Raw genomic sequence first — 72,089 nt, 5'->3', positions numbered from 1 at the left:
GCTAAGATACATGAGTATTTCTGTATTTTTTACCATTTATTTGTTGTGTGAAAATATAATCCATCAAGGCACTTTTCTTTCATTTTGATACTCTATTATCTTTGCTTTCCAAAATAGTTCTAGAAAAGAACCTTTCTCCCTCTGTTTCTATACAGCAGTTACAACAGTGCAATGTACTCGAAATAGTACAGTTATGGAACATATATAAAATAGAGACAACAAATACCACACAATTGGATTTGATTTGTCAGAAGTATAGCAGGATTTTGTCTTTGGTTTTTTACCCTTCATGAGTGCTTACAATGCATTTAGTGTATTTAAACAGTTCAAATTATTCCTTTCATTATTCAGTGTCCTGTATTATGAAAGGTTGTCTTATAAACAAGCTCTCAAATATCTTTTTTCAGCATATTTCTGACCCTCTGGTTACTTCCTCTGTTATCTGTTGTGTTCTGTGTGACAGAACCATCAAAAGTTGAAAGGCTCTGGTGGATATCTTTCATGATATAGATCTTCTAAATCCTTCAAAAAATTCTCTAAAAGAATCAGAGAGTATGAAGGAGCAAATACTGACTTTTTAATGGATCTTTATATTATCATTCCTTTCATAGATTTTTGTATGACAGTTTAAATTACTCTATGTATATATCTCTGTATATATATACACAGAGATATAAATAATTTAAAAACAATTACTAACTTTTCTGAGGGGGATGACTTTTCAATATTTAAAGGTCCTTAATGGATATAAAGACTTATTAGAAAAAGAACCAGGTTACTAAAAAAGTATCAAAATCTAAATACTATGTACCTTTACTAAGAGATACTAAATCATTAGTTTAGCATCAAATAGAATTATACAAATTAGACTATTGACTTGTTTAAATTCTTTCTAAAGAAATCACAAATCACACTTTTTTATTATTTGACAACTGAGCAATTAATGTAAGCAAGTTACCTGTGCAAATGGAAGCTTTTGTTCATTATTTCAATAAAAATTAATAATGTCTTTTGACTAAAGTTACTCAAATTTGACAGTAAAATTGAGGAGGGACATTTTGAGTCATGGTAATTGGATTCAAGACATAGTTGTATTTATTTTTTTGTTTTTTCAGCTCTTTTCTCTTTGAACCTCTGTGTACTCACATTTTGAAAATGTATGTGAGTGTATGTGAGAAATAACTCAAAATATTTAAATATTTTGAGGAGAATGTTGGGGGGGGGGGGGGGGGTGTCCAAAAGAAATAAAACAAACTCCCCCAAACAACAATATTATGATATTTTTTTTTGTTCTTGTTGAATTAACATTATCCCCTTGCCAGCTAAGCTAAGAGTGTTTTATGCAACTTCAATGTTGAATTACTGTCCACTCTACAGAATTTGTTGTTCAGATTCTGTGGCTTTTTATTTGAAGAATATCAGTATCTTTAACATAAACCCTTTACAAACTCTACCAGTTTAGTTTGTTTCTCCGTTTATACGTAATCATTTACTTTTGTCATTAAATGCACTTTCTTTTGTGCTCTAAACTAATGGATAGGAGTTGTTGTCCTCAAGCATGATACCCATACTTCAAGAAAATTTTCAAATGACACATTAAATTATCTAATCAGTTCAAATTTTAGGATGAAGTTCTTGCTCCATGAACATTAGTGCAGTTTGTGTTACAGTTTAATTAATCTTCACTCCCGTTATGCAATTGGATCAAAGATTTTGTTTTTTTTCTTTCTGCTTTCCTAAATATAAAACAGTTTATTCAGAGGAGGAATGATATCTTGTAAACAAAAACTATTTTTTGCAGTTCCATTTGCTTTGCTAATATTTCTCTTCTTTTAGCACTAATAGGACATAAGACCAGTCAAGATAAAGACCAGGCATAAGACCATATAGACAAAGATATTTAGGTGTCTAATCCCTAAATTTACTTCTCATTGGAAATACATGCCTGAAGTCCCATGGGAAGTAGAATAAGTTAGGTACATGAACACCTCTGTGTATGTGAACTTTACCTGATGTGGCTGATGACTTGGAGTTCTCTGGTGTTTCCCTTGGTCCAGTTGTTTCACAACCACTAAGTTTGTTCTTGCTTTCTGAACAGCCACATCTTGAGAGAAACTATCTGGAAGTACATGTAGGTTTTCAGCACAAATTCCCCTAGTATTCATGGCTTTCTGTGGAATTACAAAGAAGTTTGAGTGAAGTGGCTAGACTACAGAAAAATAAATTTACCACCTGTCAGTAAATTACGTTACAATATTTAAATTTCTTCTACATATGACACTATACATTTTTCATTATTAGAGATATAGTTCATCAGAATTAACTTATCTGGGGTTTTAAGGAATACTTTCTGACTTATTTCCTGAAGATTTTCCCTTACAATACCCTAATGTGTTCTATGAAATCAATACTGTTTTTTTTCTTTTAGAGGTTAATTTTTATTTGTCTAATTTTGCAATAGTGTAGAAGTGGAAATCAGGTCTATTCTTTCATTAAATATTATTCCTAAAAAATTAAACACTGAAAGTCTTGGCGCATCAGCCACCTCTCTAGGAAGCCTATTTCAGTGTTTGACCACCCTCTAGGTAAAGAAATGTTTCCTAATGTCCAGTCTGAACCTCCCCTGACACAGCTTTAAACCATTCCCACCCACTCGGGGCAAACCCTCACTGTCAGTACAGGCTGCAGGATGAAGGGATTGAGAGCAGCTCCACAGAGAAGTACTTGGGCGTACTGGTGGAAGAAAAGCTGGACATGACTCAGCAACATGTGCTCACAGCCCAGAAAGCAAACCATATCCTAGGCTGAACAAAAAGAAACATGACCAGCAGGTTGAGGGAGGTGATTCTCACCCTGTACTCTGCTCCGGTGAGACCCCACCTGGAATACTGCTTTCAGCTCTGGGGTCCTCAACATATGGATGACATGGACCTGTTGGAGTAAGTCCAGGGGAGAGCCATGAAAACGATCAGAAGGATGGAGCACCTCTATTATGAAGACAGACTGAGAGAGCTGAGTTGTTCAGCCTCGAGAAAAGGTGGCTCTGGGAGACCTTTCTCTGGCCTTTCACTACTTAAAGCTGGCTTATAAAAAGATGGGGTCAAACATTTTAGAAGGGCCTGTTGTGATAGGACAAGAGGTAATGGTCTGAAACTAAGAGGGTACATTTAGAACAGATGTAAGGCAGAAATTTTTTACAGTGAGGGTGGTGAAACACTGGAACAGGTTGCCCAGGAGATGGCAGATGCCCCAACCCTGGAAATATTCAAGGTTAGTCTGGACAGGACTCTGAGCAACCAGATGTAGCTGAAGATGTCCCTGCTCATTGCAGGGGCCTTGGATTAGATGACCTTGAAAGGTCCCTTCCAACCAAAATTATTCTATGATCCTATGATCCTGTCACTGAATAATAGCAAGAAGAGATCAGCACCTCCCTCTCCACTTCCACTCCTCAGGAAGCTCTAGAGAGCAATGAGGTTGCACATCAGCCTCCTTTTCTCTAAACTAGACAAACCCAGAGTCCTCAGCCACTCCTCATAGGATATTACTTCCAGCCCTTTCACCAGCTTTGTTCTGCTCCTCTGGACACATCAAAGGACCTGAACATCCTTCCTAAACTGCGGAGCCCAGAACTGCACAGAGTACTCGAGATGGCATCTATTGTAATACTGGATGCACAGGAGACTCTGTCTCATTTTCTGTATCCTATGTGATACTAAATTTCATACAGAAATCCCAGCACTAAGCCAAATAACTTAATTTTACTTGAACAAAGTTTCTACAAGGAATTAGAGTTAAAAAAAAATAAAATAACTTGCCTGATATGAACCCACAAAACCTTTTTAGAATTACTGCTTTCTTAGAATAGCATATAGTTATGACATGTGTCTGTGCTCTGTGGATCTTATCAGACTTTATTTCTTTACTTCAAGAACAGTAAGACAAATATTAAAATCCCAGAGTATTTTTAATCTCTGTATCTACTATTGCTGGCTTCTGAAATGTTCTCTCTTTTCTTTGAAGGATGTCTTTTACTCTTTACTGGAAATTCTCACTGAAATCTTGTAAATCCCATTTGTTTGGTTTTGTTTTTGTTTTTATCTGAACTCTTCTGCTTTGTAAACAATAAAATAAAACAGGAAAAAACCAAGAAAAAAACCACCAAACCTGAATCACATACCACTTTGTTCTCTAGCCACATGTCCAGTGTCTTTTCTATGGAGGTTACTGGCATTTCATTACCTGGAATATATTTAGTTCCTTGTAAACTTCCTACAATTTATCACCTTTTCCTTATATAAAATTCTAGTTTAATTTTCCCAATTTATATTATAGGTTTTTGAATTTATTTCATTTTCTTTCTTTTCTGGTAGAGCTTCTTTAATATCCTTTCCAGTTCTTCTTTGAGTTAAAGTTATCTGCTTATTTTCATGTCACAAAAGAAATTCAATTGTTTTCATCCAAAACAGAAAGATGTGATCTTTCTTTTTACATTATCAGTATCATCTCAATTTAGTAAAAAACCGTATATATTCCCCTATTTCCATTTTTCTTTATATTTATTTTTAAAACTTCTAGCTCTTACCCCACAAAAGAATTTTCTTCCTAAGTGTATTATCAATTTTCTGTACTTAATAACTTTAAATTTTATATGATTTTCTCTTCCAAGATTTCATCCTAATTTTGTCTTAATTAATAATCTCTACATGTATTTTTTCACTGATGAAAAACAAGCTTGAATCACCGTTTACTCTTTACATTATAATGTGTGAAAAAGTGCATACTATTTTACCTTGTCCCCATCATATTATAGCATGGATTTTTTTTTTTTTTTTTTTTTTCATTCTTTTCTCCCAATTATTATAATGGTCATAAAACATAATAAATGAGGTCTTATGGACAACCCTTTGGAAATAATAAAAAAAAAAAAAAAAAAAAAAAAAAAGGGGGGGGGGGGCATTTAGGTCAAAACCATCAGATTTCTGTACCTGATATCAACTTATCAAAATTAATATTTAAATCAACATTACCTGAGAATTCCTGAAAACAAGGAATTAAGGAATTATTTTTTGTTTGCATCCCAGTGCTATTACTCATACCTCTCAATTTTAAAACGCTTTTTGACTGCATTCAAAATGCAGATCTTACAATGTGAGTTAGTAGTCACGTATACAAAGTTTATAATACAGACCAATTAGTAGTTTGGCCAGTAATGAAATAAGATAAACATGCTGTAGTAGTAAATAGTTAAATTATTTGTATGTATTTAGAGGTATTTTCATTAAGAGAGAAAACATTTAACTTGGGAATAACTATTAGAATTCATGTCTATACAAACTTTCTTATCTTTTGTATCCTGTGTCCTTTGAACTGATAACTGTTGCTAGTTATAGCAACACTGAATAAGCTAATTATTACACTCTTACGTTTCTGCTTAAACACATCTGCTCTGACTGGAATTGCAGAAGAAATAGTCTTATGCTGCTGTATTGATTGGTGAGCCATTAAGGTTCCAATTCAAGAAACATCTGCTAGGTACTCAGCCTCAGGTGTCTTGCTTGATTAGGTATTAATTCTTAAATTGATGCCAGATTCCCATTAAACCCCACATGAATAAAGATAGGGCCTAAATGAGCTAGTTCTCTAAAGCAACTTTTTAAGTGTAGTATAACTGGCCTCTTTTTTAAGGTAATTATAGATCAGAGGCGTCTGCTTGTGCAGTTGTGGAAGAGTGAAGCGAACAGGTATGTTAAGGAGTATATCTGAATCAACACAAAGAAAACAGAGATAATACTTAAACATGATTTGTAACTTCAAATTCAGAATCTCTATCTAAATATATCTGGAAATGCTGTAAGATACTAATATAAGGCATGATTGCTAAAATCTACAAGATTAAATAAAATGTGTACTGTTGCTAACGTGATTACCACTGAAAGTTCCAAAGAACACCAAAAATCATATAATATTGGTAATATAAATAATCTTAACTGTTGTTAGTTCTTAAGCTGTCATAAAAAATTACAAGTGTTTAGAAACTTTGCAACTAGATTACAGTACTGAATTCAGTTGACAATTTAAACAGTGGTATTATTTGTACCTAACATTACAAGTAGTTAAAGAAAGATGATGAAAACTTTAAGTACACATTGTAAGACTTGATAAAGTTTCTAAGGGATTTCTCAGTCAATACTTGGGATAAATCAAGGCATGCATGTCTGTTTAATAAAAATTAATCTAGTTACAAAAGATGCAAATGTATTTACAAGAGAGCTGGTATAGTGACTTTTAAAAATTTTCACCAGTATATGTAAGTGGAAATCTTTGCTTGTGGCTTTGCAATGCCTTGCTTTTGCTGTACCTGTGTCCTGTATTGTACCTCTAAATTAGAATAACGCAATACTGAGATGAAGGATAGCTTGTGTTTACAGATTCATACTTGGATGTCAGAGATCTGCCTTAATTTTGGGCAAGATGTTTATTCTTTCTGGACTCCAACTTAGATTAAGAATAACAGAATGTCTTAGTGTAAAAGGATTTGGTTCTCTGCACTTATAACTCCAATGCCTAAAAATAAAAAGATAGCCTGTTGTATTAATGAAGAAACGGTTATATTTGTACATAGCATCCTGAAAATCAAGAAGCTATTAAAGATTTTTTTTCCAGACAGAATGATTTGAGTATGTTTTATGACCATACAAATATTATTAAAAAATGGAGTTTCCCAAAATAGAATGGGTAATTAACCAAATGTAATCAAAAAGACTCTTCCTGCTTACTTCCAAAATACTAGATCTTCAGTTTTTAACAAAGCATTCTCCAGACATCTGAAATATGTCACTACATGTAGGTACATGTAAGCAGAAGTAGCTCCTTAGACACTAACTTTCAAATAAAATCCTCCTTATTTATAGGGAAACTATGTAGGGAACTGCTAAATAAAAAATATTTTGAATTGTGGAAACTGCAGGTATTTCTTTACAGCTCCATGTAAAGTGTGGGAAAGGTGTAACTTAAGATATACTGATGTCCTTAGGGTTAGATACAGGTAACTGCACATGGATTATGCTGCTGTTTGCATTACATTTTAAATAGCTCACTGTATACACTAATTTTATGAATACCTGAATGCAGAATAGAGATGTTGAATTCTATTGTGCACAACAGGTAGTAACTAAAACTTGTGGTTATAATTCTTCTTATCACAGAACAAATCCTTGATTTTGTTAAGAGATTAACAATGTAGTGACAAATGTGTGCTGGGCAATACATAATTTAAAAATATCATTAAGTTAGTATTAAAGCTTATTCTTAACAAGTATGTTCTGACTAGGAATTTGTTTGTTTTTTTAAGGGTAACTCCTAGACTTGACTTTTCCACAAAAGAAAAAGAATCATGAAGAAGCATTAAATAACCTTACAGAAGTTAAACTTCATCTATTTTTTTCAATTTAGAGACAGGGTCAGTTCCTTCTTTTATCTAAAGCAATTTATCTGTAATTAGTAATTACCCCTCCCAGAAGTTACAGCTTCCTTGATTACACTTGCATGTGCGATCACCATGCATTGTGAAATAGAAAGCTTGATTTATTAGATTCCCAAAGATAAATTTGTAAGTTTAATTTTCTGGATATTTTAGGGAGTCAGCATAGTGATAGTGACACAAATAGAAATAACAATATTCTCCACTGCTAAATTTTTATCTTTTCCCTATAGAAACTGAAATATTCCCCACCAGAAAAGTTTTTATAAATACTATAGTAAAAATAAAAAAAAAATACATGAAGAGACTTGAAGAATTACCTTGTCATACATCAACAATGTAAATATACCAGTTATTTCAAAATAGAAATTACGTCACTGCCATGGTTTAACCCAGGCTGGTAATTAAGCCCTGTGCAGCTGCTCACTCACTCCCCCTCACCCAGAGGAATGGAGAGGAGAGTTGGAAAGGAATGTAAAACTTGAGGGCTGAGGTAAGAAAAAATTAGTAATTGAAAGAGAACAATAATAACAATGACAATAACAGGTGTAATGAAAAGTGGGAGGGAAGGAATAAAATCCAGAAGCAAAGGAAGAAACGAACACATGGTGCACAATGCAACTGCTCACCATGCACCAACTGATGCCCAGCCAGTCCCTGAATAACAACCTGCCCACCCTGGCCAACTCCCCAGGTGTATATACCAGGCATGCTGTCCCAAGGCATGGAATATCCCTTTGGCTATTTCAGGTCAGCTGACCTGGCTGTGTCCCCTCTCAGTTCCTTGTGCCCCTCTTGTTCTCCAAATGTTCACCAAAGCCAAAACACACCACTGCATCAGCTACTAAGAAGTTAATCAACTCCATTCCAGCTGAAACCAGGACAGTCATAAATTAGATGTCAGACTTCTTACACCACTAGCATTTGTGATGCTGTAGTAGAGTAATGAATATGCGATAAGTACATGTTTGAATGCATGAACCTGTTCTAGCTTACAAAAGGGCAAGCCAGGACCTGAGTTGTTTTGTTGTTTTTTTTCCTATATGACTACTGAGTTTCACTTATAAGAAAGACTAACATTATGAAAATTAAACCAATATTTTTAATGAGCTGTTAAATCACTAGAAAAACTATGTATGAAGCTGAAGTCAACTTTGTTTTATCTCCACTAGTTATTAACAGATAAGAAAATGTCATTTACATCAAAATCTTTTTAGTTTAACTGTCAATACACTTTCAAAATTTTCTTTTAGAATTAAAGATAGCATAAAAGTAATTACCTATAAAGAAAATGGAGTTTGCTTTATTGAATTAAGATGATCTTCTTTAATAACTGGTCAGTTGTTTAATATGTGGGCTTTTTTTCCCCACAGAGAAGTTAAAATGTGAGTATAGTAAGGCACTGTGTCATTTGGAATACATGTATGGTTTCCTGAAACTATAGAATAAAAATGGAACCAACTGTACAGAAAACTATGTATGTTATATATCCTCAGGTAGGAACTTTCCTCTGTGTATGAGGAATTTCTGCTGTGGTTCTGCAGTGTGATTAGTCTTAGAACAATTTTGCTAGTGCAAATTGACTGGAGAAGTTAATACATATTTTTATTTTCCTTTCTCTAGCTCCAGTAACAAGGACTGTTAAACTGAAGCTTACTTTCTTGTTTGAGAGTCTGCTAATAAAAACATACTCACAAGCTGTATTTCATTATATGTTTGCTCCCTTTCCTTTTCTCTGGTCGCTGCTGCCAGAGACTCACAGGCTGATACTGTCTCTCTCTAGTCTAGGAAATGAGGGTAAAGATGAATGGCAATTATGTACAATGTAAAAAGATGTGCAGAAATCTGGGATTGCAAAAACACTCAAGTGCAAAGATATTCGGAGCCAAACCCAATTTATAGAATCCTTAGTTGTGGATTAAGATCTCATTTGTATAGATGATGTAAATTACAGACAGAGCTTTTCTGCTTCTCAAAAATTTATAGCTGAAGGACAAGGCACAATGAATACCAACACATAAATGGGAGAGTGCACTGGGACAACAACATGTAGTGGACTGATCTTGGCCAGTCCACCCAGCTGCTCTCTCACCTCCCATCTTCAGCAGTACAGGGGAAGAAAATAGGATTTAAAAAGGCTTATGGGTCAAGACAGAAAAAAGAAATCACTTAAATACTGTCACAGGCATAACTGGCAAAAACAGCTCTGATTTCAGCTAACAGAGGCAGCCAACCGATGTGGCAGTTTGCAGAGCAAATCTTTGGGGTCTGGTTTGGGATCTTTTAGACAAAGCTCAGGACCATTGGGCAATGTCTGGAACCCTCTGAGAAATGTGAAAGTGCCCACTGCTCCCAAATAAAGTTGACATAAGGGGAGTCACATAAGTGTGAGCCTGAGGAACCTGTAGCAGCTTCTAATAAGCATGATCAGCTGCTCTTGACTAGGTTGCCTGGAACTTTTGTTGCAATTGCCTCCTGGTTAGGGAGAGTCAAATGCCCTTTAGCTGGTGTTTGGAAGAGACCTATATAAGAACCTGCCCCAGAGCATCACTTCCAGTGGCCACCAACAAATGCAGCCATTTGGGCAGCAGGGCACAGAGAATGGCACCTCATCTGAGTTTGTACCAGGGGAACAATCTCCGATAAGATGACAATATGCCATGGGGATGTCTCCCTGGCATGTGTTTGGGCTGCAGCATCTGGTAGACCCAGAAGGCACTCATTAGCGGTATGAAGTCTAGTTGGAGACCAGTAGCTAATGATGTTTAACATCATCTTTAATGATCTGGACAATGATGCAGAGTATATCCTCAGCATGTTTGCTGATGATATGAAACCAGAGTCAGGGCAACCATCTTTCAATGCCCTTTCCATACTTAAAGGGGGCTTATAAAAAAATTGAGGACAGACTTCTTAGTAGGGTCTTGTCATGGTTTAACCCTGGCTGGCAACCAAGCACCACGCAGCTGTTTGCCCACTCCCCTTTCCCCCTTCCCCCCTCCCCTCCCCCCCCCCCCCCCCTCCCGAGGGATGGGAAGGAGAATCGGAAACAAATGTAAAACTCAAGGGTTGAGATAAGAACAACTTAATAAGTAAAGCAAAAGCCATGCATGCAAGCAAAGGAAAGAAGGAATTCATTCACCCCTTCCCATGGGCAGGCAGGTGTTCGTCCATCCCCAGGAGAGCAGGGCTCCATCATGTGTAACGGTTACTCAGCAACACAAATGACATAATTTGCCAAATGTCCCTCCCTTCCTTCTTCTTACCCCAGTTTATATACTCAGCATGATGTCATTTGGTATGGAATACCTCCCTGGCTAGTTTAGGTCACCTGTCCCGGCTGTGTCCCCTCCCAATTTCCAGTGCCCCTCCAGCCCTCTGGCTGGCAGGGCCCAAGGAACATAAGTCCTTAGTATAACCATCACCCAGCAATAACTAAAAACATCGGTGTGCTATCAACATAGTTCTCACATCAGAGCCAAAACACAGCACTGTACTAACTTCTAAGAAGAAAATTAACTCTATCCCAGCTGGAACCAGGACAGGCCTGTAGCAATAGGACCTAAGATACCTCTCTGGATTTTTACAGAACATTTACTAATACTATTATTAACAATGCCATCTTATTATTATCAAAATATATTTTTGCCTGTTTGTTAGGAATTCAGACGGTGATATGCAATTACTAGAGCATATGAGAAATAGAAAATAGAACAGTCTTGAAACTGAAGATAAGGAACTTATAACTTTTCTTTTAAATTAAACATAAAGGAATGCATAAAATGTTTCTTCTTTGACAAAAATGTATCTTTAATTCTCTAAAATGTCCAATTGTTCCTAATCATTTTAAAACATGTCCTTATACAACTTTTATTCCACTTACCTACTGCTGAGTTTCAAAATCCCTTTGGTGTAAACAGATAAGATACCCCAGGTAACAAAACACGTCCAAGCAATCTGCGTTACAGAAGTTCCTTAGAGAAAGCGGCAGTCTCCTGCCTTTCTTTTTGTTAAAGCTTGTGAAAATCTTAATATCTTGGCTCTAAAATAATGTGAGGAAAATGATAGGATTTTTAATGGTTTCTTGGTTCTAAGGTTTTGTTCAGTGTTGTTTTGAATGTAGAAAATAATATTTTTTTAATTGTACTTGAATATAATTATACTAGAATTTAATTTCAAGTGTTAAGTTTTCAAACAAAAGCATTCAAAGTGTCAGTATTGAGGCTGTCTGTGAAAACAACTCTAACCAAGTAGCTAACTTCTTTAAAGCTGTATCATACCAAGCATATACACAAAACCAGTGTCAAATATTTGCAGATACTCTAGTCACTGCTTCCGTTTTCTTTATGTCATCCACTTGGAACTCAGTATTGTTTGAAAACCAAAAGTAGTTTGTTTTTTTTTTTAAATGCTGCTTTGATGTACACCCACCAAAAGCTTGAGGAGGGAGACAAGAACCGAGTGTCTGAAGTGTATTGATAATTGTTTTTCCATTTCCCAGAGAAAGATAAAAATGGATTTGTCTTTTACTGAAAATAAAAATTAAGCAGTCTTATTTATTCCTTTGCAAAAATAGAAGTCAGGACTTAGACCAGTTCTGTCTCTTATAAATTTCTCTCATGACATTTTCTGTCACTAATAAACACAAGTTATTATAATATGCTCAAGTAATTGTGAAGATTGAAAGTTTAATACTATAGTGTTAAGGACGAATGCCGTTTCCTACTCTTTGCTCTGTTTTATGCTATTCAGGATGTAGAGACTGCTGGAAGAACCAGTGAAATATATTTAGTCAGGCTATACTGACCTACTTATGAATGGCTGAGGAAAAGAATATCCGGAGGGGTTAGGGATCACAAGTATGAGCTTAGTGGGTATGTGAAAGTAAAGTGGAATCTATAGCATTGAGCTAGAGTAATGTGTGTTTAATCCTCAGAGGGACTAACAGACCCAATGGTTAGTTAAGGGTTTTGAATTGAGATTTTTCTGCCTGCATTTTAAGCTACTTGTTTGTACTTCTGCTCTTGTCCAGTCCAAATCTTGTCCATCATTTGCACTGATAGTCCCTTCCTCTTGGCTACATGGTAATGTTTCCTTACAGTTACTTTCTTAAAACTCAACCAAAACAACAAACCCCTAAACATCTTTATTCTTTGCTTGAGTCTCTCTTTTCTGGCCCAGTGCTTGAAATGCTTCTCTAAGACACATTTCAATACATACCAAATCTCTGTACAACTTTATCTGAGATGGATTCATCTCTGAAGACAATATTTGTTAGTTCTCCAGACAAATTAAAAGACCTTGATCATTAAAATAAGTCTCATTTTATGTCTTAACATATCTCCATTAGGGACTTTCATGGCTGTAACTTCATTATCTGCATACATCTCTCTAATACAAACAATGACTATCAATTAAAATGAGATTGAAGTGGGGCTTGGGGCAACTATAATTTTCTTTTAATATGCATTGGAAACACAATTGCAAAAGGAAATGGTTGCATTTTAATGGCTTCTCCTTTGAAGTAAAGGAGATCCAAATCTGGGACTCAGTTTGGCTGCTTTACAGCAGTTCTTGCATAGTACAGTCCTGGAAGAAAATGAACTTTACCTTTGAGAGACTTTGACTGTACAAGCACAATCCCCAAGGATATAAAACCTCTGTAGCAGTTGCAATAAGTTCATTTTTTCTGGCTATAAAGCAAAGAGGACATGACCTGGAGTCCCATATGCCATGGATATCCTTAGCTGCTTATAATGTCAGCTGATCTGTATTACAGAAATATGAAAAAAACCTACAAAAATATTTCTCATTTAATATTGGCATTTAATATTTAAAGGTCATTGAAGGAAGCTGAAGAAATGAAAATAAAAAAATATCACTTTAATAGGAAAAAAGTAATAAAGCTCTCAGACATAGCTGAAAGATCTTACCTCGACTACATCACAAGATTTATATAACATAATCTAAGTTTATTGAGTGTCTTTGCTCATTCTGATGGGTCCTTGAATTTATCTAGGACTAAGAATAGAAACACTGGATAATAATTACCTGTTTTGAATCCACCTGGATTTCTTCCAAACTATTCCCCTGTTCTGTTTTACATTGAAACTCTAGGGGGATGCAATCAGAGGCAGTAAATGAGTGTACTTAGAAGCTCTTTAAGGCGTTCTCAACTAGCCATCAAACTATTACTGTTACAAATTATATCTGAGAACTGTGCAAAAAGGCTTTTTGTATAGGATTTCTTTATACATTTTCCATTTCAAAGGGAAATCTTCTGCAAAATGAAAGATAAACACAAAAAAGTTGTTTGTTTTTTGGTTTTTTTTTTGTTTGTTTGGTTTTTTTTTTTTTTTTTTCCCCTGAAAGAAGCTTTAAGTGTGGAGAATTACTCAGATGTTAGACTACTTATTGCACCTTATTCACATAATTATTATTAGTCAATTCTAATTTCTTTCATCTGACCTCAAAATTAAAACTTTCAGAGCCGAAAGTGAAATGTTGCTGATATGATCCAAATCTCTAGGATGAAAAGATATAAAGTTTTAGAATAAACAATGAATTAAATTTAAATAAGCCAAGAACCAGAGAAAGTTGCTCTTCATAATTCAGGTTTCATCATGTTTGGGTCCAAAAAAAAAAAAAAAAAAAAAAAAAAAAGTTCTGTTTCAAAGTTGAAAGTAGCAATAATGTAGGAAAGGAAAATCCCTGTCAAAGAAGTAAATTTTCTATTGATTATTTCTTTTTGTTGCTGGTTGTGGGAGTGGATTTTTTTTGTGGTCTGTTTATTTTTTGCGTTTTGTTTGGATTTTGTGGCCCAGATACATATTAACAATGGTGTTTTTCAAAACTGAGGTAGAAATACTTTGAATTTAAGGTGATTTCTGCTCTGAAATGATCTTGAAGTAACAGTGAAGAGAGTTTTCTTGGTGGCAATGTAATCAATTTAAGGCATAGCTCTTCTATCTAGCTGAGGCAAAAAGTTATTTTTCATGAGTGCAGGATTAGGACCTTAATTACCTTTTAAAATAAAATGCCAAAGTACTAAATTATAATTAGCCACAATTTTCAGTTAAAATATACAAATAACTGATTTAAACTGAGTGCATTATGACTTTGATTCCTTAAACCAAAGTCAGATTTTAAGCTGAAATTACTTTTATAATATTAATATCCCCTATATAGGCCTGATGTAATGAAAACATTTTCTTATTTCACTTGACATAGGGCTTTCTTTTTATATGTGCCAGAAGGGCAAAGCCAAGTGCAATCTTCCAGGCATTTAGTAAGTAACCCCTTTAGTCTTGTTCAAATATAAAGATATTAAATTAATTTTATTTATGTTTAATAAATACTATGGTGTAGAGGAATGGTTCTAGTGTCTGCTTTTGTGAATGACAATATGTACTTCTCAGATTGTGAACCTCACTTGTCATCCATCACTTGGCACATGACTAACATTTAGCAAAAGACACCTTCTAAGTATTTCAGGTTTTGCACATAGCTTTTCAAACATAAGGAATGATTTAAGATAGGAATATTGCTGACAAATCTGTTTCACTTCCTTAGTGTGACTACAAGGCAGTGTCCTTTTTTCCAGACAGGAGGTAGCTTTCTTTTTCTGTGCTTAAATTGTATAGTCTTTTCTCAAAAAGATAAAATATGTTAAAGCTCTTTAACAAAAATGAATCTGACTTATTTAAAATAAATGTGTTATTTTAAAAAATAAATCCATAATTATTCCTTAATGATTAGCACAACTAAATGAGCTCAGACTATTTCAGCTTATTTCATTTATGCAGAAGGAGGTTAAATTATTACTTGATAACTGTCTAGAAAAACCTACAGAAAGGAAATTACTTCTACTAATGAAAGCTAATCTAATAGAGAAACACATAAGGTCTGGTGGCTAGAAAAAGACATCTAGAACACAATAATTAGAAAAAAATGTCCTCATTAAATCCTATGGTTTAACCTTAATAGGTTTAACCATAACAAACAGTAAATGAAGGTTATGATGAAAATCAGAAGAGGGCAAGCATACTAATACATCCTTTACATATTCTCCCAATCAATGTATTTGTTGTTAGGGGTTTTCTTAAAGATGATATCTCTATGGTTGGTAGCCTATCATGGATTTTTACTTACTCAGTCTGACAGTTAGCCCTTTTTTTTTTTTTCCTTCCCCATCCTTTCCCTCCTGTTCCCCTGTTTTCCTCAGTTCAGAGGTAATAAAATATCTATTTCTCCCTGTCTTATAACTAATTAACAGGTTTTAGTCTTTACTGACTGTAAAGAGTTTGTCTGAAGTTTTCAATGATCTTCAGTACAATGGACAATTTAGTTCACTGTTGAATCACATGAATTAGTCATCATGAAGTCTAAGCAGTGTTATAATTACTACAGTTGACACTAACTAATCTGAGTTGATTTTAGCTTCTTCCAAATTCTGTAGCACACCTCATCAAGTGATTTTTTTTTTTTCATGGAATTATATATATGTAATAATCTATATGGTAAGTAACAAAAATAAAAACCTTCAGCAAACACTTTCCAAAGACACAATGAAATGAAAAGCATGATTTGTTTGCTTTCTGAATTGCTCCTCTCATAAACAGACACAAACCCATATTTTCTGTTAAAATCCTAAAAGAATGAGTGTATCAGCTTTTTCTGGGCATTTGTGGTGGGTTAGCCTTGGTCAAGGGCCAGATGCCCACCCAGCTGCTCTTCTGTTCTTACTCCTCAGCAGAACAGGAAGAGAATATACGAAGAGAAAGCTCATGGGTTGAGATAGAGACAGGTAGATCACTTAATAGTTACTTCACCAGCCAGCCAGACTCAATTTGGGGAAAAGTAAACTAATTTTTTCCACTTAAAGTAGATTCTAGTAGACAAAAATAACACCTTTCCTCCTCCATCTTTTCCCATGCCTTATTTATCTCCTTCACTTCCAACTCTCCAAGCCCAGCTTGGGACTCTCACCCCCAGTTCCTCTGGGAGATGGGAAGATGCAGTCAGCATGTAATGGTTTCTTTCTCCTGCTCCTTCCTCCTCACACTCTTCCCCTGCTCCATCATGGGTCCTTCATGGGCTGCAATCCTTCAGAAAAAAGTCTGCTACAGCATGGACTCTTCATGGGTTACAGTGAATACCTGCTCCATTCCCCTGGAATACTTCCTCCTTCTCTGACCTTGGTGGCCTCTCTGCTGTCTGTCTCTCTTTCTGTTTTTCAATCCTCCTCTGACATTTTTTGGTTTTCATTTTTCTAAAAAATATTTTCACAAAGTCACCACCAAGTTGGCTGATGGGCTTAGCTGTGTCCATCAGTGGCTCTGTTGCAGTTGGCTGGAACCTGCAGCGTCTGGCATGGGGGCAGTTTCTGACCTTCCCCCCCTACCAAAACCTTGCTGTATAAACCAAATACAGTATTTGGAAGAGCTTTGATAGGTGGGAATGCCAATATGAGCTACTGAACTGTATAAACCTGCTGCATATTATATGGGGGGTAGGAGGTGGAAGGTGTTTATATTTATTCCAAGTCCTAAACTAATATCCTAAAGAATATTGGCTCCTGAATTGAAAAAGGAGCTGCTGTCTACTTTGGTAATTTAAATAATCAGTTTTTCAGACTTCTTTTAACCTTTATTAAACCTACCTCTGTTAAACTGAGGTGCCCTTTCATAGAATTCTCCCTGGGAAATGTATTTACACACTGTAACTGAGGCATCATTCGGTAGTGGTTTTGAAAAAGTAAAGATTGACCTATTCTTTTTATTTTCTTTTTTTCTTTTATGTCCATCCCCCCGTCCCCTTCCCGACTTAAAAATAGCTGCAAATACAGAGAGAATGTTATCTGAATAATAATATTACTCAAGAAGGATGGAATAAGAGGAACATCCTTTAAAGAATGTCAGTCAGTTAAGTGAAGGGCTATCATGACCCTCACAACTGAAAAACCAATTTGTTATCAGTGGTTTAAGTTTTAAAAACCTGCATGCAGAAAACCAGGAAAAGGTCCTGAACAGCGTTTGGTTTGTTGTTGTTTTGGGGTTTTTTTTAACACTTACATTTTGTGCTGGTTGATTCTGTTCACAAGCAAGAAAAACCCAAAACTGTGGCTATTTAGCTATCTACAGCTGTTATTTGCAGGATGCTGAACTGTCTTGGCCTTATCAAATTGTGATTAAATATTTATTTGAATGGAAATTTAGCCACTGCCATTTCTACTGGCTCTACATGGTGAAACATAGGAAGAGGCAAAAATTGTCTTTTGTCCTAAAATAAAGACATAAGCTAAACTTTCCAGCAGCTACTATGCTAAGGGCAGGAGGTGTGTTTATTTTAACTTGATTCAAATGAAATGTCTTTCATAAGACTATCAATTTTAGAAGTTCTCTCCACAGTGTAATAACAGTTTTGCCAGTTTCTTCATAAAGCACTGAAGAATCATGAGATCATAGGAAAAAGTGAGAACAGCTTCTTGTTTTCTAATTGCAAATTTGTGTTGATTCTTCCAACTAAAATGCTTTAAAGGAAGAATTCGAATGAGAATTTGGAAACTTATTCTGTGTTTAGAGAGAGAAGCTATGAACATGAATAACATAGCCTTAAACGAGGGGGTAGGGTGATTAACAGATCTCTATTTCTTTTCATATGTAAATGAATTTTCAGATACTTGTGTAGAGGTTAAACTTCCCTAAAACTAAAATGAAACAAAATTACATGTTGCTTTCCATACAGAGCAAATCATGAAACAAGTTTCAAAGGATCTTTTTTTATTTCTTCTTCTTTTTTTTTTTTTTTTTTTTAAACACATCTGTCTTCATCTTGTTCTTCTGGAAAAAGTAAGTGTAGTATGTTGGTCTCGAAGAAATTAGTGGGGGAAAGTTCTATTCATTTGAATGTCAGGATGGCACTCTGTGTTAGCAGAAAAAGCATAGCAGGTCCACATTGGTATGCTAAAAAGAAATATTGATAATACTTTTAACTATTCTTTAAACTACAGGACAAAGCTCCGTATTTGTAGCTTTTATGGAGTAATTATGGATAAATCTGTACTTAATGCAACATATCTACTTGTAGTAGATCTATAATACCTTACACATCCTACATTGCAACAAAAAGTGTAAAATATTGACAGCAAATGGGAACAATTATTTATAAAAATGCTTGTGTACTACAGCATAAAATTGATATTTTTTTCTTTTTCTCTGACAAAATACTTTTTCAGTATTTTAAACATTTAAAAGGTCTATCCTTCAGGAATCTATATAAATATACCTGTCCTTTTAACATTGTGTTTGCCAGTTTATAAATCTATATGTACTAACACCAATTGATACATATGGGCATTCAGATAATCAGAAAATCAGACTATATTCAAATTGCTTCACATGTACTGTACCTGGAGCATGTTGTATGACTGGTGGTCATATTTTGAGTTATCACACTGGTGTTAACATATATAATAACCCCTGATTTTAATTTTTGTTTGTAACAGATATTTGAAACATAATACAGGGCAGCATGTGTTATCCATGGCTTAGTGTTACGCAAATCTTGTATTAAAATTTGTGAATGGAGTTTTTATGGAAGTTTTTGTTTGTAAGGGTTGTACATTTTACATTTTCTGAATAGAAACAGAAACTATTAACCTGTATGTGTGCACAAGATCAACTATATATTTTGTTTTATGACCTCAGCTGGATGCAACCCTTCAAAAGTATCCAATCTCATTGTCATGAAGTATGTTGAAAAGGGGTTTTTGTGTTTTTTTGAATCTTAATTTAATTTAAATATGGATTTTTTTTCAAAATGTTTTCCCTCTTTTCTGTACTACTTAGAGTTGTAGGTAATATATGCATGTATGTGAATATATACATTCAGTATTTTTTCAATATATATTCAATATTTTTATCCAAAGCCACATAATACAGTACTTAAGATAATTTGGGGGTCTTTTGATGAAAATGCTTTGCATTTTACAGGAAGGAAATTGATTACTGATGTTTTAGCTTATTTAATTGCATATTTTATAGTTTTACATTAACATAGGTTTTTTGTTCCTTCCAGGATTGTCTACAAAATAATAGACAGGAGAACTTAAAATCTGAAAACTTTTGTCTAGAATAGTAGGACATGACTGTTCTTTGAGGAACCCTTGTCACTATACTTAACATCCTTGTTATGTCATAAACATCAGATGGTTCATGGTTCTATTTTCAGCTGCTGCTATCAAAAAAAAAAAAAAAAAAAAAAAAATTCAGTAAGGGGCATGCTTTAGCCTTGCTAAAGAACCCAGATGATGGAACAGATCATGGTCTGGTAGACCATGAGCAGGGTATCATTCACATCTTTAGACTTATTATAACTTAAACAATCAGAATGCCTTCTGTTTATATCCAGGTGAAACTCCCACTGTGAAATGGCGAATTTCTGTAAAACTTTTAGGTAATTACCTACTTGGGATATAATTTATTTAATACATTTTCCCCATTACACTATTCCAATGATGATATAAGTTCTCCTTAGAAAATTGAAATAAATTTAAAAAAAGGTACAAACTATCTAATTTACAAATCTGTTATAATGGAAGAAAAAAAATAAAACAGGTATGAATCATGAATCACTAGAGAATTGTCGCCATAACAAAATCAGAAACTTGCTATTAAACACCTGTGCTTTCGATATAAATGCACAATTTCTGTGAGGTTCTCGTGAGTTACTGGTGAATTTGTTTTTAGGCTTTCAGGTTCATTCTATTGGTTCTTAGCAAAGGTGATGAGGATAACAAATGAAATGGAGAGATGGTTGGACAGACACCTGCATATATATAAGGTTTGCACACTAAATCTTAATCTGACCTGGGAAGCACCTAGGTTTGCTTTCATGTATTTCAAAGGTACTGTAGCTTGTCTAAACTGACAACTTAAAATTGTTTTCACTTATGTCAGGGTAAGTGAAAGGTTACCTTTTGAATTCATTAAAGTTATGCAGATAAAATAAGACTAGTAAATAAAAAGTAAATAATGTCAGAGGTAAGGTCTTCAATTCCACTTCTGTTGTTTTTTTAACTAGTATTAATTCATATCAAGCATTATGATGTTGAAAGTCATGTGATCTCTTGCAGAATTTGTCACGAAGGCCTGATCTATAATTCAGTTTTCAAACTATGGGCTGCTGGAAGGTTATTAGAAAAAACGTATGATGGTAGTTGGGTGGGAACGGTAAGCTGGTGAGAAAGTGAAGTGCATATGGAAAAGTAATCAGTGAGACTGGAACTGGTTTGTTGGCTGTTGTAGGGTTGCCCAATTATTTGATTTAGTGTCTAGCTAGTTTACTGTGGAAAATTGCTTTGATACTAAACTGTAAAGACTAACAATCCTTCAAGACACCTTCATGCCAGAATCCGTTCATCATTCCTCACCTTTATTCAAACAGAAGGAATCATTATTATTGTGGCATTTAAATACAGTAGCTATTGCAACATGTAGTACATCATATCAACACACTAACCTTAATAGAAATGTAATTGATGCCGGATTACTAAATTCTGGTTAATTATTTGAACACATCTGTGCTTTTGAATGTATTCCACAAGACATGCTATATACTACGCATATAATAACTAGAAAACACACAGTTTCAGAACTGACAAGTATAAATGAAAACATAAACCTTGCAGGAAGTTTTCCTTTTGATCGCTTGGAACTCACAAACATACTGCAATGTATTTTAGCATGAAAGATTGTGAAAAATACCCCTTGACGTAGAAGACTTAGTATTGTGATCATCCTGTAAAAGGTCAGTAATGTTCCAGGTTAAGACAAGGCAAAAGAGATGTAGCAGTGAAATCTACATGTCCCAGACATTTTGCAGTATTTCAAGAAGCTATTACAGGACAAGATGAGTTATGACAATCCTCAGGAAACCTGCAACCATGACTGGGGCTAACATTGCTCTCTGCATTTCCATCATTCAGGAGATCATGAGATGCACCTGGTAAGCTTCTCTGTTTGACAGCTGGTTATTTGTAATATCATACAATTAAATTCCTACCATGCAAAGAAAGGTACAGATACCAGTTTAAGGGAAATGTGTAGTATTTAATGGCAGTTTCTCTCTGTGTTTCTTTGTTGCTATTTTCAAAATTAATTTCATGGCTAACTTTTTAACTGAAGCTCTCTGTTGTGGTAGCATTCCTCTTGCAGAGAAGGCAAGCACTCTTGTTGGGCTGCTTGAGAAGGTGTATGCTCTTCTCTGTGCATATTGGGAATGCTGATGTGATTACAGGATAGAACCTAATTTTGGATTTCATGTTTACTTCTTTCAGTGTTACTTCGTAGTTATGGGAAAAAAAATAAACTGTAAAATATTTAAATTAAGAAATAACAATAAATTGAAGGTTTGGTTTTTCTTGCCTTTATCTAACTGCTTTTGTTTTATTTATTTTCTCCAAGTCTGTATATCTATCTTCCAAATCACCTGTATATCTGACAGATTCATATTACTGCCCAAAGTACTTTTTCTTCAGGTATTGCTCTCATACACTGTTGTGCTGGGTCCAGCTGGGATGGAGTTAAATTTCTTCATAACAGCCTGTATGGTGCTGTGCTTTGGATTTGTGGCTGAAACAATGCTGAAATAACATTTTTGCTACTGCTGAACAGTGCTTGCACAGCCCCGAGGCTTTCTTTTTCCCACTCTGTCTCCCACACTGAGCAACGTGGGGGTGGGCAAGGAATTAGGAGAGGACACAGCTGAGATAGCTGAACCAAACTGACCAAATGGATATTCTATGGCATATGATGTCATGCTCTATGCTAAAATCCTGGGGAAATAAGAAGGGGAGATGTTAGTGCTTATGGGGCTTGTCTTCCCAGGTAAGCGTTACGTGTGCTGGGGCCCTGCTTTCCAGAAAACAGCTGCCTGCCTGTGGGAGTGAGTGAAAAATTCCTTATTTTGCTCTAATTGTGCATGCAGAGTTTGCCCTACCTAACCTGTCAGCCCATGTATTTCCTTCCTTTTCTCTCACCCATCTTGCCATGGCTGGGTAAATGAGCAAGTAGTTCTGTGATTGCTTTGGCTGCTGGCTGGAGTCAACGCACAAGAATTATTTATTCACCCCTCCTGATGTCAAACTCTTCTACATATATAAACAAATGCAATTGTTTTTTATATATACACTTTTTTATATATACACGTATCTTCAGTATTTATTTTTTTATTCCACTCCTCCCCCTTGCCCCAGAATAGAAGAGGGAGGGAAAAATGTCCCGGGATTTCTAATGTAAAACCGTATATTACTCTGTTTCGAGGTTACTTATGTGCTACTTAAGACTCAAACTCTCTTGTAAAAAATATAAGGTGAAGATCTAAAATATATTACGTATGCCCATTGGTTTTCCAGCACAGAAAACGATACTTTTGTTAAAAAACATATTAAGCATAAGGGACAGATTCTCAGCTGGCATAAATCAGCATGGTTCCACTGAAGACGATGCAGTCACAAAACTTTGAAACATCTTTATTGCTCATCCACCTTTTTATTACTGTTGTATTATTTAAAAAACTATTTTGCTATGTTGCACAATTTAAGAGACAGTGTTTTGTACATGATACAAAACTGATGACCTTAGCAGATCCTTATGATGAAGGTATGAGTTTTGAGAATGATAGCTTAAATGTACATTTTCAATGATTAATTATCTCGTTGCTGTTTATGAAGTTTGTGTGCTCTGGTATTTGTTGAAGTTCCATTGTAAGGTGGGGTACAAAGTTTCACTAAAGAAAAGCTGCTCTGTTAATGGGATTAATTGTGGAAGCATTAGCAAAACTTATTAATGATCTGAACATGGACACCCTGGGTGAACTAAACATTTACAGAACCTAATTCCAATTTCAGTTAGATATTAATTATGTTAGCCCCAAGTTCAAGTTACTCAAATCTCTTTATAAAACTGTCATCTTTTTCACTCATTAGTGAAAATGCCTTCTCCTTGAAGCTTCTGTCCACCAGTCATTTATTTTAAACGCTCCTCCTAAGTTTAACAGACCTTTGATTTTCAGCACAGTTAAGGACATTGCTGTAATTGGATAAGTGTATTCAGTGCTTTTGGGAGAGAACTAGCTACTGTATCCATGACAAGTCTTTAGAAGTTAACCTTTGAAATATTACAAGTAGAAGACAAATTGGAACACAAGATGGAAGGCACTCTCCCTGACTGTGTAACTAATTAACATAATCACATTATTTGTACAGAAAGAATATAGGCAAGCATTTAACATTGCAGAAATTACTGTGTGTTAAAAAGTGACACAATCAAATTGGTTTCTTTGCAGATTCTTGAAACTGGATGCAAAGCACAGTATAATTTTTTCTCTCTTTTTGTTTGCTTTTTTTTAAAAACAGCTAGACTGCACAAGTAGAAGTACATGCCATTATTCTGTGTATTAAGTCTGGAAGGATAAAGTGGATGCACTATTAATATTTTTACTAATTTTAAAATATGTTGCTAATTCTAGAATTAAATTATTAATCATTTAAATACCTTTAAAACATGATTCTGAGTTCAGTTTTTAAAGCTGAGTAGGGCAAATGGAACCTAGTGTTTTCAGGAAATATTAATCACCAGATCACTGAGATTCAGGTTTCCTGCAAGTCATCTAAAACTGGATTCTTAAGACCAGCAATGCACAAAATTTCTTTCAGAACTTGCTTTTGAAAAATATTGATCTTGGAACATACTCTGAAAGATATTAAATACTAAATTGAGAGCTGAAATAAAAATTTATGGTGATAGTTTCCACACTAACAATATCTCCTCAGGCTCCAGTTTCTCTTCATAGCTTTGCCATGTTGTTCTATTGTTCCAGAAACAATGAGAGAGTAATGGTATCTATAACCCAGTAGTTCTGTTATGAAAGAAATAATCCATGACTATCATAGTGTATACCTTTTAGTATGCAAACAGTTGAACAGCTTTGTCCATTTCAACCATTCTTAAAGTTTCAGGCTGTAAGCAGGGGTCCTCAAACTATGGCCTGCGGGCCAGATACAGCCCCCCAGGGTCCTCAATCCTGCCCCCGGTATTTACAGAACCCCCCTGCCCCCCCACCCCCGCCCCCCCACCCCCCCCCCCGCCGGGGGTTGGGGGGGGAAACCAAGCAGCTGCAGATGACTGCCTGCCACTTAACCCGCGCGCCAGCCCCCTGTTAAAAAAGTATGTGGACCCCTGCTCTAAGTATCAATACCTGCAATATGAGATTGACCCGAGTGTAAAATAATAATCAGGCTGTTTTCCATTTGTGTTCCTTTTCCCTCCATATAATGGATGCATTGAAACAGCTGCAATCTCAGACTGTTATTGCTGAACATCCTGTGTTTTACAGCATCAACTCAGCAGCAAAAATGTTTTCTAAGATTCATGTGGAGAGAGGTACTTAACACTAACTAGCATTGTTGTAATTTGATGAAAATTTTGCGAACTTTTTTTTTCTTGGTGATTTTAAATCTATAGTCTTTTTGGGTTTTGTTTTTGTGGCTTTTTTGTTTGCTTGTTTGTTTGTTTTTAGGGGGAGTTTGGGGTTTTTTGTAACTACAGAATTGCTTTTAGAAATGTGATTAAATTTAAAATTATCAGAGAAAACAGATATTTTTTTTAGAGCAAGAAAAATGCAGCTGTACAAATCTTCAAAACTGATTTTTCAAGCTTTGTTACTTAAAACATGGTTATTTGAATGGTTTAATGGATCTTGTAGGATGTGTTTCTTGGTATCTAATTGTAGCCTTTTAAAACTGAGTTTCCAATCTAATTTGCTCTATTTTAAATGGATATAGACCTATACAAATAACCCAGACTAAGAGAAATGTCTCAATACCTGGGATGAAATAGTTTTCCAGAATTTACACTGACTACAGGAAAAATTTGCATGAAGATTTGAGACTAAAAACCTAATTCTTAGGTAAGTAAAGCTATGTCTAATGAATTTAATCATGCTCCTGTTTCCTGCCTGGATGGCTTAACTTCTAGGAATAGCTTTAATTTCTGCCTTTGGTCTGTAAGCATTTACATTAATTAACTGTTCCCAGGGGAGTGATAAACAAGGAAAGTCATCAACCTCAAAAGTAAACAATGCATAAATACCAAGTTGTTTGTCCATAGCTTTCACATTTTAGAAAGTGGTCCTTTTTTAGACTGTTCTCTTTAAGGTAACATGCTGTAAAGATTATATTTATGTTATAACTCCTGATTACAACAGTTTTATTGTCTGTCAAAGGTATAAAACCAGTAAACTTTTCTCTTCATACTGTGGTTTAATGACCCACATCTTTTCTGCCATTGGAAAGAAGAAAAGGTAGCAGGGTCCAAGACAGACTCCTACTGGATTATACATCTTACTGCCTAAGATTTCTCTAGTTTCTGGAAAAAATATCGCAAAACCCAGACACTGTAGGGAGCAGGATATAATAGTTCATCACTTCATTTTTATTTTGCTAGTATTCCACTAAACCCTAGTCTTTCCATTTCTACTCTAAAAAACTGTTCTTATTTCCTCTCACATGCTTGGATCTCCCATAGGGAGAGGCTGTGAAACCGTATCCCACACAGAAATGTGATAACTCTCCGGTACAGCTATAGTAACACCTCACTGGAACTTTTCAAAGACTTCGTATATCCTTCTATACCTGTAAGTACCAAACATTATCTCTACATTGCTTGAATTACTCTTGCTGTGGTTTATATTCACAGAGGTTTTGCATCAAAAGTTACATGAATACAAAACTTTAATTTTTCAAGCAGCAAGGAAGAAAATAATCTATTGGAAACATTTCATTAATCTATAAAGTCTTTCACAGAAATGTTTCCTGTTTACTCCTTGATGCCATAACAACTCCATTTCATCATCAAAGCAGTCAGACTCATGAGAAAGTATAGATTACAAGAGAGTGCTGCACAACATCTGGCTCCAAACCCCCTATAAAAGCAGTGCTAAGGTTGTCTGGCACTCTGTCAAGCTGAGTCTTGAACCTCTCCAATGAGTGAGGTTCCAATTCTTCTTTGGCCAACATTATTCAATGTTTAATTGTTCTCATGATGAGGATTTTTTTTCCCCTTGTATTTACGTAGAATTTACCCTGAAGCAACTTGTGCCTGTTACCTCTTATTCTGTCATGTTGCAGCCTAGTGAGAAAACCACCTCTGCAAATTCTCTGTGACTCTCAGCTACTCAAAGACTGTGATTAGGAGTTCCTCTCTGTGACTTCTCTCCTTTAGGCTGAATAAAGCTAATTTCTTCAACCTTTCTTCATGTGCCAAGTCATTCAGCCATCTAATATTGATGACCCTTTGCCAGACCCTCTCCAATTTTTCAATGTCTCTGTTGAACTACGGAATCAAAACAGTCAATCAAGTATAACAATCATCTCAAAGAGAATTCATGCTGAGTACTGCCAACTTACTTGTCTTCAATAACTAAGATGGCCTTAGGCAATTATTGAGGAATTTGAAACTCTGGCTTCCTCAGAAATAACATAAACCTTCAGCTCTGTTGGTATAAGTTGTTTTGGTTTAATTTCTGCTTTTTGTTTGTTTAGTTTTAAATTTTAAATAGAAAGGGAAACAAAATCTAAGTTTTATTCTGATAATTTTGTTCCTCAAACTAGGGCTTAGGTTGTATCAAAGGGTTTACTATTCCAGGATAAAAATGGATATTTTCAGACATCTACTTTGTTATTTTTAAAATGTCTTGAAGATTGGGGGAGATCCTTGAAAACTGAAGAATAGTAATTGTTGTACCTGTCTTTGCAAAGTGCTGAAAGGTAAACCTGGGTAACTGGATGTCAGTCAGCCTCAGTTTCATCCCTGGGAAATGTTTTCATGGAGCTCATTTCCAATACATGAAGGTGAGGATGATGATTGGTAATGGTAAGCTCAGGACAAATCATGCCTGATCAACCTGACTGCGCTTTACAATACAATTGTTGCATTTCATGCATAAAGGTAGTGCAGTGGACATAATTTACCTTGATTTTAAGAAGGCTCTCAACAACATCTTCCACTACATTCCTATATCCAAGTTAGGACATTACAGTCTGGATGGATGGACAGCTTGTTTGGTAAAATACTGACTGGATGACCAGGTTTAGGCAGTAGTGGTTGATGGGTCATACTCTACATGGAGGCCGGTGGCAAACAAAGAATGTCGAGATTCTATCCTGTGACTGCACCTGGGAAGAAAGACCTTGCAGGAGAAGTACAGCTGAGGGCCTAACTGACTGGGAAGTGGTTCTGCTGAGGTGAATTTGAGAATGTTCATGGGTGGCGAGCCAGGCATAAGCTAGCAGTGTGCTCTGGTAGAAGCACTGAGAAGATCACAGCAAGGAGGCTGAGGGGAGTGACTATTCTGCCCTCCTCAACATTTTTAGGATCACATTTGGAGATCTGTATCTACTTCTGGACCTCCCAATACAAGAAAAACATAGATAAACTGTTCAGCAGAGGTTGTCCTGTCTGGTAAAGGCCTGGAGCACTTGCCTTGTGAGGGGAGGCTGAGGTAGCTGGGCTTGTTCAGATTGGGGAAGAGATGGCACTGCAGGAATCTTAGGAAAGTCCCTCTTATACCTCTGGTGACATTATCGAGACAGAGCCAGGCTTTTCATAGTGGCACATGGTGGAGGATGATACACCACACTTAAGTTGAAACAAAAGAAGGTTCAACTGGAAAAAAAAAATGTTTTCTTCATGAGGATAGTCAAGCACCGGACTAGGCTGCTCAGAGATGTTGTACAGTCCTCATCCTTAGTGGTTTTAAAGACCCCACTGGATCAATCCCTTTGCAAGCTGATCAGACCTCATAGACGAACCTGTTTTGAATAGGAATTTTGGCTTAGAGACCTATTGAGGTCCCTTTCAAACTGAATTATCCCGTGATACTATGAACTTTGTTTCTTTATTTCCAAGTAGAAATTTTCCAGAAAGGTCTAATGATACCTTCATTGTCATCTATAGAAAAGTACTTAGCACCATAAAATAATTAATTTCTCGCTTCTCTGCAAGCTAAGATGCTTATCAATCTTGATGTTCAGAAGTGTCAGTTTACATATATTTTGGTTGCACAGTGTTTTGCCTCTTCTGAAATGTCTTCACTGGCCTTGGATGATGTATACTTTTATTAGTCTTTATAATTTAATTTAAATATAATTGCTACATTATAACATATAATTGTTAAATGCTTTTATAGATCTAGGCTATTCTGATACCTTAGTATATGAAGTTAATGCTCTGTTGTCCACTATGTGCTTGGATCCATCTTGGTGTGATTGTTTTCTAATTTATAATCTCTTAGTTGGCACTTATTCAATTTACTTTGAATTTACCTTTGCACTTGTTGGTATTAGCACAGTGTTAAAGGGATCAGTTTATCCTATGATGTGAATTTCCTGACATAACTGCTGTTTGTCATAAACAAATCACGTTAGTGCACTAATGAAAATTCCACAACAGTAATACAAATTTTAAACAGCATATCAGTATTACATTTATGCCACAAGAACTGCATTAAGAATGTTCCCATTAATTTATAGGATTTCTTTATTGACTATTATGTTCAAGAACAGACAAATTACTGATTTTCTTCCTTTCTGTTTTATTTATATTGTATGCAGCTAGTAATGTATTTCAAATTAGTGTGACACTCAGTTTCCTGTCAAATGTTTAATACACATCCTACTGCATTACTTTTATGCCCTCCTTGTATCAATCAGACTTACAATTTAACTGAAGAGTGAAATATCACTAGTTTGATTTTTCTCTTCTCCTGTAGACTGGGATTAAAACTATTCCTGTTCTTAACTCTTTAATTGAAAGTTGTTTGAGCTTTTGTATGGAAATGATGAAAAAGTATCTGCTCTGTCATTTGTATATCCATGGCATAAAGTTAATATTTGTTCAGTCTTCTCTAATGTTCATGTTATGTAAGCGGGAAAAAGTGTATCAGATCACATCTAATACTTTTAGGGGTTTTTATTCCCATGCATATTTTTGAAAATTTTAAAAATATAATTAGCTTTTTTTCACATCACAGAGGACATGAAAGGACTTTGTCACGCATATATATAATGCAAAATCTATAAATGCCACTTTTCTGGTTCTTTTCCTATCAGTGTTAACAGCTTTATCACCTACAGTAAGTGGATTTCTCTGTTAGGACATCCTGTTTTTCTAGTAAGAATACTGCCTCTGAGCTACTGAGATGCAGCTTAATTAGGTCTTTTCAGTCTTTTTTTCATGATGAAGGCATCAGTTAGAAAAATATTCTGAAAATGTCTTGTTTTCTCAAGGCTGCCTGAGAGACTGCTAATTGCAAATATAGGCTGAAAGTGCAAAGCTTTTTAAAGGTGCTATTAGTAAAGTTGTTAAAAGCCTGACTAAAGAATCTCTGCTTCTGGAGATAAGCAGGATCTTCACACAGTTAAATAATAATTTTCTGGGAGTGGATATTCTCTGCATAAATTCCAGGGCTAGCATGTTTTTTTGGCTGTGTTTTTGTTGTTGGTTTTTGATTTTCTACAAAGTCTGTTTGAGATTAAATTCTCAACCCACAGAAAAGAGGATATTGGAATATTCAATGAGGAATGGTGCTGAAAAAGAAACGTGAAAATCTTCCTATTTACAGTAAAGATAAATTTTTGCTCAAAGGTGAGGCTGCAAATTCACTACAAGAAGAAATACTCTGCTCTGTGTTCCTGTCTTTGCTTGAGTTTCAAATAAGTCTAAATTAATGCAAACGGAATCATGTTGTTCTCCTTCGTATACTTTATATACGTTTCAGTGAATAACTTAAATATTTAAAGATTGTTAGCAATTGTCTCTGGCGTGAAGTAAAACTAAATTTTACTGGATACTGCTGAACTATCAACTCATTTGAACTGTAACTCCTTAAAATTTATCTTGAATTAAAATTTAATTATTATTTTTCTGTGGTCTGATCCCTAATCCACATCCGAAACAGTGTTAATATTTTGAATCAAAATTTAATCTGAACTGTTATTTTGAAGTTTTATCAGAATTTAAACAAAATATATTACATGGTTTGTATACTTTAGTTTCAAGTAATTTTAGCCACAATCATTTAATGGCATCATCTTGACAGTACTACTGAGACAGAATATGCAGCGATAACAAGGTTTCAGTTATATAAGGTGCTGAACTTCTTACATACTATAGGATTAGGCCCAGATCCAACAAAGCATCAAGCTTGTCATTCTAAATGAAACAGAAGATATGACCCTAAACAATTATTTATATTCGAAAGGAAATACTTCTAAGAAATTGTATTTTAAGATGAAACTGAAACAGGTCACTGTTTTAAAGCAACTATGTAATCCAAGCATACAGCTTTCATACAGTTTGCAACTTTTATAAGGATGGGGTTTTTTTTCATAGCCTTTTATCTGAATTAATAGAGGGTGTTTTTTTATAATTAAGATATTGTTTCGATTCTGCGTGAGATGCAAAAAATAAATGACACTACACGCCTTGCAAAGAGATGAAGTGCAATGACCATTGTGGCCCAAACTCAGCTTGGATCTTAAAAGTGTTTTCTAACAGTGGAATACACATTTCAGATGTTCAGAGGGATCTTAATATGTATGTAGAAATATTTATTAATGTAAAATGATGTTTTAAATTGGTTTTAATATAATTAATACACTATTTCTAAATTCTGCTGCTATTTAAGCAGGGCATGCAAGATAGCAAGTGGCAGAAAGGTCAGTGTAAGTAATCTTGTGCCTTTGTAATGATCAAGTCAATGTACTGGGATCAAAACAAAATCAGAGTTACTATTTAGGACCACCTCGTATCTGTTTTATGTGATTCTTTCTTCAGGTCTCAGCATTCATATATGATTAAGAATGCAAACAGCACAGTCTTAAGAAATACTTTCTGAATAAAGTATAGATTTTCTCATTAGGTAATGATGGTGTTCATGAAGCTACAGGATAAGAAGGAATTTCTAATGTTTTTAACATAATACTTTGTGTAGCAAATGAGTGATCTGACTTCGGATGTAAAAGAAGGAATGGCCTAAAGGTTAATTCCTTCACCTGCTTTAGGTGATTGCCTGCATTAATCTTTCAGTTTCCTATTGATTTCTATATATAAACATATTGTACTGCATCTGGCTAGGGTAAAGTTATGAAGTTAACTTTCTTCATAGCAGTCTGCATGGTTCCATGCTTTGTATTTGAGCCTGAAACATTGGTGATAGCACACTGGGTTTGGATACTGCTGAACAGTGCTTACACAGCATCAAGACTTCCTCTGTATTTCTCCCCAGCACCCACAAACTGATTAGGTTTGGGGTTACCAAGAAACTGGGGGGAACACAGCCAGCACAGCTGATCTGAACTGACCAAAGAGATATTCCATACCATACCATATCGTGCTCAGCAATAAAATCCGGAGTAAAGAAGGAAGAAGGGTGGGTATTTGGGGTTATGGGGTTTGTTTTCTCAAGTAATGTCACATGGGCTGAGGCCCTGTGTTCCTTGAAATAGTTAAGCATCTGCTTGCTGATGGGAAGTAGTAAATTAATTCCTTATTTTGCTTGTGCATGCTGCTTTTGCTTTTCTAATTAAACTGGCATTATCTTGATGCATGAGTCTGTTCATCTTCTTTCTCTTTTTCTTTCCATCCCCAGGGTGAGGTGAATAAGTTAAAGGCAGGTTGGGTGCTTGACTGCTGGTGAGGGTTAAGCCATGACACACATGTAAATTATGTAGGCCACAACGTTCATCCAGTATCTGGATTCTTTGTTACCTGTTATTTTATGGGATGTTCTGTGTGTAGCTAATACGTGCGTTCCTTATTGTCTCAACAGCTTATTCAGGAAAATGAATTATTATCCTGATTAACCAGGAATTAAATACTTTAGAAATAAGCAAAGCATGATTGTGTTAATGTAGTCTTCTATTTGCCTGATGGGATATTGACTGTTCCCTGAAGAAATGCACTTGCCCCACAATAACCAACAGTCAAGTTACATTTCACTAGGAGTACAAGAAATTAAACGTTATTCTGTCTCTTTTGGAGCAGCAGTTAAACTGAGTATTCAACTTCCTATCAGGTTTTTCAATAATTATGTTGTTGATAGTGTGGAGTAGATTTTAGTCTATCAAACTGTCTACTCCTCTAGAAAGCACTTGAAAAAAGATACGGGTTTTGTACTTCTTACAGTTGAGATTTAGTGTGCATAGGTAGACTCCTGTGTGCTAATACCGTTACTACTGCTGTTACAGTTCCAATTTCCATTTAAAAAAAACCAAACCAAAACAAAACAAAACAGTTTTTGCTTTTTTGGAGCTAGGTGGTAGATGAACAAATATTGATTATACAAGACTACAAAAAAATTGTAAAGCTTCTGTCTTGTGAGCTCTGCCATTTAAGAACCTCAGTTATGTCATCCTTCCCAGGGAAGAAAATCTGATGCATGACATCATCACGCATGAAAAAATCTGAAGCACAGCTTGGTGCCATTTCTTCAAGACTTTCTGGAAGGGTCCGTTTCTTAGGACAAATTCATCATACTTTTGGATTTTTCTTTCTATAAATTTGTATTGATTACTGGATTTTCTCTTTGTATTTTCAGAACACATACAAAATGTCTGTGGAGACATGAACAATGTATTCTAAAATGAATGTTAGTTTTAATACAAAAGAAGTTGTTAGATACAGAAAAAATAAAGACAAAGTTTGGGAATAAATGGTGATGCCCATGGACAGAGAGGACAATTGCATTCTGATCAGAAATTAGAATTCATCCTACTCTGAGTTTACTAAATCATTCGAATGAATAAGCTAATTGTCCAGTAAATGCACAAAGGTCTTGATGTATATGGAGCACATTAGATCCATTGAAAATATTCTGCCAAGGTGGTCTGCACTTTTGGGATATAGGTGAGAAGGAGAAAAAAATATTTTTGGCAAACAGTGGTTGAACAGATTGTTTCTCATCTTAATTTTCAGAAAACAAAAAAGTGCCTGCAAAAGTTGGTACTCATCTTAATTATGAAAAGGTCAGGCACCTATTCAGTTAACCACAGAAGGTTCTTCTGTGATCAGGAAAGGTAGACACTTTCAGAGGTGATTCATCTTAAACATTTTACATACCTGCTGCCCTGATGTCTGTAAGATTTTATATGCTGTATCTCATTCTGTATACTGTATTCCAAACTGGATAAAACCCTGAGTAGCCTTGTCCAACCTCATAGCTGACCCTGCTTTGAGCAGGAGGTTGGATTCAGGTGAACTTCTGAGATCAGTGTAATGAATTACCTTAATCCTTTAATCCTAAATCTGTCATCAAAATATATAGCATTGGTCAATTCCTCTTAGGCAAACAGGCTTGTCATGGCCTGAGCTGATTTTAACTAGTTTTAACTGTCAGGTAGCTGCTGGGTAGGGGGTGTGGGGGGTGAAGTTTGGTCCTAGCTTGTAGGAAATCCAAGTAATTGTTCTGACTGGATTGAACTGTCTGTGATCTCAGCATAAAGTGTTCTGTAGAGGAATATACATGTGATCTGGTAATAAAATGTGCTGTGGAAGAGTGCAAATACCAGACAGAAATCTCAAACTGTAAACACTAATCATCGTGATCAGTCACTGGTCATTACCAGAAAGTGCAACTTTGAGCATCACATAAAACCAGACTTAGAGATAATGAAGAGAAAAAAAAAAAAAAAAAGCCTAAGTAACTGGGAAACCAGTGACTAGAAGGAACACAGAAGAGATAGTGTTAAGAAAAAACAAATTAAAAATTAATTAATTCCAAGACATCATATCCTTTTTTTAATCAAATTGGGATAGTTTTGATTTGTCATAAAACCCTCCATCTCCAAACCTGTTTGGTGAAGATGGAGAGAAATATTGGCAAGTTGATCATAACAGAGAAAAGGGATGCTAGTGGTAAGTTTATGTGTAACAACTTTATTTGTGAGGCTTTTCTATATTAATTAGGGGTACAAGTGTTAACATTGTTGTAGCTGAGAAACTGCTGTATTTTGATTAGATTTTAAGAGTTTAATTAAACTGTAAGTTCTTCACTCCATATAAACAATATATTCCCTTTTGCCCATAACAAGATTTTGAGTGCAACATCAACTGCCTGTTTCTAAATGAGAAAATTATTTTGTCTTTCACTGGAAGACCTTATTTTCTCTTTCCCTGATCCTTCCAGAAAAACATTTTTGTGGCTTGTCCTCAGACAACCCAGGAATTATATCCTTCTCATACTGAAAAAGAATGTTCAAAATTGTGCTGAGTAGATTTCCCCTACCCTCCTCCACCTCCATTTGTCCCAGTCTTCACCAAACAGCTTTCCGACATTCGGTCTAACAATTTAAATATCTTAGAACTAAGTTTTGGACCTGGGAGATCCAGCATCATCCTTCCTGCTTAACACCATCCTGTTGTACAACAGGCAGTTTTCCAACAAAGAAATGATTTTATTTCCACCTGTTGGTTAGAAACAGCTGCAACTGCATCTTGTCCTGAGAAATTAGCAAAGCCAGAATTTCACGTTAATACCCCATTTTGAGCCATTTAATTTGAAGCTTTAGGTGCCATGAATTAATCTTCAGTCTTTTGTATCATAATTATTTTGTACTGTCTCACATCCATTTATTGTTGCCAACAGTCACTGCTCACTGAATGATGGAAATGCCATCACATTGATAACCTGAAAATAGAGCTAAATGCTAACAAGATCCATGTACTTCTCCAAAGCAGCAGATGCTAGCAATATCCTAAAATGGATAACAAGGAGGAAAACACAGTTTCTTATGGCTTTTCTGAGGACACTGAGCTTCTGAAAGGACTAACCTAATAAGGGATCCAGTCTGTAGGATAGTGGAGATATTTCTTCTGGAAGTTAGACCAAAGTTAGATTATGAAAATTTTCATTTGAAAAAATGCATTAGGCCACATAACTTGGTGGTATGAATTGAGGCAAAAAAACACATGAGGGTGGTTTTGGTTGCTTGGTTTGGGGTTTGGTGGTTGTGGGTTTTTTTGGTTGGTTGTTTTTTCGTACAAAAATAAAATTAGAAAGCAATATAAAACCTGAAGCCTATTCACTTAATTTACATCTCTAGTTTGAGACTTGACAGATGTTTGGTTAACAAGAAACACTAGAGAGAAAAATTAGGTAAATTAGGTGCTAATTCTGAATCTGAGCTTAAATTTTCTACCACTCCCTAAAAAGAAGTCTATTGTATCAAAGATAATGATAAGTATTTCCATATTTCTGAATAAGTATAAATACAAGTAAGCTACAGTGCTTGTAACTCTGTAGGAGACTGTAGCTGTGTCTGACAGCTTCAATTAGCACATTGCTAAAGAAAAAAAGATTCTCTTCAGCAGTAAAGAAAGTTTTTGGAATATAACAAATGAAACTTCAAAAGCTGACCCTGACAGTGTGTAATATAAAAAAAGAAATTAGTCAAGAAAAGTGAACAAAGTCGTCAGCTGTCTTTGAGGCAACAAAGCAGGATCAGAATGTTTCCATCTGTTGTGTCTGGAGGGTGAATCTGTTAATCATTTTGTAACTTGGACTTTTAGATGACTTTAATACATAGAGACAAAATTTGGCACAACATTCCTTGCCTCTCAGGAATTTGCATTTTAATGGTTTAATTGTGTAAGCTGTTATTTTGTGATGTACTACTCTGCTTACAGAATAGTATAGACATTTTATTCTGTGACCAAACCAAAGAAGGTTTAATATTTTTCCCAGATTTTTCTACTAAAAAAATGAGGGGGCGAGGGAGCTAAAATAAACATTTTATTTGCTACTTTTCCTTCCAGACTCTTTGATTGTAATGCTTATAACATATACTCAAGGAACCAGTAACCTAGGAAATACCTTCAAGATATCATCTCTCTGACCTCCTTACTTCCACATCTTTTAACAGACACTCATGCTTTTTTTTATTGATCTTGAAATGTTGCATGTCTTGAACTTGTCATGATGCCTCTACTGATGTCTTACCAATGATGAATAGAACAGAAAAATCATTTTACCTGCCTTTAAGCAATATAAAAACAAACAGCAGCCTTTTTTTGACTCAATTCCAAGAGCCTTTCAACTTTGGTGTCACACTATATGCAAGAGAGAGGTTCGATTGTACAGCCCTTACAGTTAGTGATGATGTGATTGAGAGCCTCTGGGTGAGAATTAGGTGGATGAAAAACAAAAGTTATGTTGTAGTGAGTATCTACTACTGATTGCCCAGTCAAAGTGTAAGCACTGATGAGTTCCTCTATAGGCAGTTAGGATAAATTTCTAGATCAGTAGCCCTTGTCCTTATGGGACATTTCAACTTCCCGGGCACCAGCTGGGAACAACATACTGCTGTGACTAGCAGGTCTTGTAAATTCCTGAAATTTGTGGGAAATAACTTCTTGTCAGAAATACTCAGTGAGCCAACTAGGAAAGAGGCCCTCCTAGACTTGCTATTTGTGAATAGAGGACTCACTGGAGATATGATGGTAGGTGGGTGCCTTGGCCCCAGTGATCATGAAATGGCCGAGTTTAAAATTTTCAGTGTAATGAGAAAAAAGGACAGCAGGGTTGCTAACCTGGACTTCAGGAGAGCAAACTTTAAGCTATAAAGTTAGCTATTTAGCAGAATACCCTGGGAATCTACTTTTGAGGTCTTAGGAGTACATGAGTGCTTGTCAGTCTTTAAGAGCCACATTTTAGAAGCACAAGAGGAGGCAGTTCCATTGTGTCATAATTCAAGCAAGCAGGGCAGAAGACCAGCTTGGCTGAACAGAGAACTCCTCATGGAGCTCAAGAGGAAAAATAAATTGTATGACCTCTAGAGGCAAGGTCAAGCTTTACAGGAAGATTACAGAGCTGTGGTTCATATATGGAGGGAGAAGACATGAAAGGCAGAAGTTCTCTGAGTTGAAGCTGATCAGTCTTGTGTCAGAGAGCAAGAAAAGCTTTCTTAAGTATGTTGATAGCAAGAGAAGGTCTAAAGAAAACAGCTGTTTGTTGAAGGTGGTTGCCTGACTAGTAGGGGTGAAGAAAAATTGGAGGCATTCAATGTGGTTTTTTTTGCTTCAGTCTTTAACAATACTGATGAACCTTAGGTTGCCCAGTCCTCTGAGCTGGAGGACCACAAGTGTGGGAACAGTGACTTTCCATTTGTGGACACTGAAATTGTAATGGACCAGCTGTTAAAGCTGAATGTTTACAAGTCAATGGGGCCTTATGGGATTCATCTCAGAGTACTGAAGACGCTAGTGGATGTTATGGCAGAACCCCTCTCCATTGTCTACCAAAGGTCTTAGGATTCTGGGGAGGTCCCTGCTGAGTGGAAGTAAGCCGATGTTATTCCAATCTACAAAAAGAGTGTGATAGAAGACCTAGGGAACTACAGACCTGTTCGTCTAGCATCAGTTCCTGGAAAAATTATGCAGAAGATTATACTGAGTGCTACTGAAAACCATTTAAAGAGTAATGCAATCATCAGGCACAGTCAATATAGGCTCACAAAGGGAAAGTTTCTGTTTAACTAATTTGCTATCCTTCTATGCTAACATCACCCACCTAGTGGATGAAGGGGAGGTGGTAAATGTAGTTTTTCTGGATCTTAGTCACGCTTTTGATACTGTTTCTGAAAGCACCCTTCTGAACAAAGTGTCTGCCTCTGGGATGAGGGGGTTCATGTTGTGCTGGGCAGGGTGGAAATGGCAGAGCTCAAAGAGTTGTAGTGAATGGTGCTACATCTGGCTGGCAACCAGTCACAACCGGTGTTCCTCAGGGTTCAATTCTAGGGCTGGTTCTGTTCAACACATTTGTTGATTATCTGGATGCAGGAGTTGAATGCACCATTAGCAAGTTTCCTGATGATACCAAAATGGGACATTCTGTTGATTGTCTTGAGTGACAAGAGGCTCTGCAGGAGATCTAGATAGACTGAATTATTAATGGAAAGAAATGTAACAAGTCCAAATGTCAGATTCTGCACCTAGGACAAAGTAATGCCAGACATAAGTATAAATTGGGAGAGAAGCAGCTGAACAGGAGCCCTGAAGAAAGGGATCTGGGGGCACTGGTTGACATCAGGCTTAATATGAGTCAACAGTGTGCCCTGGCAGTCAAGAGGGCAAATTGCATCCTGGGGTGCATCAATCAATGCAACTAGCTGGTCAGAAGAAGTGATTATCCTGCTGTGTTCAGCATTGATGTGGCCTCAACTTAAGCATTTTATGGAGTACTGGGCCTCCAAATTTAAGAAGGATGTTCAGGTCCTTGAATGCATCCAGAAGAGGTCAATAAAGCTGGTGAAAGGGCTGGAAGGAATGTCCTGTGAAGAGTGGCTGAGGACGCTAGGTTTGTCTAGTTAGGAGAAAAGGAGGCTGATGTGCAACCTCATAACTCTCTATGGCTTCCTGAGGAGGGGAAGTGAAGAGGGAGGTGCTGAATCTCTGCTCCCTGGGATCTAGTGATAGGGTGCATGGGAATGCTTCAAAGCTACACCAGTGGAGTTTCAGTCTGAACATTAGGAAGGATTTCTTTACTGAGAGGATGGTCAGACACTGGAACAAGCTTCCTAGAGAGGTGGTCGACACCCCGAGCCTGTCAGTGTTTAAGAGGCATTTGGACAAAGCCCTTAACAATATGCTTTAACTTTTGATAAGCCCTGAATTGGTCAGCCAGTTGGACTAGATGATTGTGTAGGTCCCTTCCAACTGAGTCTATTCTAAGTATACTCAATATTTAGGTTCCTGTTCTACAGAGCACTTACCTAGATAGTTATTTAATCTGTACAAATGTAGACTTAATGATTCTGACTTAGCATCATAGAATCACAGAATGGTTTAGGTTGGAAGGGACCTAGAAGATCATATAGTTCCAACGCCCCCTGCCATAAGCACAGATACTTTCCACTTGACCAGGTTGCTCGAAGCCCCATCCAACCTGGCAACTTACATATATTATCTTGAACTCATTCATTTTGATTAGTAAAGTATAACACTTTTGAAAATATATCTTCCATTTATGAAGATATTTTTTAATTCTAATCCTTTCCTCTAATGTATTTGTTTTTCCTCCCAGACTGTTACCATCTGCAAACTTAATCATCTTACTCTCTATTTCACAATTTAGGTACTAAATGAAACTATGCCTCCTTTGCACACTTGTTCTCCCAGCACAGACCTTTGCATAACCCCAGCTAATTAATTCTTTGATTAAGAACTATTTAAAAGCACTCTCCAAATATGATTTTTTACATAGTTTTGTACATATTTAATGATATTTTAATTTAGATTATGCAAAATCTTTTTGTTGGAGCTTCTGCTCTGATAGTTTAACCTTTCAAAACTATATTGGACCAAAGTTCAACACTTTGTTTAATCAGTATTTCTAGTTTAAGACATTTAAGCTGCTTGAATCTCTCCATGAATTATGGAAATATTAGAAAGCAACACCTACTTGGTACACACCTGATTCCTCTATTGGAATTAATAAACAGAAAGGTAGATCTGTAGAACTGGGACATGAGGAAGCTGTACATATTTTAGCTGCAAATCCTTTTTGTGTAGACAGGAATTGAAAAATAAATAAGCATATATTCCATTTCCATGTAAAAATCTGTTGGTTATACTAAGGCAAGGAGCTTTATTAGTCTTGTTTTCACAGCTGTATTTCTGATGATCTTCTGAAATCCATCGGGTTTAGTGTAATTTCATTTTAAAAACATGGACCTTATCAGAACTGCTTTTTTTTTCCAGAACAGGAGTAGGCAAATACCAGATTTCAACCAAAGTTGATCATCTTTCAGAAGACAACTCCTAAACTATGGCATTGATCTCTTGGAATTAATCAGAGCCTTTTTGTTTAGCTCATGACAATTCAAAATAGTTTAGATGAAGTGGAGTTATTATATGTGTTCTGTGTGTGTATATATATATTCTATTGGTTTCTGCTAAAGACAACCTATGAAGATCTATTGTGATTCTTGTTCTTGTGCACTGTGAAAAGCACTTAACATTCCCTGGTTTTAGCTTCAGTGACTCCCACTCAGCCTTCAAAAACACTGACTTGTCCTAAAGATGAAGGAGGCCTTTGAACAGTCATTGGTGGAGGGGATGTACCAAAAGGCTCATTTTGCTTTCATTAATTAGAATACATTAAGTTTAGATAAAATACTGTGATCATCATTATCTCAACATGTAAAAATTTTGGCAATGGAAAGAGATGTTCTTTCTCAAAAGGCATCACACAGAACATAGATAATTTCTTTAACAGTACAATTGAGCTGCAACACACATACAAACAGTAGATTTAGTTATACACTCCATTAGCAAGCCTATGAAAAAAGCTTTAAATTATTGATATATGTTTGTATTATAAAAATAATATTTAAATTATTAGCTGGTGAATAAATACTATTTCATAAGTAGTTCAATAATCTTCATTAATAGTTGCTAAAATATTCTATGAATGCTACAAATAATAACCTTCTTTACTTAAATTATTTGTGGGTTCACGAAATTTCAAAATCACATTTCTGTTTCCATATATTGCAAACAATGCATTCCATATAAATGAAAGGTTTTTCTGTTTGTTGTTATCTTCAAAATTCTGTGAAAGATACAGTAATTGTGAATCTGGCTGTCTCACAGTCTTTGGTTCTAACTATTTAGGGTTCTTCCTAAATATAATTATTCCTTACTTCCTGTTCTGCAAATAAACAGAATTCAAGTTTAGATGATACAATGTACAGTACACTGATAAGTAACTGGTTTTAATGGAGCCGGAGTTTAGGTTATTTGTGAACCACATTTTGGTGTTTAATTATGATTATAAAAGTTGAAATCCCTTTTACTAGCTTCTGTCTTCAAGCTTACCTACATGTAGATGAAACTTAATATGTTTAGGTTTTTGGGGGTTTTTTTCATCTCAGCAGAAGTGAAATATGCACCCTTAATTATCTTGAGCGGAAAAAAAGCTTTTCTTCTGAAGTTTTACACTACTGCATACCCCTTCAGATGTGATCAGGGAGAGAAGCATTTGACTTTTTTCCATATTTGCCAAGTCCCAAGCCTCAAAGGAATGTAAGCTTTCAACTCCATTTAATTTCCTAATTACTGTTTAGATAATTAAATCACCCTTACTGTTCAGGAGTGGCTCTGAGTAGGAATTACACCGCATTATAGAAACGCAGACTGTACTGTCTTTTGAGAATCAGGTAGATTCTATTCTGCCTGTTCATGCTTTATAAAGAGAAGTTCTATGTTGGAAATGTTACTAATACTATATGGAATGCAGGCAACCAAGTGCAGTGTCCTGTGTATGGTGAACTGCTAAACTTGCATAATGGTGATGTAAGTACAAAATGCATTTGAGGGGGGCTGGTGTCATAAATTGTACTAGCCATTATACAAAATTCACATGTGTATTTGTTAACTTTTCTCACTACTTAAATCCCTAGTTTGTTCACAACAATTTACTGAATTATACTTCAGGCTTCTTTTGAGAAATTTTAATTGTTAACATCATGACTTAGAATCAGGTCTGCCACTACAGATATTGTATTAATTTCTTATTACATTACATTTCAATTGTTTTTTGTTTTGAGCCAGAAAGTGTTAAATACCTCACAAACCAAACAAATGTTCCAATTACAAAGATCTACTCCAGGTTACATAACAGCAATAACTGTGTGGTAAATAGAGAAATTAAGAACATGGATGAAATATGAAGGGAAGTAAAGTAATCAAAGAAGATATTCCTCCTCTTAGGGCTCTTAACATGAAGTAGCGGATGTAAAACAATCAGCTGCAGCTCCTAGCACCCCTACTCATCTTTCTTATCCCACTGATAAGCATAGTTGTCCCCGAGGTAGGTACACATGATCCACTCAAAAATCATCTCCAGCATCACCTCAGTTTCCAGTCTATTATACAGAAGTTAAACAAAACTGGAGTCAGTTTAACATAAGATAAAGGATGAAGGCCATAGTGGTACTACTTATTCACAAGCAAATCAGACATCCTTGCCTCCAGGGAGGAAACGCTGCTCAGGAGGGCATGGAGGGCCCTCAGGGGCAGCAACGGTTTCAAGCCTTTGATTTTAATCCAGTGCTGCATGTCTGCCTCAATTAGTCTAACCAAATTCTGTGTGTGGTTTTAAGAGTCTTGCAACCTTAAGTAAAAAACTTGCCTGCTTCTGCACGGTTCTCTTCAAAGTATTTATATACCCCAAAGAATATAGAAATAATTTTGTCTTCTCTTATATTAAACAGAGGATTGTGAGAACAGGTGTGTTCTTACACATATAAATTATGCATTTTTTTTCTCCAGTTCTTTGAGGGTGATAGACATAAAAATGCTTTCCAAGGATTTCAGTAACCTGTAGTGTGAAGGAAAAATGTATGTTAAGAAAATACCTACAGAATTTTATGTAGAAAAACAGATGATATAAACATATTTCAACTCAACCCAACAAATAGGTTTTGCTTGAGAAGTTTTGTTAATTATATTTTCAAAGCATCAGTGTTCCAGAATACAAGAACTAACCTGTGCTTTTCTTTTCCTCCCAAAAGAGTGATGTAATTAGATTGCACGAGGTTATTAACCAGTTGAAAATAGCTTACAATGTTGTAAGCCTTCAGTATTGAGGGCTGCAGGGTGCTCTGTACGGGAAGAGACCATGAGCCACTTTGTGCCATTCCTGCATGCTGGAGCAGGGATGTCTCTGAGGGACTGCAGCCCATGGGTGGTCCACACTGGAGCAGAGGAGCAGTAAGAAATAAGGAGTAGCAGAGGAAAACAAGAAGTGAGGAGTAGAAGGAAACCTCTATGTTCTGACTTTAACCTCCTGCACCACCACCTCACCTCACCAAGGTGGGACTGAGTACAATGTGTGGTGAAAACAAGGGGAGTTGAGACTAGGAAAAGACCTGTTTTATTGTTTCTTCCACTTTTCTTGTGGCAAGTTATTTATTTGAAAACAAAAGTCAATAACATTAGGCAATCACAGCAACTCAGGAAAAAAAATAAAGGTCTGTATTTTTAGATGTATTCTTTTATCCTGATTAAGATCAAAAGAAAAGACTAACTTTTTCCAATAAGATCATGTTTTCTGTATTCAAATTGTGTTGTCACAAGCCTATAAAAAGAAGCTTGTTGCCTAGATTTACAAATTTTCTGTGTATGGTCCTTTCCCGTCCTTTGTAGCTGGTGAATACAGTACCTACAGAAGTCAGAAAGAAATTAATTAAAGTAAGGAAACAAGATCAGCAAGTACAGATACTTATCACAGTTACAGATTTTTTTAAAAAAAATAATATTCTTGTCTAGAGAAATAGGCAAGAGTAATCAGCTGAATTTTGAAAAATTATACTGAATAAATAGTTTAAAACATTGGTCAGCAATTGTCATTATTACAATAAAAGTTTCCTAAATATAATTAAAATGAATAAGCATTGCACACAATTCATTAACTTCCTCATCTGGTGAAAGAATTAAGAGGTACAGATTTATGGTGTTTTAAATGCCAAAAATTTTAGACTCTTTGGAAAGGTTACTAGAAGTGTAAGTTGAGATATGTGAAGTGTGCTGTTAAAACAGTTACGCAAGGTGTGTGGTTGAAATCATGTGTTAAATTGCAATGACTGAAAATATGATTTAATTATCTGTGAAGGTTTTGCATATACAGAAGGCATTCTGTAGCAGATGGAAAAAGGACTAATGCAGAGGCTGTGTGTGGAACAGAATACCAGCTCAGCTTTCTTGTTGGGGTGTGTGGGTGCATGTGTGGGGGAATATGTTAAATTTATTCCACTAGGCTGTGGATTGATGACTGAAAATCAGACACTGGGATCCCTAACTATCAACTATCCCTATCAACTAACCCTTGCCAGTTCAAACTTGTTCAATGTGTGATGTGGTAACAGGAAGGTTTGATGTTGAATCAGCTGTTACCAGTACACTATACTCCTCCTAACATTCTACCTTGCATTTTCTGTCTTTTTGCAGCTGGTGTAAAACTTCTTTAACTTCCAGATGCTGTAATACAATAGAAATGCAGTTATGTGACTACAAGTACATCAAATTCATATCAGTGTATTATCCATTCATGTATAGGTTTAATATTAATGATCCTAAAACCATATCTGAGGAGCTTCATCAAAATCTAGAGTCAAGAAGAGATATGACAATTAGTGACAATCTATTACAGGTAAAAGCAGTGCATGTCATTGCTCAGTTCCCACTCTTTACTCCTTGAACACTGATTTAGAAATCTTGTTCTCAATAATGGAAACTGACATTTAATTCTTTTGTTTTATGGAAAGGTGCAATAGTTCAAAACAAATGTTTTCTTGTGCAGACCTGCAAAACATGTTTCCACAAAGTCTTGAAAATATATTTATTACGTATTACATTATATTACATTATATCATATTACATTATATTACATCATACTATATTATAAACATTATATTATATCATATCATACAAAATCACATTATATTATATTATACTATATCACATCATATTATATTAATTATATTTATTATATCATATTATATCATATCATAGTATTTCACATATATTACATTGTTATGGTATAATATTATTAGCTTTATTTCAGTTAATTTTATTTTATTTTACTTTATATTAAATAGAAATTATTTCACTTTCACTTAAGGTGTATCTGACCATGTTGTACTGAACTTAAGGGAAAAAGTAAAGAAGTATATCAGTAACCAATAACAAGCAGCACTACTATAAAATATAGAATAACTATAAAACAAGTTCTGCATGTCTATGCAGGTTTATTTTAATTTATCATTATCAGATCTGATATTATAATGAAATTATTGTGTTTTCTTTTCTTTGGAAATATATTATTTAATAAGAGAAACCTTATATTCCATTTTGAGTCCAGGAAAAAAAAAATGCTCCAAGAAAAGCCCATTGTTTCTTTTCAGATGTGTGAATGTATGTGTGCACATATGTATGCTTCTATGTGCGTATGTGTATATACATGCATTTATTTTCATGGGTTTTATTACTACTTATATTACTTAAAATCCCTGTTAATGGGTTGAAAAGGGCACATGAAAACCTGCAGCAGCATCAGGTAAGAGTACACCTACAGTAAATATCAGAGTAAATTACCTTTTTTATATAACATTTTGAAAGTAACTCCTGTAAATGAGAAAGTCTACTTACAGCATTACAATCTCTTTGAGGTGGCATTTTCAATAACTTGTTGTAGCTGTCAAAAATATCATAAACAGAAGTTCAAGTTATCTGTACTAGTTCTCTTTTATCTGCCTGAAGTAGGGGAAGACAACATCAAACACAGAAAATTAATAGAATTTTGAGTTGTTTGCAGGATATTTCAGTAGTGCCCTCAAATTGGACTAGAAATCTTTATCTTTTGGAAATAACATTTTGATTCATTTTCAGATGAAATCTGGTCCAGAAACTCTTGAAATCTGTGGAATCTTACTTTAGTGTATTTGAATCAGAGCCATATCTGAAAGCATTATTTAAGAAGAAATAAAAATTAATTTTAAAAAAGTAAGTGGAATTAAAAAAATCATATGAACTAAGAAATACTGCCGTATATTCAAATAGAGTAATACCGAGCAACCAACCAACCCTACTGCATAGTATAAATAGTAATATACTATTATGGAAGTACAGGGGAACACTGAATTTGTAATTCAGGTACAGATAATACAGTAAATTTAAATAGTATCAGCTATATACATAGCTATGTTCAGATATACTACATTCCTTGTGGTCAGTTCAGGTGTAGTTAGAGCAGTTATGATAAAGAGAAATGGCAAGAAAAACAGTGTAGATATCCTACAGAAATTATGCTTGGTTTTGTCACCTTTGATATATATTGCTGTAAAGTTCAGATTATTGTTCTTTCCTACAGTTTAACTATGGTCTAAAAGTAAAAAGCTTTCAGTAAAACTTTTGGACACATGTATTTTGATATACTATGGTTTAATAGGTGGTTTCTTAAATAAAAAATAATTAGTTAACTGACATAGTGACACTATTATAAAATTTCTGCGAAGGCTGAGTTCACTGAATCAGAGACTTCCCTTTTATTATTTTAGAGGATACTGCCATTGTAACAAAATCATGTCAATAAAAATACCTAAACTACTTCTATGGGATATTACTGGTATCCATAGATACTAAGATGAGTCATTAAATTTTAAAGATAAAGTTTTAAAAATAAAACTTGTAGATTATGCCACATGTAGTTTTACAGGGGGGTTTATTGCATTTTTATATCATTTCCTTTTGACTTAAATGCAGATTTAATCATATACAGAGATAAATACATACCTCTACATTCTGTGTTACATATATATGTATTTATATATTACATATATATGCAGGAAAACTCTGATAACAGGTAATTAAGTGAAGAGTAAATTTAATACTGTATCAAAAAAAATCAGCATGCAGCTGAGTAAACTTAACAAAAAAAGAGTAATCCTGAAAAGCCCCCTGAAACTGGGGAAGGAAATAAAGGACTCTAGTTAGCCATCTGAGTTGGTAATTCACAAGAACATAATAGGAAGTTATTGCTATAGATCAGAATTGCTGTTCTTTCTGGCCTAAAGCCAAATTTAGTAGTAAATTTTACCACAAAACTCAAACTGCAGGAAATACAAGTCTGATTTAAGGAAGAAAAATGCTGCTACTCAACCAAAATGGCTTTACAAATAATTGCAATCTCTATGATCTGAATAAGAAATTTCTATTTTTTAACAAATAATTCTAGAAAATGCGACTACAGGTTCATGATGTTGCCTGATGCCATAAAATATTTAAAATCAATTTCATTTGTCTGCTTCTATTTCTTTAATAATTGACTAGGAATCATTTTCTTGATTTCGGTATGACCCTATTGTGTTAGTAAATCTCTGTAATGAATCATCATAAAGCTGAAATGGAGAACAAGTGTGTGTTCTAAAGAGCACAGTTACTAGTTTGGGTCCAGAAGTTCTGTAATTCCTTCCCAAAAGCCATGTTCCCAAACCGATAAGGATTTCCCCTCATCAGGACTCCTTTACTTAAATGTAGTGCTGCAGTCACAGCTCAGAGATATTGACACTGTTTTCCTGTCTGAATCTTGTGCATATTAGCAGTCTCCTAGACAGATCCACAAAAGACTGTGAACTGAAAGACCAATACATAATCTAAGACAAATTTAGTTATCTTTGCCAATGAAATCCCACAAGGACAAATGACAAGTACTGCACTTGGGAAGAAAGAATTCCCGTGGAATAAGAGAGGACGGGACCTATCTAGAAGGGGAGCAGCTCTGTTGAAAAAGACTTGGATGTGCTGGTAGACAGAAAGATGGGCATGAACCAGCAGTGTGCCCAGGCAGTACAGGAAGCCAAGAGTCTCCTGAGTTGTACTAACAGAAGAATGGCCAAGAAGTCAAACAAGAGTGATTATACCCCTCTCTTCAGCACTCGTGAGACTGTATCTAGAACCCACTAACAAATTTTGGCCCTCCCAGTTAATCAAAGGCATTGGTTAATTTGAATGGGTTCAGCAGGGAGTCAGCCGTGTGGTCAGGAGCTGGAGCACTTGCCCTGTGAGGAAAAGTTGAATGAGCTGTGATTGATCAGACCAGAGAAGTCATGGCTTTGATTCCCTGTGTGATGGTGTTGTCATCAAGACAGTGGAGCCAGGCTGTTCACAGTGCTCGGTGGTGGGAGGACGAGGTACAATAGGCATAAACTGAAATGAAAGAAACTTCTTCTGTGAGAGGACAGTCAAGCAGTGAAACAGGCTGCCCAGTGATGTTGTCAAGTCTCCATCCTAGGTGTTTTTAAGAAGCAACTGGATCAAGATCTGAGTAACATGGTCTGACCTGAGAGCTGAGCTCCTGATGTCCCTGGTAAACTGAACTATCCCACGAACCTAAGGTTAGTAATTTTATCACACAGTGAAAAAAAATAAACTCTGTGGCCTAAGTGTCAGGCAGGAATTGTATGGTTTTTTGGGTTTTTTTCATTAAAGACCTTACTTGATGTCTTGGAATAAAAACAGTTTTGAAGACTACATTTAAAAGTTGATAATAAAAAAATTCACTGAGGTGCTGCTTAGCCTGGGAAGACTCAAATGTAGAACCTTCTTTGAATTGTACAGATATCAACATTCCTGATGCTGTTCACCTACGTAACTAGGTCATGGTACAGCAAGAGCATCACTGTCCTCCTTACCAGTCTCAAGGTTTGCACCAGGCTAATGTTGACTACTCGTTATGCAGAATGTATACATAAACTAGACTGAAACTGCATTTCCACACACAATACTGAGAATAACCAAGTTTACAAGGAAAAAAGTTACTATAAAACATCAGTTTACAGTAGAGAAGATTGTATGACCAGAAATGTTGTTTGAAAATATCCACTAAATCATTAAATATTACCTTATTTATTTATTTAATTATAAGGTGCAGATAAAAGTCATGTATGGTCTTCAGCAAAATTTCAGATTGAGTACATGTATGTGCAGGAAGAAATTCATGAGATCTTACTCTATTGAGTGGCTCAGAGATCTTACCATTTTACACCGCACTTCTTCATTGCTTTTCAAAAGGTCATGCACAGAAGATATGAAAGCACACAATGTATAGACCTACGAAGTATGTCCACAGGACATTTGCAAAGCCTATGTGTAAGAAGCAGCTACACAGCTATTTCAAGTTTCTTCAACTGTCAGTTTTAAGTAGGTTTTTGATTCAATGTGAAAATGATGATTGAAAGATATTTCACATCTTATAGAAAAAAATCATGCTAGTGAGTTCTGCATTTGTAGTTTTAGGATATCATTTATCATTTCATTGCTTCTAAATGCAAGACATTTGGTTAGGAATTGAATGTGTCAGCAAAATGCTGATGTTTAGGGATTTTAAGTTTTTTTCTTTTCTTTTTTTATTTTTTTTTTCTTTTTAAGGTAAACTAAATATAATGAGCAGAATGAAGTCTTTCTGGTAAAAAATGAAAGGTCACCCTGTAGGCTTAAAATTACCTTTCTTTCAGGAACGCATTAGACTAAAATTTATAAAATCTTATTAATAGAAAAGGCTTTTCACTGGTAGATGAGTAAAGAATTAACTGTACTAACATTGTGATAATAAAATACAAGATACTGAGATAAGAAAGAAAATATTAGTCAGTAAAAAGGTTCATGGCAGAAATTAAACTTCTGAGAGGCTTATTGTACATATCAGTAAAAAGGACATAAAATGTCTAACTTCTGCAAAGATTTTTCTTATAAAATCAGACTAGTTTCATTTGAAGAAGTGCTGTGTTATGGTAAAGAACAAATATGTGTAAATTTCTTCCTTTTACTTAAAAAATCAGATAAAACTTCTAAAAAAGATTTCTCTTTTTCCAGAGGATGAATGGAACACAAATAAAAGCAATACATTCTTTCTACATTACAGGAACCAAGCACTGCCTCAGTAATCTTGGGAATATAGGACAGTTTAATATCCATAATTTTTGTACATATTATCAGATAAAAGTTCTAATTAAGAAAAAGAAGATACATAATCTGGTAATGTTTAGTAAGAAATAAGTCAGAATGATCACCTTTCACTTTAAATGAAACAACTTTTTTTCCCCTGGAATTTATTCTTTATACAAAGGACAAGCACACAAACTCAATAAGATATTCAGATTAAAATTAGTATTGTTACATGATGATAAGGTGTCTTACAAGAGTGTTTGATAAATGTATGGGTAATCTAGGGCTGTTATCACTAATTCTTAACAGTAGCTATTTCTAAAATTGTGCCAATTGTGACCGGATATTTTTTTTTTTCGTATTGTGAAAAGAGATGTGTTTCATATTGAGGTTAGCCAATACCTTCTATTTCTGTCAAAGATGGGACAGATTTACCATTTCCACTAAAGTTAACCTGCCAGGTGAAACTGAGCTACAACTTAATTTGAAATTAGCTGATGGGGGGGGGGGGGGGGGGGGGGAAGAGAGAGAGAGAAAAAAAACTCACAAAACAAATCAAAACCAGAGTGAGAAAAAAAAACCCAAACCCACAACCCAAAACAAACAAAAAAACCCCAATAAACAACTTTCTTCTGCAGTTTTCCTTAACTCCTAGCTTTTTGTCCAAGGAAAATGGTCTCAGTTGTACAAACTCCATTTCTCTTCCAATGTCATTCCACCTTCCTCCACACACTTATGTTTGCACGTAAATTTGAAAACATAGCTAGGTGCATGAGCTGCCTTACTGACTTGTGAATATTAACACAAATTCACAGATTTTACTGAAAGCTTTCCTAAGCATTTGCAGCAAGGACACCTATGTCCATACAAAAATTAAATGGATAGATTTTTACTTCATCTTCTCCCTGAGTGCTTTGACTTATTGTCTTTAAATAGTAGCTTTCACTGAGCTTTCACCCAAGGAATTAACTCCAAAGTTTCTGCATAACTTAGTTTTATAATTATAAAACTAATGGCAAACTAATTTACAAAGTCAAATTCGGGTGACTAGAAATGAAGGGTATTAGTAATTTTACTACGAAGTTTTTAGAATAGTTTATTTCTTTATGTTAATAAATCTATATCTGCTGCTAACTGGAATTCAGATGAGGGTAAATTTATACATATCTAGCCCAATTTTTTTCCTCTTTGACAAACAAGAACTATTTTGAATAATTTTAAACCTAGAAACCCTCAAGTATTAGACTAAAAATAAAGTCTGTGGAATTTTTATGTTTTATTTTTCTGCCAGCTAAAAATGGCATAGCCTGCTGAATGCATGCACACAGGCTAAACTAATAGATGAACATCCATCATGTCTTTCGCCTAGAGCAGTGGTTTCCAGCCTTCAGGCTATGCTGAGCCAAATCTGCTCTTCCTTGGGTTTGGAAAAGCCTGGCAGCAATTATGGGATTCTCCTGTGAATACTTATACACAGAAATAAGATTTTTAAATAATTTATATACAGTCAAATCTGAAATCTATTCTACGTTTTCTAAGTGGAAGCCAACTTTTCCTTTTAGATATGCAGCAGCTGAATTTAGGTATAAACTTTTAAAAGGGTTACTGTTAGCAATTAACAAATGATTGGTGTCATTATATTCACATTTATGAGCCTGAGATGTGGTATAAATGAATGACATCTTGTAACCTGTGTTAGGTTGTTATTGTGATTTTAAATATGTTCTCCACTTATTCTTTCTCAGGGTTTTTTTTGTTTGTTTGTTTCTGATATTTTCCTTCCCATTGCTGAGAACACTTTCGGATTCCATTAAACCAAAAGAAGATAGATGTGCTTTTTATCTCAGAGCATGGATTTTGTCATCACTAAAGGAATCCAGCAGTGTTAAGGAAAATTAGGTACTATCCTTCAATTTTTAAAATTTGACTGAGTTTTGAGTTTCATGTTTTTTCCTTGGACTTTCTTTATGCATGCTCATTGCTTTGTTTCTGAAAAGTGGGAAGAGGAAATTAAATGTTTCCCTTTGACTGTGCCTGTTCTTTCTTGGGCATAATTATTTAACACATTACTAAACCTCAAGAGTGGTCCAAGGTCAGCTGAAAAGAAATATACCAAAGTAAGGACTCCTGAAGAAGACCAAGTACCTTGTGAAGTAGAAATTACAGTGGGGACAGGGGTTGCACATTGTTAGTCTCTCAAGTGATTCTGTAGCTCCTGTATGTGGAAACTTGAGTTCATGTGTGGGGTGGGGGAGACAATTCATTACATGTTTGTGAGTTCTGCCTTACCAGCAAATCTTCACAAGTTTTGGACAACGGTTACTTATTATTAAATAAAGATTCTACCTTCTAGGTTTGCAGATACTCTTTGCAACACAGCTGACTAAAAGCCTATTCTTACTCCTATTGATGCCCACAGCATTTTTCTTTTACTTTGAATGGAAAAGCATTAAAACTCTCATTAAAATGTAGACACAAATTACAAAGGTTGTAATTAATCGGTAACATAACCCTTTCTTTCTTCATAAAATAACCACAAACAAATTATAATTTATAAGAATTTTTATATAATTTGAAGTTGTTTGCACACATTTTATATTACCATATTTTATCCTATTCACTGTTTGCAAACTTTTGACTGTGTCTTCATTTATATGTTGTTCTTTTTGCAGTAGCAGTTTATGTTTTATGTAGTCTATATGCAAATGAAACTCAGCAAAGGAATGTTTTGGCTCAGAACAGATTTCTGTATATTTTTTCTATGTTGAATTAGGTTTCTTTCAATCTCAAACTGCAAAATTATTATTGACCAGTTCGTCTACATTTCTCTCAATTATGCTGATATTATATTGACTTTAAAGGATGAAACTTGGAGCTGAAAATTAAAGAAATCAGAATAATGCTTCATACACTACTAAATCTATACATAAGGATATACTTTTCTTTTATAAATTAATTTATTCTCCTGCTACAAAGTCACAGCCCTTAAACAGGTTGTCAAAAGCTGTTGATAGTTCTGGGGTATTCCAACCAACCTTGTTTCTATAACTGATTTTGAACTGTACAAATATCTGACATGAATGAAAAATAAGCAGTCAGGAATGAAGTTCTAAAGTGCTCTCAGCTGTTTTACAACTTTCTTTAGAGTCATATTTTAAAACCAAGAAATATATTTATTCAAAACCCTGATAAAAATACACAGTAAAAAACACCAATATGGACATCACATTGTAGACAGAACATCTTTCCTCGGTTGCCATGGTTTTTCTTCTTCCTTACATCCTCTTTTCAAGAAACACTGATTCTGAACTCCAAAATTGTTCAATAGATATTTATCAGTCTAATTAACATTTTCTCGGGCCCAAAATGAAAGTTCTGATTTATATTAGAGAGAGGATCTTCCTGAAAACAATAAGCCCAGTAAATGTGTAACAAGCCTGATCTTATATCTTTATTGGTTTTGGCTGGGACAGACTTACTTCTCTTCAAAGTAGCTTGTGTGGTACTATGTTTTGGATTTGCGATGGAAACAGTATTGATAGAACACAAATGTTTCAGGTATTGTTGAAGGGTGTTTGCACAGGGTCAAGGCCTTTCCTACTTCTCACACTGGCCCACCAATAAGAGAACTGGTGGGCCAAGAAGCTGGGAGAGGACACAGCTGGGATATCTGACCCAAACTGACCAAAGGGACATTCCATACCATTTGACATGCTCCACAATAAAAGCTGGGGAAAGAAGGATGAAGGGGACAGGATATGTTGGTGTCATGGTGTCTGTCTTCCCAAGTAACTGTTATGCGTGATGAAGCCCTGCTTTCCTGGGGATGGCTACATATCTGCCCGCTGATGGGACACAGTGAATTAATCCCTTCTTTTGCTTGATTGTGCATAGAGCTAGTGCTTTACAGAATAAATTGTCTTTATCTCAACCTGTGAGTTGAGATAACACTTTCACCCTTCTGATTCTTTCCCATATCTCATTTTGGCAGAGTGACCGAGCAGCTGTGTGGTGCTTAGCTGACTACTAGGGTTAAACCACAACAGTATTAAGCAGAGAACTGAGTTTTGGTTCAAATATTAAGGTATCATCCCTGACAATGAAGCTGTACCTCCTCTGGAGAAACAGTGCGTCCATACTTCTTTCTTTCTTCTTTCCCCACCAAAGGAGTTAATAAGGATTCATTTTTTGTTATTTTTGAGAATGAAAATGAGTGTACACTTTGTTTTCATTCTGGAACTGAAATTCTAATTTTGTGGCAGTCCTTGAAAAAAATTTTATATGTAGATTGATATGGTGTTACTATTATAAGAACCTGCTTATTGTTACCAACTTTAATTTATTGTACTCTTATTTTCCACCTTGAATGCCTGCCTTTGGTTGATTTTTCTTTGTGTTTTTTCTACTTGATAATGTATGACAATATTTCTTCCTACAGTGCCTAGTCCAAATATTTTTTTTTGGACCTTTGATAAAGACTGATGCTTTGTTCCAAATGCCAGACACAAGGTAAAATACTTATTAAAAGATTCGTATTTTTTCCTTCCTTACCCAATGTGGTTTTTTACTTGGGTTTTTTTGGTTTTTTGGTTTTGTTTTTGTTTTTTAATAGAGAAGACCGTTTCTTATAGAACTGACCTGACCTAAATTACATATTTAATTTCCTAGGGCTAGTAGGAAATGCAAAGGAAAAAACCAAACAAATAAAGATATAAAAATAAACTCATAATACTTACAAAACTATGTCAGTAGCTGAATTGTATTTAAAAAAATGCTGGTGTTTGCTTACATCTATTGTACAATGGTTATAACAGTCAAGGAGAATGCAAGAAATCTAGGTGAAATTTGTTTGTTTAAAGAAGTGTCAGTCCATATCTCTTAGAATAATATCCTACCTACAGAGCTACAGCTTGTGCTTGAAACACAGATATGCTACTTATATTTATAGTTCTGTATTTTATACAGAGGCAAAATCACTTAGCATTTAATGTCTAGTGGCATCCTGCCTTCATGGTTTGGTTTCCACATGAGGAGGCTCATCCACCAGATACAAACTAGACTTTTACCTTCCTTTAAGGCAGTGTCTTCTGGCTCCTACCAAATTCAGAATGAAAGAAGGCAAGTGACACATAATCAGGTGAAATTCTGCCCTGTGAAACACAACAGCTTCAAAACCTTGTTGAGTTCGGAATTAAAACAAAAGATCTCACTGCAGCAAGGGCAAATATTCCCTGTTTCTGCTGAATCTGTAATCCAGCTTGAGATGGGTGTCAGGATCTCTCACACTGGAGAGAAATGAAATACCACTCTGGTCAGCTGTCTTTTCTAGGAGAATAAATGTTTCCTAAACTGAACTCCTCCACAGAGATGGTAGGAAGAGATAATAATCTGTGTTTTATTCTGTATCCAGCAGTAATTCAAACTGGGTTCCTGTACTCATTCTGAAAGCAGTTATTTCTCTCCCTAAAGAGTATCATTGTGATAATGTTGAAAGTTGAAAAAAGTGGTTGTGTGCATGACCCTCATCTATTATTCATGGCCAAAATACATGTAGACAGAAATCACATCTACATCTAGAATATAAAAATAATTGTTAATGCAGATTGTGAAATCTTTCTGTTTATTAGCTAGGATGTGTATGTTCAGTTTATAATGACAGTAATCCTAAACTAACATTAATTCAAGAAATAGAAGTTTCCACAATTTAATTTTCTATATTATGGTACTTACTGATGATGAGTATTGATCTCCTTGGAAGTGCAAAGTGGGATTTCCAGGTTCACAAGGGCTGTAGAGAATATCTCAGATATAATAGGAGCCTCTTAGCTATTAGATAAGAATCTGTAATCTCTAACAGACCTTCTGTTGGCTTTTTGTTTATAAGCTACTCGTGTATTTCTCCAGCTGAATCTTTTCAGAACATTCCAAGAGAATTTGCAGACAGAAAGACTGCAATTTTATTTTTGGGCAGAAAACCTGCACATTTAAAACCTTTAATTTTAGTTGGACTACTGGACTTTTGTTCACTAGTTCTTCGGGCAAATGCACTTTTCTGCCTTTAGGCCTGCCCAGAATCACACCAAACTTCACAGTTGCGTACATGTTCAGAGAAATGGCTGCAGTGATTCAGCTTCAAGCCTGATTTTACATCTATAAACCTTACATAGATCCATACATCACCTTATGTTTCTGTCTGAATAAAAAGAATACTTTTTTGTCTTTCACTTGATTTTCTAGCTTTCAGTCCTTGTGTGTTTTCTTTTTCTATTTTCATCTAATGTGTAATGCTTTAAAGTATAATTTTATTTTCTCATACATCCGTTTTCAGTTTCACTTTGTCCCTCAGGGTTTTATTTTTCTCTCCACTTTGTCTTATTTTTTACACACCTTTGACAAATACAGTAGTGGAAGTTTCTTTTTAAGGAATCTTCCAGTCTTGCAACCAATCAAGACAAAAGAAAATCTATATTTTGCAGATCATTTACTCTGCCTACACTGTCTGCACACATAACAAATACAGAAGAAAACATTGCTACTGAGCAAATGGTGAACAGTATAACGCAATGAATCTTACCAAGTACTGACATTTACTAACGTATTACCTTTCCTACTATATTGAACTGTGTACCCAGTTATTTGATTTCATAAGAATATATGGAGACCTGAACACCCAAATTTTTAATAGAATGTATTTAGGAACATAAGAGAACAAATGAGAAAGCTGAATTTTATGGTGACTTTCTAAAATTGGAACCCTGTTGTTGCAGCTATATTTGACATTCATAAAAACATGGAGTGTTTCTAGGAAGCAACTTAATTTGGAATCTGATGCAGAGAGAAATTCAGGGAGCAAGGACCGAATGTCAGGTATAAAATGTTGCTTCAGTAGACCAAAAATCCTTACTACAAAAATAACAAACAAAACCAATTAGCATTTTAATAGCCAGAATAAGGAAAACATATTGCACAAAAAAGAAGGATAAATAATGTATTTTCCCTGAAAATATAATTGCTCTAAAACAACAGAGTGAATCCAGGATCAATGATATTTCGGACGACTGTGTTGCATTTTGTTTGCCTTACAAAGAAATAATTTGTGTATATATTCTTTCAAAGCACTTGTTTTATTACATTAGTTTAATAAAAGTTTTCTGTTTTCTATTTTATTTCTTCAAGCTTGTTTTAGTGTGATCTCTAATATACTCCCTTTAGTAGTCTTCCCTTGAGGGGAGGCTAGCAAGAGGTCACACATTTGTACCATTTGGCTTCCTTTACACAGTTTACAATCTATAAACATTTAATGTCCTGTTGTTTAGTAATTGGTATGTCTTCTTTTATATATGGGGAGGTTTTTTTAAAAGACAGACTTCCTGAATTCTTCACACTTCTGGAGACTTTTGCTAAAAATGTCTACCGTAGGAATACTGCAGAAGCAGTGCCAAGCAGTCACGCTAAGGGGCAGGTCCTTCTGGATAATAATGGAGTCTCTCAGATGCACCCATGAGATCCAGAAGGAACTTCATGTTCCCTTGCTTGTCCTGAGGGTCTGCGGTTGTGATAAACTGACTAAAAGTTCAGGGAAAAGAAGTTGCTTAGAGATTCAAAAAGGACATGTATGATCTCTGCAGCAGGGTATTTTGAAGGACTAAGGCAGAGACAGAAGCAGACACATTTATTTAAAATGCATTTCTAATTTATTTCCTTTTCTTTGCAAAGAACAAAAAAAAAAATAGCTTTGTGTTCTGCGTTTCTGATGCTTTTGAGCTCCTCATTTTTCTCTTAGAGAAAAAGCACATCCATTTGGAACAGAATTCTCTTCCCTCTCCATGTCCATTCATTTGGCTGCCAGAACAAGGAAAACTTGATTCAGTCAGAGTCTCTTGGAATGCAGCCCAAAGAAAACAATCAAGGTCAAAACTTGGAAAGTAATTAAACAAAATAAGCAAAATTACGTAGCAAGATTGTGATCTTAATAATATACTTTAAAGAGCTTTTATTCTGTGAAGTTCAGTGTTCCCTTAAAATCATAGTGCTTAAATAAGCTCTTATTCCTGTCAAATTACTTACCCAGTTCTCACATAACACCCATTATTATGGTAAAGCTTGTCTGCTTGTATGTACTGAAAACTGCTTATAAAATATATACTTTTTTTTGCGGAAACATTCTTGGGGTAAATGAATTTCAACCAGGTTAATAAGAAAGAAGGTAAAAACATAATGATACTGAGAGAAAAACACTTCTCCATTGTTCCTTCTTCTAAAAAAGAAAAAAATATCAAGAAAATGGAAAGGTGGAAGACTGACATACTGTCTTGTAGCAAATAAATAATGATGCAATCTGAATGCAAAAAAACTGCTGCTAAAAATTGATTGCAAGGCACAGTGTTTAAATGCTCTAAAAATTTACAAGAGGGAGAGAAGAAAGAAACATGAAAGATAGAATACAATATACAATTTTGGGGAGAATACAATTGAAAACAAATATATGTTTTCAAATATATACAGTGAACTTAAATATCATTTATTTTACATCTAAAATAATATTTATAAGGCATAAAACCACAAATAGTTCTGACTGAAATTCATTTAAGATTTAGATTTTAAAACTGTACTTTAAATACTAAATTGGCCATCTGGTCCTTTAAAGATAAATGTATTAACTGCATGAATTTACTTCAAGCTAGTGTGTAATTTAATTTCTATAAGTAAGTGCCATGCAAATGTGGGACAAGGAAGGCTTGTCAAAGCTTCTTTATTTTTAAGTGTGAAGAATGCCAGGGTAAGGAGGTCGGAATTTTTTTGCCAGTATGTTAAACATACCTATTGTTCTCTTTGAGAAGATCAGTTGTGAAACTCACTAAATTTATTCTGTTTATTACACTGGAAATATATTTTCTCATGTTACCTCTTCTTTACCTTATTTTTTCTGTCTCTGTTTAGCTGAATATTTGAACAATTTGCTTCAAGTTCTATTATGTTTAGGTGTTACCTACCAATGTTCCCCTATGTTGGAACATAAATATTCTTTTTTTTTTTTTTTTTTTTTCTAATTTCAGCAAAGATCCAGAAATAGCTTAAGCAGAAGTACAGTATAATCCTCAGTGAACAGAAATTTTAAGATCTATACTGCATACTTCATTTGTTAATACATTGTTACAGGTCCAGTGGTATGCTTTGACTCGTGACTTTGAAGGTTATTTATTCAGTGTTAGGGCTCAAATTTCTGCTTTTTATGAAGAATATTGGTTTCTGGTCATGAGGGTGTCATGGGGGAATTTAAAGGTGTGGCTCATTGCTCACACTACTGACTGACACAAAATTCCATTACGAAGTGTAACAGGTATAGTGAGGCATAAAATTTAGTTATTAGATAGGATGTGAAAAGCAGATGGATAGTAATTTTTATTCTAAGGTTTTTATGCTAAGGCTTATATTCTGCAATTTCTATTCAACAACACTCGCACACTTCATATGCACGCCATAGATTCCTACCCCCATGCCACTGGTCCAGTTTAGATGGACCACTTGACATGTCTGCATCTTGGCTGGTGGCCCAGTCTCTACACACAATTCCACTTCTATATTGTGTCAGAAATCCATGCATAAGATGCACTGCACAAGGAGCTACTTTTTCACTGTTTATTGCTTTCTAACTTAGATGGTTGGGATAAGCCACCAATGGCCTTGTTTCTCAGGTTTCCCCAGGCCAATTTCTTTGATTTCTCCATAGTTGTAACCAATTAGTGGCTGCTGCCTGGATAATTAACACTTTCTGCTCTCCACCTCAAATGTGCTACGAGAATTAAACCAAAGTTAACCATTTGTCTGAACTTTGTTTCCCGTCAATCCTAAACCATTAGAACAGAGCAGATATAGTTCAGAGCTTTGGCGTAAGACATCTTCATAACAATTTTCTGTGCTTTTTTTGTTTTCCCAGTGCATACCAGAACGTAACTGGTAATCTAACTCTTATGAGTTAGAGCTGTGCAGATGTAGGCAAGGTCTCACTTATCTGAATAGTGCTTTTAAGTAGGGTTCAACCCATGACATGGCTGTCAGTATTCACTACCTCTACTTTTATCTGTTGTTCTTTCAAGTGACCCTCAAAAGCTTTGGAAATTCAATGAGAGAGAAAACTTTCTTGGAAACTCTACAAAAGTATTCCACAGCAGTTTTGTACAGTACTTCCAGTAAAACCAGAAAGTATTTAAGGTAGATTGGAAAATAAAGCCTATATGAATTGCAAGTGTATCCTTTCTAATGAACAGAGCAGTTCTTACCTAGAGTCTTAGTGACAAAGACCTTTGGTTTAGGTTGTGTTTATGCTGAATTCTAAGGTCTGCTTCCTTTGACTTTCATTGTAAGTCAGTTTGCAAGTCTGGGGCTTCTAACATCTCTCTGAAGTACAATCATTCACATGTTGAAAATGGTTCATAGATCCTTCATCCTGAACTAGACCACATACCTGAAAAATATTCCTTCTTTATATTTGTGACCTGGAGAAGAGATTTGCTTTTCAGTAGAGAGGTATCTTTTTCCTAACGGGAAAGTTTGAAGATGCAACCTGCTGTTACAATTGATCAATTAAAGATTACTTTCCTTGGAATCTCATGCAGCAAAACAGACTGTGGAAACATTTCCTGAACTGTGATGGTTTAGAATACTTGTATTAGCGTAAACATCTTAATTGCATCCTAAACTAAGGATGTCAGATAGTTGGAGTGTCTTCTTCTGTTGTGCCAGGGTGGATACAACATGACAAGTCTAGGCAGCATATCTAAACTTAAGACTATTAAAGCTGCATTAAATTAAACTTAGGTAAATATTGCAGAAATTTCTTTGAATTTGCATGGATCCTGGTAGTGCTTTTGAGGACAGTGGAAAACTGATTTTAGAGAATAATAGACCCAGGATGACTAAATGGAAGAAGATGCCTTCCACAAATGTAAGATATTGTGCATCACTGTCGTGGTTTAACCCCAGTCAGCAGCCAAGCACCACACAGCTGCTTGCTTACCCCCCCTCACCCAGGGGGCTGGGGAGGAGAATCTGAAAAGAATGTAAAACTTGAGGGTTGAGATAAGTACAATTTAATAATTTAAACAAAATAAAAATGAAATAATAATAATAATAACAAAATTATAATGGAAAAGTGGGGGAAAGGATGAAATTCAAAGGGAAAGGAGAAAGGAAAATAAGTGCACAGTACAACTGCTTACTACCCACTGACTGATCTCCAGCCAATCCCCAAGCAACAATCCTCAGACCCCAGCTAACCCGCCTCAAGTTTATATACCAAGTATGATGTCCCATGGTATGGAATATCCCTTTGGCTAGCTCAGGTCAGCTGTCCTGTCTGTGTCCCCTCCCAGTTTCCCATGCCCCTCCACCCCCTCACTGGCAGGACCCGAGAAACCAAAATTCCTTGATTTAGTATAAACATCACCCAGCAACAACTAAAAACATCAGTGTGTTATCAACATTGTTCTCACATCAGAGCCAAAAAACAGCACTGCATCACTAGTAAGATGAAGCTACTACTCCATTCCAGCTGAAACCAGGACAAACACATAAATAAGCTTTTTCATAAAATTATACAAACTAATAGAAAGTTATATGTGGACAGTTAGCATCATTCAGTAATTTGATGGCAGAAGCTCCTTGTTCTTAACACTTAGTCCTCACAAAACCAACTTGGTTATCTAGCAACTCTGTTTCAGGTTGTAGGTATGGAATTGGACCAAATTAAAGCATAGGAATGAGAGGAGGCAAGAAACATGATGTGGAGGTTCATTAAGAGACAGAAAAGGCAAACCTATGTGTGGGGTTTTTCTTAGGAAGCAGGAAAAAGTAGGAAGAAGTTGGAGATGTGGAGGGTATGTCTCAGATAAAACAGACACCAAGCAGTGCGCAGCAATGAAGACTAATTTTGTTTTTCTCACCCAGAGATCAGGATTCTCCTTCTTAGTTATTCAGTAGAAATAAGGCTGCAGAGGTTTACAATACACTCTTCCTTGGATGCAGCAGGTAAATAACATTGGTAAAAAATGCAGAAGGAAGTCCAGTAAATAGCATGTATGGCACTGAAGAAGAAGACAGAGAAGAATGTTCAGTTTAAACCAGGGGTCCTCAAACTACGGCCCGTGGGCTGGATATGGCCCCCCAGGGTCCTCAATCCAGCCCCCGGTATTTACAGACCCCCCCTGCTGGGGGCTGGGGTGGGAAATCAAGCAGCCACAGATGACTGCCTGCCACTTCATCCGCACGCCGGCCCCCTGTTTAAAAAGTTTGAGGATCCCTGGTTTAAACAAACCACTTATAGTCTCTAGCATTATGCCTAGTTTCAGATGCAGGGAGAAGAAAAAATAAATATCAATTGTTTTACAGTTTATGAATACATAAGACTAAGAAGTTAGTATGAATCCTGTGTTATGATAGCATTGCATACCTAAAATACAAAGAGGATGAAAAGGTTCAGGATTTTTGGACTTGTGAGAATGGTTAAACTAGGCTTCAGTTTAACTTTTCTTTAGGTTTACCAAGGCCTGAAAAGAGCTACAATTAAGACTGGTACCAGAAGGTAGTGATGATTTAAGATTTAGTTGCTTTTTAACAAATGTCTCTAATTACGTAAAAAAAATAACAATGAGGTTTGGAGAAATCTATTTACATTTATTTTTTTTTAAAATCATGTGGATTTATTGGAATTAAAGCTGTGGCCAGAGAGTCACATGTAGGCTGGTGATAAGAGCTATGGCTAGAGTTTGTATGTTAGGACATCAGGGGATGAACAATGAAGTTTGTTGCTCTTTTCTGCAAGCCCAGTACAGCTTTGATGAAGTCCGTAACAAAACTTACTATATAACTTATCCATTTCTTTACTGTTCAACATATCTGGAATTTACCAAAGTAACAGCAGCAGTGTCCACAGAATTTGCTTGGGCAGGTTTGAAAATTAATATTGTAAGAACCATGATAGTGTATTTCAATGGCTAGCAATACTTAGGAAGCTTTTAAGACTGTGTAAAAGTGATGCAGGAGAACATCTAAATGCAGTGAAGACCCAAGCAAACCTTTTACAGACCTAATTTTATGTAATGGGTCAAAACAATCTGAAGTTGGAAATGACTGGACACTGAACTCATGCAAGTGTAGTGTTCCAAACTCTTGGCTGTTTCACAAAAAATGAGGAACAGTTAAAAAATAAATATTAGACACAAGATAGAATTAGACTTCAGGGTCAGGTCCTCAAAGTATGTGGTTCTGAGGATTTTATACAGGTGAACTGAGATTTTGATAATGACCTTATCTTTTCTGCTCTCCTCATGGATCACATTATAGGTGTGACTTCAAGATTTCTTTTTCTACGGGTCTTATGTTTTCCATAGCGGTATTGAGAAATACACAATAGTGTGTGGTGGAAGAGAAAGCATTCATCTCTAAACCATTCTGAAATAACAAACTACTGCCTGATTGCCTAAAAATGGAGGAAAATTAACTCAGTGATGTCTAGCCAGTTTGTCCTTGTTCAGTATTTGTTGATTTCTAAAAGCTTCCATCTGTAATGTGTCCAACATATAAGTAGATCTGTATCTAGACTATAAAAATGTAAAATCAACAACATGGTAAACTCTATCACAGGCCTGTTACATTTTAATTTATATTGTTATTGATTATCAGTCTACTCTGATGCAGTTTTGTAGCATGTTTCATTTTTATTTTATCTCATATCACAGGGTTATCAGTAAACTGTCTCTGCAAAAAGCACACACTGTGTAACTCTTCAGTAAGATTTCTGCTTTACTTAAGTTTTCTTTTCCTTCATGATTTTCCTTCAGTCATACTGGTTAAAGATACCAGCAATGAGAGGATGTGTATTCATGCCTCCTTTACTAAATGCAGAGGCAATTCTTTACCTTCGTTTTGATCAGAGAGATAGAATAAGGACAAACAGACATTGCTTGCTTCCGGGTACATACTTCTATTAAAAATGCAACTCATCAAAGAGCATAACACATTCAGCCATGGTAGCGCAAAAGACATCCTTATGCAGGAAGCAGAAGGTATACGTAGAGTTAGATAAAGTAAAAACGGTACAGAAGTGGACAGAGCTTTAGAAGACAGATAAAAACATACTGATTGTTCAGGACAGATAACATAGTGATTCCTTTCAAGGAGCAAATAAAAATCAAGACAAGAACTGTGCTTCAGAGATGATTCTCTGTACTCTGTGGAGTTTGTCATTCAGACCACAGAGCTCTCAGAACCCACTATAGATTCCTTTTGTCTTGCAGCCAAGATCTTTTCCAAAGTATTTGCTATAGTGTATGTCTAGATGTCCTAGCTGAAGGAAATGAAGCTATGTACACACTTAGAGAAAAGACCCAGAGGAACACATAAAGACCACAGTGTAAACACAAAAGAATATCCTGAATTGCATGACTACTGCTTCCCATCACTCCTAATTTCATTCTACATCCCAAATTTTAAGTTCTGATAAAATTTTAGTTAAGAAACCTGATGGACTATAATGTTAATTTCATAATTTTAATATAATTTTAAATAAATATATTAATGAAATTAAAAGATCCAAATTAACTATTAGAACTGTATAAAATTAATACACATCAATCTCATACAATAAAATTTGTACAATAATAAATTTTTGTGACATTTCTTTAATGTAGAACAAGTAATCACATGTTCTCAGTTTCTCACAATGCAAGAGAGAGAATTTTTACAGGGATTGTGTGTTTCTGAAAGATTTACTTCTATGTTTCTAAACCAACAATATCTACATCATCTTTACAATCTGAAAAAAAAAATATTTTCTTCTCCTTCCTATTTCTTTTAATCAGAAAACTTAGTCCTAGAGGGTGTGAAGCAACATCTAAGACCTGGACAAAATTGTACAGTGTCTAATGTCTGTAAAATAAAGTTGTGAAGGTGAAAATACACAAAACAAAACCAAAACAAAAAGTACAGTAAAGGAGTACTGAGATGTCCTGGCTATATTAAGAGAAAGTTCATATTTATGGATTGTATTAGAATAATCTAGTTAAATTTTCTTTTTTAATGTGCCATCATTTTGATCAATGAATAGAAAAAAGGTCCCACAGACCTAAAATAGTGTTGAGGAAAAAAGTTATCATGATTTAATGTCAACTAACATTTGGCTTTATACACTGTTTTACCCACACACTTTTTTTATATACAATATGTTTAAGAACTATCTTGGGTCAAATTCTCACTTTTGATAAATCAGATTTGACATCAGTAATGTTATATGGATTAGACATTTGGTAAATGACAGAGTTTGGACTTCAAATATTCACTGAAAGCTCAGATTCTCTCAGTTACAGAATGCCTAACCTGAATGAACTTGTGTACCTATTTCTTCTTTCTAATTTGTCACCTGTAAATAACACTCTTCCGAGACCATAGTATTATGCTTACAAAAGTAATACTTTCACAAATATGTCCCATTTTCTTGTTTGTTCCTATTCCTTTAATGCTCCTATCTTCCCCATGGCTTTTATTAAACTATCTCCCTTATAACTTTTCCCAAAAGCTCTTATAATCTTCAGTTCTTGTCTTTCCTCAGTCTTCTTTCCAGGTTTCTGCTTCTTCCTTCCAAATTATCTTTTTTCCATTCTCAAGAAAAATGTCATAATAGCACTTCGCCTTCAAATTTATAGCATATCTGTCCTATCAGATTTTTCATGAGCAATTACACTGTTTCCCAAATAACTCAACACTGCATTCAAGCTAGTGCTACCTTCTGCCCATAGATTTAAAGCCTAGACTAGCCTACTAACCTAGTTCTCAGCTGTTTTGCTAAAAACAGCATACATAAGCCCCAATAGTAAGCTTTTTCCCCATGCTTTTTTATATTTTAAGATTATAGCTTAAATTCAAGATTCAGAGTTTTTTGTTAAAAGAGGGTCTTTTTCCATGCCTCAAAGATTTTCATAATCCTTATAGCATAGTGGGAAAGTACATAAAAAAAAGATGTGTGTCTTCTGAAAGAGGAAGCCTCCAGTTTGCAAAAGAAGCAGTCTTCTGGCTAATGGTGGAAGAGTGAGACAAACACATCTACACTGGGCTTGTGAGACTACTTCTTCCTGCTCCATTCTTTGCAGATTAATTCTCCTGCAGCCAGCCTAAATCCTAAAAAAAAGTAGGTAAGAGAAATATAGGGTTCTCACAATGAAATTTCATGTAGTTAGTATATCTCTGGTACAGCTATATCTATGGCTTATGTAAATCAATTATAAAGTCATTGTGATCCAATTGCATGTAAATAATTTGTACTTTGTTCAGTCAAATTAAAAGCATTACAGTTGTTACTCTTAGATGAAAAATAAGATCTTGGGATGTCATTACATCAGCAACAGGATCAGAGTTACACTCCAAAGCGTAAAGCTGGAGTGGTGTGGGGCAAGAGAAAATCACACAAGTACATCTGCAGATGGAGGTATTCTTCAGAATCAAAGCCCTAGTGTGAGCAGTCATGAATTTTTGCTGTAAAAGCAGTACTCATCAAACTGTGCTTAGTAAATGTCAATTAATGCTTAGAAATGGTGAACCTCAAAACAAAATCTAAATACCTCTATTTCTAACTTCTTTTAAATATGCATATTAGATGTATTTCTAATGGCATAGGAATCTTTTTGATATAACACTCAACTGTCATAAATCTTTATAAACCAATTAGAACATTATCATACCTGAAGATAATAATGGAACTCCTGACATACTGGTCTTCTCAACCTCACAGAAGAACAAGTTTGCCTAGTATATGGGAAACCCAAAAAAAGACAAATAGGATTTGAATTACCTGTACAATTACTATTAATCTCTTTTTACTCTAATGACTACAGACTTAATTATTTTTTTTTAAGTGGGTATTTTTTCTCCTTTTCATTATTTCCTTTGTTTCTACAATGAAATAAGCAATATAATTAGATACTGGTTAAAGTTGAGATTCACATAGAAATGGGTCAAGCTAAAATATTTGTATTTCAGATGAAGTTTACAGGGTATAACACAAACCTCTTTTGTGAATAGTTACTTTTAGTCTGAGCATGAGGGTAAAAAGCAAAGAACACGGAAAATATCTATCAGCTAGTTCTACATAAAAAAGACAGTACCTTCACTAAGTATACACTGTTACTAACATGGTACTACTAAAGTGAAATAAAAATTAGAAAACAGGGAATTAAATTACATATTCATTTAATTCTTTGCTTATAGTGTGAAAATAATAAAGGTGTACTGATCTTTAATAGGTAAGAAAATGTTCTGGAACTCTTGCAGCCAGTCTTTTAGGGATTTCACTTTAAAATAGGCTTACATTAGTGTTCAGTATCTTAAACAAAAAACCAAACTCACAATATTTTGTCTTTTTTTAGTCCAACTTGAATCATAGTTCCTATGGTGGGCTGATCTTGGCAGGCTGCTAAATGCCCATCCAGCTGCTCTCTCAATACCCCTTGTCAATAGGCTGGGGGGAGAAAATAAAATGAAAAATCTGGTGGGTCAAGACAAAGACACGGAGGTCACTTACCAGTTAATGTCACAAGTAAAACAGTCTTGGCTTGGGGAAAATTATTTTAATTTATTCCCAAAGAACATAAAGTAGGATAGCGGGAAACAAAGACAAAATTAAAACAATAACTTTCCCTCACCACACCCCTTCTTCCCAGGCTCAGCTTCACTCCTTCATTCCCAACTTCTTCCTCACCACTCCAACTGGCACAAAGGGGGAAGGGGAATGGGATTCATGCTCTGTCCATAACAATGCCTGTCTGCTGCTCCAGTGCAGGGTCTCCACCCAACTGCAGTCCCTTCAGGAAATAGTCACCTGCTATAGCATGGAATTCTCCCTGGTCTGCAGTGTGGATATCTTGCTCCAGCGTAGTTCTTTCCATAGGCTTCAGGGGAATATCTGCTCCAGTACTGAGAGCACCTCCTCCCTTTCTTTACTTTCTGACTTTTTTGTTCACAGGGCTGTTTCACGTGCTGATTTTCCTCACTCCTCACTGTTCTCTGGTGTTTTATACATGTTTTCCCAGAGGTGCCACAGCTTGGCTAAGGGGCTTAGCTGTGCCCTGTGGCAGGTCCAATGGAGCTGGCTGAAACCAGCCAGAGCCAGCACCCAGCCTCTCCTCACAGAGGCTGCCCCTGCAGCCCCTCTGCCAGCACCTCACCACCTTCACAGTGCAGTTCAACATATCAAACAATGCGCATTCCAACAAGATCTGATCCTTTTTCCTGAAATTTGAACACTTTCTTTCCTGTCCAGGAAATTATGCTGACACTGCTGTCCTTTCAAAAGCAAAAGAAAGTGAACTCATCAGTTTTAGACAGCCAAGGTTCATTATTAAATAGGTTATTAAGCAAATAAAAAAGGATGACTAGACAAGCAAAAATTCAAAGTGTATTCCCACTTGAACATTTAGCTTTCCAATCAGACAAGGCTCAACCTTCCTTATCTGATGTATGTTTAGCAATGTTTGAATAAAAAAGATCCTGTATTTGGGACAAAGCACCTACTACAGATTCACCATCAGCTCGAAATTCATTTTCATGATAGCACAAATGAGCTCCTGAATTTGAGGGACAGGTGTATTTGCACTGCCCTGGAATCTGATGAAATCACTGTGAAACATTTCATACAGATAAGCAGTTGTTCTTCAGAAGTGTTTTCTAAATCCACCTGAAAATCCAGTAAAAACTTAAAATTAAATACAGAAGAATATAGTTCCTGTAGGATCAGATAAGTAATTTTGTGTTATTTTGTGGTAGAACTAATGTATAATGTAAGAAATAAATATGGAGAAAAATACACACAGTAAGCTTTTAATTTTATGCTGACAATTTCTAACATGAACTACTGATTTCTCAACTTTCACAGTGAGATTAATGACTTTACTTTTACAGAATTATATTATTGCATGATAGGATATAACTTTATAGCATAACATATTGTACAAAAACCAATGGCATATGTGATCCTGCAGTGCTGTGAGAAAAGCTGATAATAGCATCACAAAAGCTTATTTTCTTTCAGTTTTGGCAATTATACATATTGCGTTTTCCCAGCTAGCTAAAGGGGAGAAAGACCCAGAGCTTACAGCACGCAATGCAAAAGGTGCGTACCTCTACTTCAACATGTGGCTAGTGATTTGAGTAATCTGTTCTTAAGTTACAATTATAATTATACCGGATGAGCACAATGTCAATCCAAAGATGGACAGATGGTTTTTAGCTGGCCTGCTTCTAGAGAATAAAGTAGGATAATTGCTAGTGTTATCAAATATTGACCTGATTGAGAGATGCTTTGTTGTTTTTTTTAACTTTTGAGAACAGAAATCTACAAAATCTGATAAACTGCATTACCTCCTATCGTTAGTTTCGTAAGTAAAGAACTATTTATTATATATCCACAATGTTAAACAATAGTTACAGCAAGTATTACAGGATCTCTTTGGATATGGGAGTTTATTAAATTTCAGGGACACTGATGGACTCAGTATAGGCTTAATATCTTTGAATTATCTCTCGGTGTCCCTGCTGTTAACAGCAATGATCTTCCACAAAGAGTATCATTCTCAATAATCAGACATTTAGTGCAGCTGATGTACAAATTACTTTTTTTATTTTTTAATTTTTTTTTAGAGGGATAGCTTTTATAGCACTTAATCATCAGTTTGCACCAGAATGATGTCAGGTAGTGCGTGGAAGAGTTAACAACAAAATAGCTGTCCCCTAAATAACTATTAAATCAAAAAAAAAAAAAAAAAAGAAACCCATGCCTTGTATTCCTATTGAGTCCCAGTATAATGGAAATGTTAAAATTTCCAGGCCAAAGAGTAAGGAAATATACTGCTAAGCTTAACTCTGTATATGCATTGTAATGTGATGTTTGGTTATGAGATTCTATTCTTTCTAATTTGCTTATCAGACAAATTAGTTATTTTAGTCCTGTCAGCATGCAACTATATTATTTATTGCATTAGAATATCAATCATATTTCTGAATCAAGACTTGATATTTAAGTCTTGTCTTTTCCTTGTCCTTTAATTGATGGCCTATAGGTACATAATGAGATAGCTGAAGTAAATCAATAGTTGAATATTACCAGGGGTAACCAGGGTCCTATGAATCCCCTTGTCAACAGTTTCTGTTACTTATATTGCAGACAGTTTTAATTTTTCTCATCAAATACCATGGGTGATTTGAATTACTGGTTTGTGGTGAAAAAGCATTTTTAAATTTTCTTTCTTAGATATGGGGGCACTATTTTAGATATGGAAAGACAAAAGGAACTCTAGTGTCAATAGCTATAAAGTAATAAGGTAGATAAAGGTTGTTTCAGTGTCTCCATTATACCAGGTTACATTTGAGGATTTATAGCTCTGAGCAGATAATTCTCCTTGGATTCCTATGTGGCTGGCTGCACATATCTTTGTGCAAGTAAGCTAAACCACAGAGACTTTCACTGTCCATATGAACTAGATTAAGAAACAATACTGACAATCTGAAAACAGGCTGGGAAAAGAAAATGAATCAATGACTCTCTCAAGAGGCCAAGCAGGTTATAATACCAACAACTACGAGCAGCACAAGTTCACTCTGATAGATAGAATACCAGTGAAGAATCATGATGTGATAGTCCCACATACCAAATTAATACCTAAAAGAGACAATGCTATCAGTTATGGAGTAGAATTTACAACATTTAAGAACACTTGGAATTCATACACTCCAACAGATTTTTATTTTTTAAAAAAAAAAGAAGTTCGAATTATTTTGTGGATGAAAAGAACTTTTTTTTTTTCCTGTGGAATTGACTGAAATTAATCTAAGATGAATAAGAAACTGAATCATTGCAGCTGAATTCAGACTTTAATTTGCTTGCAGAAAATATTAAGGTATAGAAGATAAGAATAAAATAATAATAAACCAGTTCAGTACCTGTGTAACAGTAGTACCTGAACAATTTATAGAACTTATCTTCCTAAAAATAATATATTATCAATTATATGAGAAGTATCAATTTTAGCCATCAAAATAAATCAATATTAATAGGCACATAATCATAGACATTAAGACCTCCAAAGATCCTTTCCATTCAACTAGACCAACTGTCTGTTTAAAGCTGTGACCAAAACTTAATTAGTTAAGCCATGGCTTTAAATAGCCAAATCTTGAAAAAACACGAGGAATGCTGACTACATCACCAACATTATCACAGAATGCCTTAAGACAGTCAAATATGATGGGCTTTTTGCTCATCCATGTTAACTGTTCTTGACTACCTCCTTGCCTTTACAATGCTTGCAATTCTTGTAACCAGCATTCTTCATCATCCAATCTGTTCTGCTGTATTTGATTTGTTCCTGTATCTGATACCTTATTTTTGCATTTTGTTAAAAAAAACCATAATAAACAAACAAAAGCCAGGTGAAACTATCAGCTATGTTGTATACTTTTCTGATTATTTTCCTTACAAAAAGAGATACTTACGAAATAGGAATGATTCTCCAGGTTATGTTACTTTTCTTTATTGTGCATATTCCTGCTTAGCCTTGGTGAAACTATATTTTCTATGGGCACATTGATATGCCCAGAATTTTGTGTCATTATCAGTTTGGAATATTTGTTTCTCATAAAGGGAAACTATTCCTCTATTTTTTTAAGTTTAGCAACCATTTTTCCTTTGCTTACTCATGCCACTATGCTTGGCCAAACCCTCTTATGGCATGCTAAGCAGTGCCTTCATCTACTTAATATTTTACCTTTAAAATAAATGTTAAGTATTGTTTGATACTTTTTACATTTAAAAAGGAATTATGGGTGATTCTGCTAAATGCTCTTAGAATCCTTTTTCTCAAGTGTTACTACAATGGTAGGTTGCTAAATAAAAAATGCATTTATCTTCTGATGAAATAGTATTACAATATGGTATAATAGAAAAATATTCTTAGTTACAAAATTTCTATCTAGAAGAAGAGTAAAAAACACATCATCATGTTTAT

General features: G+C 35.3%; 1 long non-coding RNA gene across 3 annotated transcripts; it reads right to left on the bottom strand.

The window, feature by feature from the left end:
• Positions 1-41,442: 41,442 nt before the first annotated feature.
• On the bottom strand, positions 41,443-60,227 carry LOC308061579. 3 transcript variants are annotated; one of them, XR_013927279.1, is made up of 4 exons: positions 55,774-60,227; positions 45,751-45,796; positions 44,427-44,580; positions 41,443-43,765 (listed from the first exon to the last, which is right to left on the bottom strand). It is a non-coding gene; the product is annotated as an uncharacterized lncRNA (long non-coding RNA). The 3 variants fall into 3 exon arrangements; XR_013927280.1 differs by having other exon boundaries at positions 44,527-44,580; XR_013927281.1 differs by lacking the exon at positions 55,774-60,227 and having other exon boundaries at positions 44,427-47,000.
• Positions 60,228-72,089: the final 11,862 nt, after the last annotated feature.

This window comes from Falco punctatus (assembly GCF_963210335.1).
Source record: "Falco punctatus genome assembly, chromosome: 1".
Taxonomy (NCBI): domain Eukaryota; kingdom Metazoa; phylum Chordata; class Aves; order Falconiformes; family Falconidae; genus Falco; species Falco punctatus.
This window is presented reverse-complemented; position numbering and strand designations above follow the sequence as displayed.